Below are 71,709 nucleotides of genomic sequence, written 5' to 3'. Positions count from 1 at the left end.
TGGCAATGATCGAATAGACGCAGCTGCCCGATCTGCCCATGACAGCGTCAACTGCGTTGCCATTCCTCTTTCGAGAGCCGACGCAGCGAAAAAACTTTCCGCACTTGCGCGTGACCTGACATTAGCCCATTGGAATTCCTCCGATTTCACAAGTGCACGCCTCCATACCCTGGACCTTAATATACAGCTCCATATTCCACATATTCCATAGAATTGAACAGACTCTCAGGAACGGAGGAAGCCTAAAAACAGTGAAGAAGAAACTAGGAATAGGCAAAAATCAGATGTGTGCGTTAAGAGACAAAGCCGGCAATATCGTTACTAATATGGATGAGATAGTTCAAGTGGCTGAGGAGTTCTATAGAGATTTATACAGTACCAGTGACACCCACGACGATAATGGAAGAGAGAATAGCCTAGAGGAATTCGAAATCCCACAGGTAACGCCGGAAGAAATGAAGAAAGCCTTAGGGGCTATGCAAAGGGGGAAGGCAGCTGGGGAGGATCAGGAAACAGCAGATTTGTTGAAGGATGGTGGTCAGATTGTTCTAGAGAAACTGGCCACCCTGTATACGCAATGCCTCATAACCTCGAGCGTACCGGAATCTTGGAAGAACGCTAACATAATCCTAATCCATAAGAAAGGGGACGCCAAAGTCTTGAAAAATTATAGACCGATCAGCTTACTGTCCGTTGCCTACAAAGTATTTACTAAGGTAATCGCAAATAGAATCAGGAACACCTTAGACTTCTGTCAACCAAAGGACCAGGCAGGATTCCGTAAGGGCTACTCAACAATAGACCATATTCACACTATCAATCAAGTGATAGAGAAATGTGCAGAATATAACCAACCCTTATATATAGCTTTCATTGATTACGAGAAAGTGTTTGATTCAGTCGAAACCTCAGCAGTCATGGAGGCATTACGGAATCAGGGTGTAGATGAGCCATACGTAAAAATACTGGAAGATATCTATAGCGGCTCCACAGCCACCGTAGTCCTCCACAAAGAAAGCAACAAAATCCCTGTAAAGAAAGGCGTCAGACAAGGAGATACGATCTCTCCGATGCTATTCACAGCATGTTTACAAGAGGTATTCAGAGGCCTGGAGTGGGAAGAATTGGGGATAAAAGTTGATGGAGAATACCTTAGCAACTTGCGATTCGCTGATGATATTGCCTTGCTTAGTAACTCAGGAGAACAATTTCAATGCATGCTCACTGACCTGGAGAGGCAAAGCAGAAGGGTGGGTCTGAAAATTAATCTGCAGAAAACTAAAGTATTGTTTAACAGTCTCGGAAGAGAACAGCAGTTTACGATAGGTAGCGAAGCACTGGAAGTGGAAAGGGAATACATCTACTTAGGGCAGGTAGTGACCACGGATCCGGATCATGAGACTGAAATAACCAGAAGAATAAGAATGGGCTGGGGTGCGTTTGGCAGGCATTCTCAAATCATGAACAGCAGGTTGCCACTATCCCTCAAAAGGAAAGTGTATAACAGCTGTGTGTTACCAGTACTCACATATTGGGCAGAAACCTGGAGGCTTACGAAAAGGGTTCTGCTGAAGTTGAGGACGACGCAACGAGCTATGGAAAGAAGAATGATGGGTGTAACGTTAAGAGATAAGAAAAGAGCAGATTGGGTGAGGCAACAAACGCGGGTAAACGACATCTTAGTTGAAATCAAGAAAAAGAAATGGGCATGGGCCGGACATGTAATGAGGAGGATAGATAACCGATGGTCACTAAGGGTTACGGACTGGATTCCAAGGGAAGGGAAGCGTATAGCAGGGGGCGACATAAAGTTAGGTTGGCGGATGACATTAACACGTTTGCAGGGACAACATGGCCACAATTAGTACATGACCGGGGTAGTTGAAGAAGTATGGGAGAGGCCTTTGCCCTGCAGTGGGTGTAACTAGGCTGATGATTATGATGATTATGATGATGATGATGATGATTCCACCCGAGCTTCCACGACGTGACTGCACCCTTCTTGTTCGTGTATAGCTTGGAGCACCATTTTCAAATGCCTACTCTTTCCTTATCGAAATGGCCAACAGCCCACTGTGTGACTTCTGCGGGTGCAACGAAAAGATCGAGCATCTTCTTTGTCAGCGCTCTCGTTTTAACCCACAAAGAACTGTCCTCTCAGCCACCTTAGACAAACTGGACAAGCGCCCAATGACAGAAAACAAGATCCTTGGAACCTGGCTTACGCGAACATCAGCGCGATCCGCTATGAATGCGCTGCTGCGACACTTGAAAGACACGGGACTTTCTGACAAATTGTGACAGTACACTGTGTAGCGCAGGACTGTACGGTGACACTGCGTAAGACTAGGAATGCCTTTGCGAGCTGCGTGACAGTGCCCACAGAAATAGTTCTTGTGTACGTGCGTGTGTGTGCTTAGGTTTTTTTACCTTTCTTTTTTATCCTTCTTTCTTTCTCAGCTATTGCATCCCCTTTCCCCTCCCCCAGTGCAGGGTAGCCAACCGGAGATAATCTCTGGTTAACCTCCCTGTCTTTCCTTTGCCTTTCTCTCTCTCTCTCTCCCGTCAGCACAAATAATGACAAACAACCTTATCATCACTTTTTTGTGTGAAATTCACATTGTATAGGGTAAACTTTAAAAGCGAAAGTCCTTCTTCCTTACTGACAAATAGAACCACATTAAGCTATTTCTCCGGAAGCTGACAGCATTTAAACATTTAAACAGACAGCAATTTGGCAAGCTAGGGTCCAGCCTTACATTTCTAACTAAATTAAAAAGCTAGAAGTTCCACACCAATATATGCAAGTATAGCTCACTTTCATATATTCCAGAAAACACAGTATGAATTCTTTGTAATTAAGCTTATAACATTCTTCACACTTATTTTTGAGTCGTAAATGACGCTCATGAAGAAATTATGTCAGCCGGTCTGCCACTGTTTTGATAGAGTTTTGCAGCCTATTAGCTCACGTTGGGTCGTTCCTAGCCACCTTTGAAGTTCAGAAAACATTGATCTGCTGATGCAGGTAGCACAAACGACATCTTAAATTAGAATAGCAAGATGATATCATTTTTGCTATTAACAGTCTTACGCTGCTAGCGCTTATGTAAAAGAAACAGTTTAAGTGTGATAGCTTTCTATTCAACAAACAAAATGCACCCTGTTCTGGCCATGTTTCTTGTTTCAAATTTATTGTTGCTTTCTCTCTGCAGCAAAACTAACCCCACGGTAATTCACGGTCGCGTTAAGTGGCAGCTATGAATCACTTCATCCAAGGTTTTCCTTTTGCAGTGACAAAGGTAGAATGTCATATGAACAGCGTCAGCTTGCACAGAATTGCAACTGCGACCTCTAAGTGAAGACAGGTGCCCTCAAAAAATTAATTATTCGTGCGCTCAGAACAGCAAAAATTGAAAACGACGGAGCCTACATTGATTTCACACTACTCTGTGACAACACTGCAAGCGAACAGCTGTCTCGACAGTCACATGGGATAGTGCAGCGCAAAAACCATTCAGTAAAAGCAGACTAAAAGCCAACTGAAGGTTAATGTATGTAATGCTGCAGATAACCTATTCGGAGCCACGTGCGCCTCTCCGCGCATGCGTCTATGGTCCCTCTTTCTTTCTTTCTCTCTTTTCTCTTCTATATATATTTCCGAGCTGGAAATAAAGCGCCGTCTTTTTGCTCTGCGAATCGGCCTGGATTTCATCGCGTAGCTGCCGGCCTTTGGCCGGTAGAACGTAACAGTGGCGACGAGGATTCTGCTGCAGCAAGGAAGCCAAGCAGAAGGAACCCACCACCGACCATGGTACACAGGCTACCGGAATTTGAAGACGAAAAAGATAAGTGGCAGGCGTATTTAGTCAAGGTTGAAGCCTATTTCGAAGCGAATAATGTGAAGGACGATGCTAAGCAAAGAGCCCTGCTGGTAGCTGCGCTTGGAACAAGGACAATAGAAATTTTGAACGGAAAGGTAGCCCCGCGAAAGCCTAACGCCCTGACCTACAAAGAAGTTGTGCAGACGTGAAACAGCTACTACGACCCGGTACCGAATGAAATTTCTGAAAGTTTCAAGTTCTTCCATCGCTGCCAGCAAGAAGGGGAATCTGTACATGCATTCATAGTGGCAATACGGCAGATGGCACACAACTGCAATTTTGGAACTATGCTGGACAGAATGATAAGGGACCGTATTGTGTGCGGCGTCAGATCCAAGAATGTGCAGAAGCAGCTGCTAGCGAAGAAAGGTCTGAATCTTGAAGAAGCCGAGGCTCTTGCCCTTGCCGCAGAGAGCGTTGAACGCGATTCGCAAGGTATTGTTACAGACCAAGAACAAGCAAGATTGCTAAAGCTCTCTGGGCAATACGAATCGCGCGCGAAGTCGCAAGGCGTGCAACAATGCAAATGTTGCGGTAGACGTGGTCACAAGACCAATGCTTGTCGACTAATCAAGCGCAAATGTTACAAGTGTGCACGGCCAGGGCATTTAGCGAGAATGTGTGCCGCAAATGAACCAAGCAAAATGCTAGCAGTGACTGCTCAGGCGACGGAAAGCGAAGAAAGTGATAGCAGCGCGTCACAAATCTGGTCCTTGACTACCACGCGCTCTCTCATACCGCCCATCACGAAATCGTTCGCGTGGAATGGCATTGAAATAATGATGGACATCGATACTGGTTCCCCTGTTTGTGTCATTCCCAAGAGCATTTACAAATTGCACTCTCACCGATGGCCGCAGCTACAAAAGGCGGAAGTGCAGCTTTCATGCTATCTCGGAAAGTTGCCGCTTCTGGGAGCACTGACAATGCCAGTTTCCTACGACGGTACAACAGTGCAGTGCAGTCTGACAGTTTTAGACTGCAATGGCCCCAGTCTATGCGGTCGGGACCTGCTGAAAAAATTAACAGACGAACGCATTCAGGTGCTGAGCGTGTATTCGACGGCTCCTGTGCCAAAACAAGCCTTGGAGGACGTGCCGACGCTGCTCCAGCAACACTCCGACCTTTTTACAGAAGGCGCTGGTCTCATGAAAGGCCCGCCAGCCAGACTGCACATCAAGGCCGGAGCAAACCCCAAGTTCTTCAAGGCAAGGAAAATTCATTTTGCACTTCGAGATAAAGTGTCTAAGGAGCTTGACAGATTAGTGTCAGCTGGCATAATATCTCCAGTCCCTCATTCCGAATGGGCAACGCCCATCGTGCCAGTTTTGAAGAAGGGCGGAACAGTGCGCATTTGCGGGGACTTCAAGGTTACACTAAACCCTGTGTGCGATGTTGAGCAGTACCCCTTTCCTGTCATAGACGATATTTTTGCAAACCTGTGTGGAGGAAAAAAATTCAGTATTTTAGACCTTCGCGATGCTTACAATCAGGTCGAGCTCGATGAAGATTCGCGGAAATTAGCAGTGATAAACACACAAAAGGGGCTCTTTTGCTACAACAGGCTGAAGGGCTACATTCACTCGAGAAGCACGTGGATGCAATCAGGCTAGCCCCTTCACCGCGAAATGTTGATGAGTTGCGATCCTTTGTGGGAATGGTTACATTTTACAACAAGTTTTTGCCAAATCTTTCCACTATACTTTCACCCTTGTACAGCCTTCTTGAAAAAGGTGCAAAATGGGTTTGGCACGAAAAAGAAGACGCGGCATTCCAGAAGGCCAATAATGCTTTGTGTTCAGCCCCAGTGCTAACGTACTTTAATCCGCAGCTTGAGCTGATGTTGGAATGCGACTCGTCACCTTACGGTGTCGGTGCTGCCCTTTTCCATCGAGTAAATGGTGAAGACAGGCCAATTGGTTTCTGATCACGAACGCTCACCTCAGCAGAGAGAAAATACTCCCAAATTGAGCGCGAGGCCTTAGCCCTAGTATTTGGCGTGACACGGTTCCGCGATTACCTGTTGGGACGGGAGTTCACGCTTGTAACGGACCACCGCCCCTTGTTGGGCCTTCTCAGACAGGATCGTCAAACTTCTGTCATGGCTGCAGCCCGAATTCAGCGCTGGGCGCTTTTGCTCGGGGCATACCAGTACAAGCTGATCTGTAAACCTGGCAAACAGATGCTAATTTCTGATGCTCTAAGCCGTTTGCCTCAATCGCTGCAGGAGACGCTAGCGGAAACCGAAGATCTGTCGGAAATGGTGCTTAGCATAGACGAATGGGACCAGTCAGCGGTTTCCCACCAGAAGATTCAAGCACTCGCAGCAGCTGACGGTTTTTTGCAGGCGATATGCAGGTACGTGACTGAAGGGTGGCCCTCCGTCGTAGAAGATGACAGCAGAGAAATGGCGGAATTCTGGAAAAGACGACACGAATTGTCTGTAGAGAAGGGGCTGTTGTACTGGGGCCATCGTGTGGTGATACCAAGGGAGGCGCGTGGGAAACTGTTGAAGATGCTGCACGAGTCTCATCAGGGGGCGTCTACCATGAAGACAAGGGTGAGAGCTAGATTTTGGTGGCCAGGTTTAGATCGAGACATCTGTAGAATGGTCTCAGACTGTCGAAGCAGTGTGCAGGCTCTGCCCATGCCACCTGCGCGGAACCCCGTTAGCTGGCCGATTTCGCGAGAGAGGTGGTCACGGCTGCATGCCGACTACGCAGGGCCCATTGCAAACAAGATGTTGTTGGTAATCGTCGACGCACACAGCCATTGGCTAGAAGCCATTCCAGTATCTCGAGCAACCGCTAAGGCAACTGCCGATTGCATGCGAACCTTGTTTAGCAGGTTCGGTTTGCCCCGCACCATAGTTAGGGATAACGGTACGCCCTTTACCGGTTCAGAGTTTGCTGTATTTGTGCAGAAAAATGGAATCGAGCATATTCGCACCCCGCCTTATCACCCTCAAAGCAATGGTCTCGCCGAACAGGCAGTGGGAACTATCAAGGAGGGCTTGAAGAGAATGCCTTGTGTGGAGTTGGAAACTGCCTTGGCTAGAATTCTTTGTAACTACCGAAATTCGCAACAGGCTTCAGGGTTTTCACCGTCTGAACTTCTTCTTGGGTACCGTTTGCGTACAAGACTAGATATGTGTCTTCCTCCCAGGAGCCACGAAAAGCCCAAGGATCCAGCGGCTGATTCCGCCAGTTGGTACTTCGCCCCTGGAGATGCCGTCTATGTGCGCAACTACGGCATAGGAGAAAAGTGGACACCAGGCAAAGTAAAATCGACGAGTGGTGCCCGTTTAGTCACTGTGGCTACCGAGGACGGTGTCGTTCGACATGTCAACCAGATCCGGAAGCGTTCATCAGACACAGACGGAAGCAGAGAAATATCAAGTTCTGAGGAATCGCCTCCGACGACCTTAGGGGCACCGATAAACGAGGCTCAAGACCCTCTCGAAAGGCCTGTTCCTGACCTTCGTCGTTCCACAAGAACCAGAAAGCCAGTGGAGCGCTACGGCTACTAGGGGAAAGGAATGCTGCAGATAACCTATCCGGAGCCACGTGCGCCTCTCCACGCATGCGTCTATGATCGCTCTTTCTTTCTTTCTCTCTTTTCTCTTCTATAGATATTTCCGAGCTGGAAATAAAGCGCCGTCTTTTTGCTCTGCGAATCGGCCTGGATTTCATCGCGCAGCTGCCGGCCTTTGGCCGGTAGAACGTAACATGAAGGTTAATGTATCTTACGTAAAGGAATATTTAAAAGTAAATTATGCGCATTCAACCAACAAATACACGCAAAAGTAATTTAAACTTCAACATTATTTACAGATAGACTTTTGCATTTCGCATAAGAGGATTGAAACGAGTCACATAGTTCTAAATTTCCTAACCTTGACATTAGGAGTTTCATTTAGCTAGTGTGTAAATGTGCTATTTCCTTTTTTTTACGTTCATTATAGAGTACTGTGCCCGTCAGATTCTTGAACCACTTTAAAAGTTCAATTTTTATGAAATGTTGCATATATGAGCTTTTGAGCTGCTGGCGGATTTTGTTTTGCTTCCTTGTAGCTTCCCTTGAGACAGCATCATAAGCTTCTGCTCTTTACTGTCATCGTTGTAGAAAAGAGCCGTCAGCTGGAGGCGGCCGTTACCTTCGGCGACCGCCCTTGTTTGCTGCCTGCCGTTGGCATTATTTGCAGTGCCTTCAGAGGAACACTTCCAGGTGTGAAATGTGGGGTCATTAGCAGTTTCTTTTTTGCCGATTTGCAAAGTCAACGAACGGTGTTGAGGCGACTTTCATTAGATATTTTAATGGATTGGCTTAGTTTTCGTGTGTAGTCGCAGCCTACAGGTGTTACTTACGCGATGATGTTTTAATACAGTGCAGGCACGTACACAGGATCTTTTCTCGGGAGGGAACGGGGGCGATAGGCTCAATGCAAGGTAACATTTCTACGCAAATGTGCTGGGAGATGCTTTTACTAGCACAACCGTGAATGATGCCCAGTGATCGCCGTAAAGGCGAGTAAACCTACAAAAGAGAAATGAAATAAGGTGCATTTCACAGGTACGACTGTGAGATACCCCTCTCCTTTACTTGGCAAACCATCAACCACATGAAATGAACTCACCTAGAAAAAAAGCACATAAAAGACACTGGCAAGAGCAAGTGAACAAGCGAAAGGGTAAATGAAGCATTTCTAGTAGCGTTTTTTTTAATTAGCTCTTGGTGAATTATAGAGCAAGGTATATTTCCAGGACAATTACATCTTTTGGATGTCTCGTTTACTGCTCGACCAATTAGTGCCAAAGCCAACCCACGTTGTTATTTGGAAAGGTACGTAACGCTGCGAGGCGGAAAACTCTGTAGAATCACGTTGAGCGCCATACGCTGCAGTTCTAGACGTATTCCAACCACCGCAGATAAGTGCCTACGTCGGGCTGCTCATCTGACATCTGTAGAAGCGTCATAAAACACATGGAATGATTATCCACTTCCGACGGCGGTTCCTCTACTTCCTTTCTAAATAAAAATATTTTGATCCATAAATATTATTACGATATCATCGAGCGATGCTCAAGAGACGAGCCGCCGCGAAAACGACGAAGAAGCTCGTCGGTACCCTTGGCGCGAGGAGGGTCGGCCGACACTGTAAACAGGTTTGACCCTTTTAGGGAGTTTTGGCCTCGTTGCATAACTCAAGCCCTCAAAGGAGGACGATATCCTCAATTCGAACGGAGTTTTTTTTGACACCCTTGTGTTTGGTGGTTTTATGGGGAAATATGGGAGTGTTTTAATTCTCCTTTGAACACCAACCCCTGAGCGGTTGCAGGAGTCTTTATGGGGAACGTTGGGAGTTTTTATTCCTCTTTTGAACACCAGCACTATGGAAGTTTTTATGAGGAGCTTTGGGAGCTTTTACAAGTTGACATATGGGTATTTTATTTTGCTGCTTATGGGAATTTATATGAGAAGCGACGGAAGTCCTTACGTACATTTTCGGAAACGTTTGGCTTCTCAGGGGAGTGTTGAAGGTTACCTTTGGGAAATTATTTTGCCTCCTTGTAGGTGTGCTTAAGTGTGAACATGGGAGCAACTGTTCCCATATTTTGGGAGCATTGCTTAAGGGAGCAAATACGTTCAATTTTGAGAGTTTAATTTTTGCTTTTTATGGGAATATATAAGAGAATGTTTGGGAGTTAATTTTTACAGGTTTAGGGAGCTGTTTTATTAAGGGAGTTTTAAACAGATGTTTTGGGAGTGCATTTTAGCTCTTTATCAGAGCTTTTACAGGTAGGTCTGGGAGATTATCTTGCGCCTTTTGGGAATTTCACGAGGTTGAAGGGAGTTTTTTTGTGTGTGTTTAGTAGATTGTGTCTAACGAGGTGCAAAAATTATGACAAAGCAATAAAATGTATGGAAATTTATTACAGGTCCAGAATCAAATGTGCCAGCATGATATTACAATCAATGACTATTAGCATAATGAAAGTGAAATAATTCAATAAATTGGATACAAACAAGCAAACCAGTTTGGCAGGAAATTCAAGCATATTGCAAGCTTCAGTGCAGTTTAAAATCCACAAGTGCAGCCAAGACTGAAATTGAGCGGCTCAAAACATCATGAGCTATTGGGCAGTCCTTGCATGCATTAGAACAGGCCACATTTGTTTTTGCACGTAAATGAGCATGCTATAAAAAAATGATGCAAGGGAGGCCAGACAGCACCAATGACCTAGAACATAATGAAAGTACCTTTGAATACCTATGCTATTTCTAATAGACATCTACGTACAACTTATTCTCTCATGTAACACGCAGCTGCAAAGAAAAGCCAAGGTAGTACCACCCACTCTGAATCAATTTCCTTAGCACTGTGCAGTACCTGAAATTCAAGCTTGCCAGCTAGAGAACATCACAAGTTCCCAGCAAAATGGGGCATAATGTGATAACAGTAGTCAAACAGGTGATATCTCAGGCTGAAGTAAATTCAACAAGGGGACTAGTCGTCGTCAGGACAGAACATCCAAGCAAACAATTTCAGCTCACACTTACATGCATACACAGAGGCCACTACGTAGGTTCTTGTTGTGATGCCCCATGACCTAAATCAGCATCAAAGAGGTTCATTAAAGAGTGGCACACATGCAGTTACACACACCCAGTGTACATACACAAGTTTGTGTCAAAAAAGTTCATTGAAGAGCTGCATCTACCCAGTGGCCCCAAGTGCTTATAACCAATTGCCACAGTGACACACCCATGGTAGCCCCAGGGGGCACGTACTGAATTTCCACAACTATAAGGAGCTTTTTCAAAGTTTCTTGCCTCAGAAGACGCCTTGCATTATATAACCGACATTGACACAAACAACAAGATCACTCATAGAAATCGGTGTCAGCAACCTGCTAAACACCCCTACTTCTACACACCTTGCTATCCTAATTAAGTCCCCAAGTTGAGCATTTAAACTTGCCTCAGCCTCCCTATCCACTCAGTCATTTTGCTGGATATCCATGAAGTGGAGAAAAGTGAACTATATAAATACTGCCAAGGAACACAGTTGTTACCCTAACGAAGAAGTCCCCTTCTCAAAAAAATTTCTCCACCTGATATAACGCTTGTTCGACCTCTGCTGACCACCTTCAGCTGAATATTGCATATCACACAAAGCAGCAATTCAACTATAATTTTTAGTTTTATCATAAAACAAAAATTTCTAATACAGGAATCCTTACAGGAACCTGTAAGTAGTACCAATAATACAGAAACCCTTAACAGTATCCATAAGCATGAAATTTTTACACAGGCAAAGAGGCCAACATTTAGCCACTAGGGCACACACAAGGCATCATTCAAACATTTTCTCTGCAAAAAGCCCTAACACCCCCACGGCAGGTGGTGTCTTGCGTGGAGCCATGCACGCATTTTAAAAAATAGGCATTTTGTATTTTCTTCTTCCGCAAGATCAAGGCAGGCAGGCTCTGATGCTGTGCAAGCATTGGTGGCTTTCAAAATGGAAGGAATCCACACAAAAAGCCATGGTACTGTTGAGATGGCAGTGCATGATAGAGAGCATCCTGCAAAACCAAACGTAAATAGATTATGTACTATTGTATTGCAAACTGACACCACATGAATATTTAAACATAGCATTACGAATTATTCAAGAGTGCTGGGCCATTCAATGCAACACGCCAAGTGTATCTTGGCCACCTGACTTTAGGAAAAATTACAGCCCATTGTACCTTAGGACAGAAAGCTGAGCTAGTTGCTAAGGATTCATTATGCAAAAAAGGTGACGTGTGCAGACAGGACACAAGAGTAGAGAAGTGGACAACACGAACGCATTGTAAAGTTGCAGACTGGATGAAGTCGGGAGTATGACAAAAGCCCGTCTGGTCGGGATGATGCATACTAAAAGGAAGAGGTCCAGACACCGACCAATATGGCTTAAAATAGTTATTGACGCTTTGGCTCCCCCACGGGAGCCTTGTGAACAAGACTCCCAGGGGGAGCAAAAATGCAAATAACTATTTTAAACTATTTTGGCCAGTGTTAAGACCTCTTCCTTTTAAGTTGCAGAATGCACACACAGAATACTTCGTGAAAATTTCACATCGTGTGAGCATTGTTATCTTGTAGACTAAGGCTGGAACACCACGGCACTGACAAAGCTACAAACAAGGGTTTCTATGAATGACCACAAGGCTCTCCAGAATGTTTCATTAATTGAGATGGACCATAAATGTTTTGTATCTGCAAAAAGTATCTTCTTATTCTGACTTGATTAAATATAATAGACCTTCGAGCAGTTTCTGAAAAGTATTTTCATCCAGCTAGGGTGGTTTATAGGCACGAATAACCAATTTAGGAACCACTATTTTGTATTGAACAAAAAGCTTAGCATTAGAAGTACCTATAGCTGCACGATTAAATGTTTCTGAAATTTTCAATCAAGTCTATATCTGCAGAAGCTCTTTAATTAGGTATTAGGATGCCTAGCAGTACTGACAATGAAAGGAAATCATGACAACACATTAAAAAACTAATAAAATGGATGCGTTTTTGATAATACAATGCGTTGTCTTATTATACACAGATTATACAAAACACCAGCAGTAATGCGCATATCTTCAGAGTGCACACAAAGTTCATCAATGTAATAATAAATACAGGTCAACATCATAAAACATCAACAGGTACTGGGGTTTTTCTTTCACATTGGCCTGAAAAACCAATCACATGAGCATTCAGCCATATTATAAACAGCACCTGCTTGCATGAATTCAAGGAACTTTCAGATGTGCAAAATTGTTTAGGAGCTTTTAAGCAATGGGCATGACACTACTATTATGGTTAATTTGTTGCCTGTAAAACTGGTAAATCAGGTGAACTCGTAGTCGTCCTTCTGGTGAAGGATATTGCAGAAAATGTGAGGACAAAAACATTATAGGAGCAATTTGGAGCCTATGAATGTTAAGAAGACAATATGCAATGTTACCATGCTGACAGACAGTCAGATAAAAGATGATACAAAGAAAGTTAAATATAGAGAACACAGATGCAAGCATTCTGCTTCTTTATTGCTGCAAAACTCGGCAGTTACAGAAGTGCTTCATCCCCTGAAAAATATTTTAGCAATACGTTCACTATGGAGTTCTATTGAGGATGCATCAGATTTGCATGCTTCAAGTGGGTTGGGCTACTCAGAGACAGACATCTGCCTTCTAAACGCAAGAGCATGACGAAATACTGCAAGTGTTCCAGAAAAATGCTTACATTGTAAGGGAAACGACAAAAACAAGAACGTGGATGAAAAGACCAAACTGCCCCAAGTGAAATTTTAGCAATGTAAGGTTTTATGAAACATAATTACAGTTCTAAGACAAAACAAAATACCAACTTGATATGCAGAGAATGGGTGCTGAAAATGAAATTACCTCACTAAACAATGACTACATATATAAAAACGACATTCGCAGGAAATTTCACAATACACGACATATAAGCTATGTGATTCATGATGCACCCATGTCATACATCATATTGTTCAAGTAACCAACTTCTTTATTCAAGACCCCTGTAGAAGGTTTGTTTATGCAGTTATTGGTTTCTTGGATGGAAAAGGCCTAGTATGCAAATCTGCACTTCCCTGCCTTATATTTGCAAAGTGCATCTGTACAGTCAAATTTTGGCACAGTTTGGCATCTTTTGCAATGTTTTGTGAGATATCGACATGCTGTTACCACCTACATCTGTGCACGATGCTCCTGCAGCCTGCCATTAACACAAATACTGGTCTATCCTACGTAACACTTGCTGCTGCAGGCATTAAAGGCACTCAAGGGTGCCCCAAAGACAGGCTGAGCATTCTGCGCAGGTTAGCAAGGTCTGAGAAACTTGCAGGACATTGTAAAAGATGTCAATACATGGCAAAATACAACAGCACAAAATACTCAGAAGATATAAGGCTAAAAGTGCACACTGATATATAAGGGCCTTCCCAGACAAACCGATAAATGGAATAGCACACCTATTGAAATCTCGAATAGAAAAATTGATTACTTGAAAAAGATGTATGGTACACGCAAAATAGAATGAGTGATGTATCTTATATGTTGAGTATAGTCAAATTTTGCTGCAAATGTGAGCCTTTCATGCATGCATATAATCGCACTCATGTACTAAAACAAGTTCATGTGCAATGCTCATCTTGTGCGTTTCATGTGCTTCATCTTATAGTCTAGTAACTGTTTGCTAATGCCAACAACCAACTCTCCCAGGTTTCAGAAATAGTACGCAAGATTATTTATTCTTAGAAGTATGATAGCATGAAAACAAGGAGAAAGACCTATCAACCGGACGAGCACTAACTACAAGCTGATTTTGCTCCTGGATGGAAACGATTATTAGTAACCATAACCGTTATCAGTGTTTCAATGAGGGAGTGGGTGAACCCAAAACTTGCATGAAGAATAACTACAGTAGCCATCTCGCTGCACATATGAGCCATGGGTGTTTCCCTATCTTAAAGCCAGCACATGAGGTTAGTTGCAAAGAGCCCTGACAGAGCTGAGAAGGATGTGATTGAGGTTTTCCACATTAGCAAACAAAGATCGACATGTGTCAGAAAATAATCGCCATCTCTTGTCAGATTCGAGTAAATACGGTAGTCACCTAACGCAATGTGTGTAATGAATCGAGGGTAAATGTTCTACAAAAAATTACATGTTTCTGACGAGAGAGAGAGAGTCCTCCCACTGCTCTCGCCATTCAAATATTATTACTAAAGATATTTTACTCTCTCTCTCTCGTAAAAAACATGTAATTTCTTATAGAGCATTCACCCTCGATTCATTACACACATTGTGTTAGGTGACTACCGTATTTACTCGAATTTAGGCCGACCCCGATTCTAGCCGACCCCCTAAAGTTCGAAGCCAACAAAAAAAATATATTATCTCGAATGTAGGCTGAACAAAAAAAGCGAGGACAGCATTCACAAAATGCAAACAGCATTTATTGAATCTGAACGTGCAGAGCTCATTCAACGTCGTCGCCACTGCTAGACTTGTCGCTGTGTTCCTTGTTCCTGTCACCTTCAAACAGTGCACTATCTTCGGTACCGTCAAGTGCATTAGATATGCTGCACTTTTTAAAGGCGTGCACGATCAATGTGCCTGGGATGTCGTCCCAGGCTGAGCTACCCAGCCCGCTAGCTGCGATAGCGATGCACGTTTGATGCGGCCGTTGCCATTAGCATGTGGTCTTCGTCAGTCAACCAGTCCGTGTAATATTTCGGCAGACGATCCTTGAAACGTATGTTGACGCAGACATCAAGTGGCTGCAACTGGCCCATCATGCCGCCCGGTATGACAGCGAGGTCCGTGTTCGCTTGTGCGAGTGCAGCCTTCACACTGTCGGTCAAGTGCCCACGGTAAGAGTCGACAACAAGGAGCGAGTTCTTTGTCAAAAGGGCTCCTGGATGCCATCGCCACACAATCTTAACCCACTCTTCCACAATCGCACCCGTCATCCATTCTCATTTCCCTGCACAATGACATTTCTTGGGAAAGTTTCTTGAGCAGGCATGGTCTTCCTTTTAAATATCATATAAGGAGGGAGTTTGTCCATCAGCTGTGCAGCACAGCATCACAGTTGCGCACTGCTTGACGTAGCCCGCAGAGCGCACCTTCACCTCCTTGGCACCTTTTCATTCACTGTGTACGCCACTGGCATATCGAAATACACAGCCGCCTGGTGGGCGTTGCCGATTTGCTCAAGGTTGTAGCCTGCCACTTCTCTCTTTCGCAGCACGTAGCGCTGGAAAGCTATCAGCTTTTCTTCGAAATCGCTTGGCAGCTTCGGGGTGATTGAAGTGCGACGTCGGAGGTTGAAGCCAAAGCGCTTCATGAATTTCTGAAGCCAGCTCCGGCTGGCTTTGAAATCCTTTGGCATTAGGCCTCGCTCCCTCGAAAGCTCCCTAGCTTTCGCATGGAGCACTTCTGTTGTCACTGGAAGGGCAGCTACTGTCTCCGTCCGAACAAAGTTGGCCAAAACTGTCTCCACTTCGTGGTAATGGCCTTTCTTTGGTCATCTAAAAGCCATCCTCGTTGTGGCGCACACAAAGAGCTGCTGTCTTTGTCCCCTCCAATGACGGACGTTTTTCTCGTCGATGCCGAAGTCCCGCCCGGCTTGAAGGTTCGACGATGCCTCTGCAGCTATCACAACTTTTCGCTTGAAAGCGGCACTGTGGTGTCACCTGCTTGGTGCCATAGCAATAACACCACGCCGCACACTGAACTGCTGCTCTACCGCCCCAGGAGGTCCGGCAAACCGTCCAGAGACGTAGCGGAACTACGCAAAAGGGGAATCAGATTAACTACGAGGAAAGGCACGGAGATACCCATGGTCCAAAAGATTAGAGTCCTGGGTCTCTGGATCGAAGCCAGGGGAACAAACACGGAAACTATAACACGCCTGGAAAAGAAAGTCATGGCGGCCATTCGGCTAATACAGAGAGTCTCCAACAACAGGAGGGGCATTAAGGAAAGAAACGTCGTACGGCTCGTTCAGGCCTTCGCGATCAGCCACGTCGCGTACGTGGCGGCATTCGTCCACTGGAACAAGGCCGAGAAAGACAGGATCGACGCGCTCATTAGAAAAGCGTACAGAACAGCACTGGGTCTCCCCCAATACACAAGAAACGAAAGGTTACTACAACTCGGAGTGCATAACACGCTGGAGGAGATCGCAGAAGCACAGAGAATAGCGCAACTTGAAAGACTCTCCGGAACCAAGGCGGGCAGAGAAATCATGGAAAAGATCGGCATAAACTACCACGGAATGAACGGCCCCAAGATGCAGATTCACCCAGACGTCCGAGCTGCAATTAACACGGAAAATATCCCGAAGAACATGCACCCCGTGCACAATGTCGAGAGAAGAAAATGCCGCACGAAAACGATTCTCAAAAATCACGGCGCGCGGGAGGGGGTGCTCTTCGTAGACGCCGCGCGGTACCCCCGAAACAGGGACGACAATGGTGGTGTCGGCGCTGACAAAGGTCTTTCCTCTTCGCAATGGCGGTCGTATGCACGAAAGGAAAGACCGTGACTGCGGGCTCCGTAAGGACTAGATCGTCGGAGGCAGCGGAAGAAACGGCAATCGCATTGGCTATAATCAGCGGTCGGCAACAATACAGAACAATAATCAGCGACTCGAAGACGGCTATTAGGAATTTCACAAAGGGCTGGGTCTCCACCGAGGCGGCCAAAATCCTGAACCACAGAGCAGAAGACTTTAAGAACGGCACAATTACACCCAAATACCTCAAATGGATCCCGGCACATATGGGAGAAGTTACCATGAATGCCCCTCCCAACCTCAACGAGAAGGCCCACCGAGTCGCGCGAACACTAACCCACCGCGGCACGGACAGTGACGGCCCAACACCCCGCAACCCTTGGGGAAGTGGAAAGGACTGCGGCGGAGGCGATGGAGAAGACGGAGGAGGCGAAGACGACGAAGAAGCGATAAAAGACGACAGGGACAGACTGGTCACGTACCACGACATACTGACACACTACACGAAACAAAGAGAAGCATACCCACAACCCCACAAACAACTCGACAGGTCTCAAGAAACAGATTGGAGAAGATTGCAAACCAGAACGTTCCGAAACCCAGTACACTTAAACAGAATAAATTCAACACAATATCCAGACGCAAGCTGCAAGCTCTGCAAACACGAACACGCAGACATGGCACACATCTTGTGGAAGCGCACACAGATCGGTTCAGTATACGTAGAGGACAAGATAGAACCGGACCTTCTCGAGGAGCGATGGCTAAGCGCTCTGACTAGATCAGAACTACACGACCAATTATGGGCTATCCAGCGGGCCCGGGCAGCGGTGGAAAGGCTATGCCTCACCGCACACAATGCCCGGGTGGCCTGAGCCCGGGCTGGCAACCTCGCAGGTTCTTTTTCCATTAAAGTTTTTTCCGTCCGTCTGTGATACGGCCCACACAACACAGATCAAAATGGCAACTTCGCTTGTGTACGGCTGGCTACTGGCATGGCTCGTAGCGGCTGCGATACTGACTTTACTAGATGGCGCTAGCTATGTACCATCGCCGCCAGCATCGCGCCTTCTCAAAAATCCCTAAACGATGCTGTCCGTAGGCACCTAGGATCAGGTCACGTGAGGGATTTTTGTACGACAAATAGACGCACGCGCCGCCTTATGCTTTGCTCGCGTCGATGTCGCTGGCGCTATACTTTCTTAAACGACGACGCCCAGCCAACTATCTAAAGTGTCCTGTACGCGGAATATAGCTTAAGAAGCGAACAAACAAAGACACCAAGGACAACACAGGGGAAATTACTTGTACTTCCCACTTGAATTAAAGAAAATGATAAATTAATGGAAATGAAAGTGGAAGAAAAAACAACTTGCCGCAGGTGGGGAACGATCCTACGTCTTCGCATTGCGCGTCCGATGCGCGGCGCCGTTCTCCCATCCACTTTCTGGGGTATGCATTACTACTAGAACTAACCCTGGGAGTGTTAGCCAGCGCCACCACTCACAAACCTTACAACTTGTCGCAGGTGAAGAACATGTCTTCGAGTTACGCGTGCGATGCTCAATCGATACAAAATTAAGCGACTAATATAACCGACAAGCCACTCGACCGCACGCACTTGACGGGGGGGGGGGGGAGGAGGGAAAAGCCAGTGGGGCTGGGCCGGCGGCATCCTGGCACACAAGAAATTGCAAGGAGGGAATAGGCACGTGAACCCCGCCCTCTCCCTCTCTCTCAACCACACTATGAGGCGGATCCCTCATTTGTTTTCGAGACGGTATGCGCGCGGACATTTGGACACGATTTGGATGGACGAAGTATTTGCCCTGGGATATAGCTGAGAATGCAATCGCTAACACCCGCAAACAAGTATCCCTGAAAAAAAAAAAAAGAAAGGCGAGTGAACACAACCCTGGAGACTATAAGGGCTCATTAGAATGACCATTCACGCAAGTATGAATTTCTCTCCAATCCGACACTGCGTATATATGTACGAATCACACTGGTGCACCACAGCTTTCGACACACACATACACACACACACACACGCAAAATTAAACGGTTCATACATGCAGTTTTATTACACAATCTAAACAGCATGTCCTCGTTGCAATGATATTCACTCGTTTACCACGAACATAAAATCGTTGTGCGGACATTCAATGTAATCAGCTTTCCCTTTTCGATTGGCCCGCACTGAGTCGGTATTACCAAAAATGGAAAGGAAAAAAAAATAAAGAAAAAGCGGCGACATGAAATATATGCCACAGGAAACACGTCAACAGCCTTAGCAGAAGCTGACGTGAAAAACGCGTCATGCGAGGGCGAGTTTCCCACGCGACGTCGACGAGGAACGCGCGTGCACATGGTCGTCCCTTCATTCGCAAGGCGCATTGAAACTAAGCGCCTCGGGTGAAAGCGGCGCCGTCTCTAGCCGAGCGTTAGTTGCATATCGAGCAAGGAGGAGAGGCCGCTGTGCTGCCGGGTCTTGTTCCGGAAGCGGCGACCGCCCTGTCCGCTGCGTCGGCTCGACCTGCTGTAGCCTGCCTTCAGTATCCTGCGTAAGACAGTGATTGTGCATTGAAGTACTTGAATGAAATTAGCATTCCGGTGACCCGTCCGTCCGTCCGTCCGTCCGTCCATCCATCCATCCATCCATCCATCCATCCATCCATCCATCCATCCATCCATCCATCCATCCATCCATCCATCCATCCATCTATCTATCTATCTATCTATCTATCTATCTATCTATCTATCTATCTATCTATCTATCTATCTATCTATCTATCTATCTATCTATCTATCTAATTTCAAATTTCTTCATGGCTTCAAATTTCTTCACGGGTTCGGTCCCATCCGGATGGGACCGAACCCGTGTCATATACAACCAGATAATCTTGTCAGAATGTGTATATATTGATACACGCGTCACGCGCGGTCTTCGCGGCGGCGCCTCTAGATGGCGCAGTGTGTTATACTGCGCCATCTAGAGGATGTTATACGTTATATTTTCCCTTTTGTGCATTTCCCTGCCACCATTTCTCTCTTATTTGCATTAATTGTCGACAATGGGATGTTAGCGTATTTTTTGTACAGTTCATTTTATGCTGTCATTTGCTTTTGAATCTTTCTTGTAAATATGTTTGTCCTGTGTTGTCTGTTTTTGTGCGTACCGCTTGTACCGATGCGCACGTGGGGGGAAAAGAGCACCAGCAAGCTGATATTCAGCGGCTTTCCCCTCCTTCTCCTCAGCCATGTACCTATGTACGCATGCCTGTGGAATAAAGGCTTAAACTCAAACTAAAAAAAATGAATTTTTTAAAATCAGATTTTCAGTTTCTATATCTCTTTTTTTGATACGATTGGGAAATATATTCACTGAAGATCACGTATAGGTGCTCTAAAAATTTATTGTATCAGCCAAGGTGGCGAAAATGTACGCGGAAGTCAGGGAAAAAAGGACGTTTTTCAAGCCGCAATATCTACGGAACGGCGCAATCGACCGCCGCCATCATGGTCCTATTAAATACCTCTTTATTCTGTAATGTAGCGACGCTCTCAGGTCTATGCCGCCGCACCCTCACCCACGCCACTCCTCCTCGCCACGCCACCCTCCTCGCTGTCGCCACGCCTGCGCTTCCCTCGTCCTGATTGGCTGCGGCGCGCGAAGCCACCCTATCAGCTGACCTTTCCGTCAGGTAGACGTCATGAAACTTGTTTTACCTATTTTTTTACTTTTTTTCCGGTCGCCATTCGCGAGCCACGTGTTCATCGCGCTGCCACGGCCACGTGCGTTTTGCAAGTTACACGAGCTTCGTTGTGCGGAAGAATGCCTGGCTGTTAACCAGTGCAGTAAGCTTTCATGCCTGTGGTTAGTTCGCTAGGCACAGTACGTTGCGCAAATATTTAGCGCAAGTTAAATTTCGTGTTCATTACAATCTTACTGGCGTGCCCTGGGAGCTGCATTTATTTCGTAAAGTTATGTTCACAAAAAGAAAAAAAGTTTCAGGTTACAATAACTACTCCTAGGATAATGTTCCAGAGCATTTTTCTTCTTTTTGCGAAACGCCCACAAGTCGCGAACGCTTAATCACGCCTGCAAATCTTTGAACCATTTACTTCAATCATTAATTAGTACTCGCATCCCTAGAAGCTCAACAGTACGTATATATAAGTGTCGGAAATTCTGGGACACCAGCGGCTTTTGACGTTGCGAATGAGGAAAAAAGAACAGCTGCCAAAGGTTATGTCGGCACCCGCTTTGCAGTAAGCAGTGTTACGGTTGGCGTGTAACACCCCGGGCAAAAAGGATGCTCATCCACCATGCCTAATCGAAACGGAGGCTGGATTCCTAATTTGCTGTGGTTGTCTCGAGTGGTTACCGGTCTGGCAGGTGCACCGCAATACTTGAAGGCCCCTTCGTGTATGTGCATGCCTAAGCGAAACGAAGAATGGATTCCTAATTTGCTGTGGTTGTCTCGAGTGGATGCCAGCCTGGCGGACGCCCCGCAGTGTTCACAGGCCCCTTTGTGTGTCTGCGTGAAAACCCTTTCCGCGAACCAGACAGGACTCCCGGGCTGCCGCCAGCAGAGGCACGCTAGTGAAAACGTCAACTGAGAGAATGGATCAATCGACCATCCACAACCAGACGCCCTTTCCGCGAACCAACGACGCGCGAAAGAGAAGGGATCAGCTGCCTACGATCCCCAGGACCCGCGGGTTGCCACCAGCGGAGGCAAGCTCGGGAAAACATCGTCCTGGGAAAGTGGGTGTCACCAAAAGCACCGTGGGACTCGGTGCATCTCACGTGACGTTGACGTGAGCAAGATCTCGCCTACGATTTTAGTGAGCCTATTTAAAGGGCCCCGCAATGTACTTTTTCACTCCATTCTCTTCTTCTCATCTTTCGCCAACCATTGAATAAGCCGTGCAAGTTTCGCACTAGAAGTCGTCTCGTCCCTGCCTGATCGCCGTGGTCTACCGGACGCCTGCAGCCTGCCGACAACGCCACGCTACCCAATAGTAACGCCGGTCGAGGTTGAACAACCAGGCGTCGCAACAACTGGTCGGCAGCGGTGGGGTACGCTACCCTGGAGAACGCGACAGCAGCCAGCAACACGAAATAAAATCGCGTAACTGACGGGTTTTATTCGCGGCTTGTCACAGAACACGAGCTATGCGCATTGCATTCTGCCCCTTAATTCTGGCAAAATTAATGTACATGTTGTATGCTGTTGGTTCATTGTGAAGCGATGTAAGCGAAGTTCAATCGCGTGCATTGTTTCCTTTATTCATTATTCGCATAAGCCCACAATACGTCTAGCGTGAAGTGGCACTCGCTCAAGTGCTTCGGTGCCCTCGATAAAGGTGGATTTACTGTAAAAAAACAATCATGTATATTCTTGCTAATTTTTCTTCAGTTGTTTTAATGTCACGCACGTGAAATGAATACATGGATTGTCTGCACTGCTTAAATTTTCCGCATACCGTACTCCGCCGCGCCATTTATTGGTCAGAGCGGCAGGGCCATGGAGAGAGCAAGCCCTTGAACGATAGCCATATTTTAGAGCGCTTCCGCTAGTTTATCTCAGAGTTTATTTTCGAAAACATTCGTCAGCACGACCTACGAGAGGTTTACGATAGCTTTATCACTGTCCTCGAGCGAAGAATTCCACAGTAACGCTTCAAACGACTCGCACAACAAGCGTGCTGTTACGTTTCGCCTACGACGCGTGGTATAGCCGGCGCGGATGCAACGGACGCCAGGGCTTCGTTCAAAGCGGCGGACATTTTGGCCCGTTCAGCGCCGCCGCAACGCCTCCCCGCCAAGCGCGTCCAGACATGTTTCAATGCCACGTGTCTTCAAGTGTGCGTGTGTGTGTGTGTGTGCATGTTGGTGCCCACGCTTGTCAAAGCGCGGCAGCCGGGGAGAGGAGCTCCCCAAGTGTGAAGCGAGGAGGTCTGACCGGCGCCAGCCCGGCGGATGCGTCACCTTCTTGTCTCAACGTGTCTCTCAGCGTTTCCGTGCCCCGCCGTCACGTGGCCTCATCCCGAGACGTTCCTTCTTGCCCTCACCTCCGAGAGTATAAAAGCAGCTGCCCCCGGGCGCCAAGAGAGAGGCTCCGAATTCTTCCGTCGAGTAGCGTGCTCTCCCGTCTCTCCACTTCGGTCGACCTGACCGGCCGCTCTTTTGCAATGCTAGAATAAACAAGTTGTTCTGTTAGCAGTCGACTCATGCTTTGCCAGGACCTTCGGATGCTTCCAGTTGTGCGCCAGGCCAACGCTACCCTTGAGGCTTGCGACCCAGCTGCAACAACTCGTGCCAGCGGTGCGATTGCAACAGTGCGCATTCATCCTTCCGCAGCGCCCGACGGCCACTGACCGATGTTCTCATGCTGCCTCCTAATCGTCCTTCCCGCCGTATTTTCAGTTCTTGTATTTTATAACGACTTCACGGATCTACCAAATCCTTTAATCAATCTTTTCTACCATGCATTATTGAAGACTGGAAGAAACTTCACGAGTTTGTTGTCAATGAGAGACATCCCTCAAAGTTCAAAGGTAGCCTTACAACCATTTTTCTTACCTATACGTTTTTTTGTGCTTTTTGCCTCTTCCTCAGGAAGGAATGGACAACTTTATTGAATCACCAGTAAATGAACGTCAGGAGAGAAATCTCTCCCCCGTCGTCTCTTAACGATATCTTTTCTGTATGTGGTTCTTGTTACATATAGTTGGTCTTTTAATTCGGTCCTTCATTTTTCCTTGTTCACTGTTATCATTTATGTCATAACACGCCCTGTAATGTTTCCTGCTGTCACCCCTACCCCTTCTTATGTAATGCCCATGCAGGAAGGAAAATACTAGGAGGGAGCGTCACGTGAATATTTTGAAGCCCAGTCACAAAAATTTAGAGGAGTGGGAAATAGGCCCTCACGTGATAGGCAAGCGGTAGCTTTAGTCGGGTTGCTTTATTGTACTCGAGACTGCAATCAATGGGGAAGGCTGCAGGTACAACACTGGATCTATATTTATGCCCACACAGACTGCTATGCACCCATAAATTTGAAACCCCGCACCATGCGTGCTCTTTGTCGAGCAACAGTAAAGAATGGCATGTAAAATAACAAAGGGCGGAGCGAAGGCACACCAGGCCAGAGGCCACATGTCCAAAAAGCCCCGCGTCACAGAACACACCAAAGAGTACAAATTTCGTGCCTTTTAGCGAACTGAAGAGAAGGAGAAACTTTGAGATCCGTTTTATCAAAACTGTTTCTTTTCTTTTTCCTTTCTGCTAAGCTTTCGGAGCTGATTTCTTTGTTACCATTTGGCCTATTTTGACTGCTTTCTCTTGTCATGTTCCTTGGGCTACAGTGCAGGTTGTGACATTCTCGCTATATGCGTTAGCTTGACTTTATCTAAATTTATGTTGTGGCTATTCCTTCACCCCAAAAGTGTGCCTGATGTGAAGGTAACACAAAACATGACAGTCCAAAAAAATTGTGTTGCGAAAAAAGAAAAGCGAGAATGTCACGGCCCTCAGCACGCATTTAGATATGCTGTCAATACTCAACGAGCCTTTTAGCGAACTGAAGAGAAGGAGAAACTTTGAGATCCGTTTTATCAAAACTGTTTCTTTTCTTTTTCCTTTCTGCTAAGCTTTCGGAGCTGATTTCTTTGTTACCATTTGGCCTATTTTGACTGCTTTCTCTTGTCATGTTCCTTGGGCTACAGTGCAGGTTGTGACATTCTCGCTATATGCGTTAGCTTGACTTTATCTAAATTTATGTTGTGGCTATTCCTTCACCCCAAAAGTGTGCCTGATGTGAAGGTAACACAAAACATGACAGTCCAAAAAAATTGTGTTGCGAAAAAAGAAAAGCGAGAATGTCACGGCCCTCAGCACGCATTTAGATATGCTGTCAATACTCAACGAGCCTTCCACTGCATTTTTTGAGATGCCCAGGTTCTCTCGAAAATGCAGAGAAAAATTCTGCAAAATAAAATGTTCTCGACTTATCACTCTGATTCTTCGGAATCATCAGGAAGGGAGACATTCCAAATATGTACGCTAATTTTCATCGTCCATGAAGGAATTAGGAGGTTGATTGATCAAGTCGAGCGGACAAAATTGATGCAATAAACGAAGCTCCGAGATATACCACCAATTTGTGTGTAGGACGTATTTTTGTAAAACTGCGGCAAGCATTGTAACGATTTCACGTAAGCTGTAAATTCACTTGTCAAATTCGTCCGCTTTATGTGATCTAACAGAAGCAGTTTGCAGAACTGCAATACACATTTTTGGTGCAGAGTTATGGATTTGTAAACCTCGTGCTTCAATTTCAGGCCCTAAATAGAGATTCTGCTCCCTACAGTCACTATATAGTTCTCTCAAACGCAACAGATTTCAAATCGGTCCAGCGGTTCTTATATAAGAAATTGGAGGACGCTTAAGCTTGACCGTTAAGACTGGAACGCAATAGCATTCAAAGATTCTTGACTGCTTCTCACGCTTCCCGGCAACCGCAGCTTATGTAACCGTAATGTTTACCGGCAAACGCTCGCGGCGAACGCTATGCACGAAGGCGAGCTCTGTATTTTTTTTTTCGTTTCTTCTTTTTTTTTTCGTGTGATGTGCTAGGAGCCGAGGGAGCCGCGCCTATTTTACTAAGACAGACCTCAAACGGCAGCTGGAAAACGCTATCGCGTTAAAAGAGGTTTCTGTTTGACTTTCCGCGTACCCGAATGATGTTTTCTCGTATATTCAAATTACATTCCGACGCTATCGTGCCTGTAGGTTGTGAGTGAGTGAGTGAGACAACTTTATTTGGTCCGCTATAGACGTAAGCAAAGTCAACGTCACCTGGCTAGGCCCACTCGGGGACCATCAGGTGAAACCTGACGGCCCTCTCGCGAGCCCTCTGGACGGCCAGGATTTGAGAGGTCTGATCCTGGGCCCTAATTAGCTTCATCATTTCCTCTTGAGCGAAAGGGGGACGTCCAAGTCGTACTTTACGATTTTTTATGCGAAGCATATTACTAGAGCTCAACCCAGCTCCTCAGGCGCGGCGGTGTCGCCTTCAATACCACGTGACACCGTGACGTCACGACAGAGGAGAAACGGGGCTCCAACTCGCGGCGTCGCCTTCAAGGCTGACCACGTGACACCGTGACGTCACGACAGAGGAGAAACGGGGCTCCAACTCGCGCCGTCGCTCGCGGCGTCGCGGTGGTATATAAGCAGCTGCGCTTGCCTCTGCTAGACACTCACGAGGTGAGATGCCTCCTGGAGACAGAGCTGCTCGTTGGAATGAGAAGCTAAGGTTGCGGCGTGCTACAGAGACTGATTTTCTAGGTGGCTTTGGCTCAACTCTTGCAAGATGGGCTGGGTGGGAATCGAACCAGGGTCTCCGGAGTGTGAGACGGAGACGCTACCACTGAGCCTCGAGTACGATGCTTCAAAGCGGTACAAAAGCGCCTCTAGTGAATGCGGTGTTGCCTTAGAAACGAGCTGTTTCTAAGGCTCAGGCGTGCGTCGTTTGCTCAGGCGCACATTTCGTTGCCGCGCCGAACGCTGCGTTGCTCGACGCTCACCGCGTCCAATGCGAGGCGCGTAGTCGCTGCGCCGTAGCCCATTGTCTTACACCCCTTGGCGGGTCGACGGGAACGCTGTCGCGTTCCACTCTTGAAGGCGAAGCAGAGTAACGCATGAGTTGTTTCTTCGTCTAGCCGAACCAAATATAGCCAAGCAACAGCAGTTCACCAGGCTAAACAGTGGTTCAACAACTAAAATAAAGGCTAGTATGCTTCGCATCCTGGGCTTAACCTTAGCTAAGCCACAGCCATTTTTTTTTCTTTGAGACATTCAATTAGTTCCCTTAACTTCTTCGCGCTACGCGGAGGGTATGCGTAGTTGGGTTGCGTGGTTCGGAACGATTATTCCCGAAACGACGGTCGACGCGGGACGCCGAATTTTCTGCGTTAAAAAAACATTTCCAGCCCACATATATATATAGCGCCGGTTCTGTGTTATAATAGTGTCTTCTTCGCCTTGTCTCGCGCAATCGTTCCAGCGCGCGGAAGAAGTGCTCGTACCGGCAGGGCGGTCCGCCCTGCGCGACGGAGACGGAGCCGTCGCGGCAGTTGAAGGCCTCGGCGAAGGCGGCCGTGCCCCGCAGAGGCAGGTTGACCGCGTGCTCGGGCGTGAGCGCGTGCGAGCGCTGCGCGTGGTGCGCCTGGTCGCTCTCCTCGCAGTGGTCCAGCGCGAAGTAAAGGAAGAAGAGCTGCTCGGACGAACGATCGGGCAGGCCGCTGTAGCGGAAGTCCATGTTCCAGATGCGCCGCACGGGGAGCAGCTGTCGAAACGCCCTGTGGCGAACGAGAAGAGGCACACGTGGAGGCACGACTCGCGGCAACATATCATTGGATCTATCTATCTATCTATCTATCTATCTATCTATCTATCTATCTATCTATCTATCTATCTATCTATCTATCTATCTATCTATCTATCTATCTATCTATCTATCTATCTATCTATCTATCTATCTATCTGTCTGTCTGTCTGTCTGTCTGTCTGTCTGTCTGTCTGTCTATCTATCTATCTATCTATCTATCTATCTATCTATCTATCTATCTATCTATCTATCTATCTATCTATCTATCTATCTATCTATCTATCTATCTATCTATCCATCCATCCATCCATCCATCCATCCATCCATCCATCCATCCATCCATCCATCCATCCATCCATCCATCCATCTATCTATCTATCTATCTATCTATCTATCTATCTATCTATCTATCTATCTATCTATCTATCTATCTATCTATCTATCTACTGTCCCATGTAACTTTAGCAAAACATTAAAAATATGCAAATGCAACATAGCTGGACAAACCAAGGTAATGTTTGCAGTCGCTTGTATAGACACTCAGATTAGTTTACGGCGAAACTGTCAAAGGCTACTTTCTCGAGGATTGTGTCCGTGTGCTAACACAAAACTATCATCATCACGATTTGCCCCGGCGTCGTCGCCTTCTACAGCTGCAGCTTGTTGGCGCCCCTCGGCGCTACCGCGCGAACGCGCTCGTGCCAGTGGCTCCCGGTTCGTCGTCGTCATTAATTAATGAAGAATTCTTCATTAATTGGTTACGTCTTTGTGCTTAAGCACAAAGACGTGACCAATTTTACAGTGAAGCTGTTAGGGGCTAATTCCCGCAGGATCGTGTCCGTGTGTAGACACAAAGCTCCCCATACGTGGACCGATCTCGAAGATAGAGCAATGCCGGGCCGATCTGCGGCGGAAGTGAACAAGCGTTAAGCACTCCCCATACGTGAGCCGATTCCGAAGACAGTACAATGCCGGGCCGACCCGTGGCGGAGGTGCAGTTCGCCATTATGGGGCCCACATACACAACTTCGCTGGTTATCCAATTCGCCACAGAGTGGAAGGGTATTAAGTTTTTTTTTTTTTCAGGCGAAGCTTGTATTGCGTCACTCATGTCGGCGTTGCCGAACGAGAAAACTCCCGTGCGAAAACGAAAACAGCTTGTCGGGCTGCGAATTCGAACCACCGACATCCGGGTAGCGAGACCACCACGCTAATCGATGGTTCATCATACGCGCCCCTTAAAGCGGGGTTGGAGAAGTAGACGCAGCGCAAGGCGCGAGCCAATCACAGGTGTCTCCTTCCTCCGGAGGAGGAAAAGGTTTGTGATCGCGCGTTCGCTCGCCTCGGGGAGGGGGGGGGGGTGTACCATTGTTTACCGCCAGTTAAGGCCCGGCAGTCAGATGGGGAGGCCGCGTTTGGTTCGTTATGCCGCAGAGTGGGCTGCGTTGAAGGAACGGTAACGGCAGCAGGCCGCGCGTCGTACGTTCGGCCGAGGAACAGGCAGCGTTTGATGAATGCCACCGGGAACTCGCTCGAGAAAGGGCTCGTCGTGGCGTGGAGTCGACGACGTGGCGTGCGACAGGCAGCGGCTCAGATCGCTACAGTCCTCTAACGTATACACACGCGTCACAATTTCTGCTTCCCCATTTACCTGTGCGCCAGCACCAACGCCGTGGAGCGGTAGAGCAGGTCCTTCTCCACGTCGCTGGCGGCGAAAAGGTTCCCGTCGGAGCCGTAGGCCCGCGTCGCGTCTCGCGACAGGCAGCGGCTCAGATCGCTCGCGCGCAGGCGCATGTTGGCCACCTCGGTGATGGGCGCGACCAGCTCGTACGGGTCGTCGAAGAGCACTCGCACCAGCGCCTGGTAGAGGCGCGTCGCCAGCCGCGACAGGTGCAGCGCGAACGCCGTGCTGTTCGTCGGCACCGAGTGGTTGAAGAGCACGGACGGAACCCGCACGTACCGGTGCGACACGTCGAACGCCGCGTACGGATGCATCTCGGACAGCTGTGGGTACCTGCGCGGCGAGGCATCCCCGCGGCTCTCACAGACTCCTCCGGGTCCCCCACGTCAATCACGCAGGGCGCTTACAAGAACCCGACAGAAGCAGGGCGAGTCGGTTTATCGGCTTTCAGATTTGCCTGTGTGGTACATTTCTGTGTTTACAAGCAGAGCTCCCCAAACATATCCGGACGGGAGCTGTGCACCAACGAAAGTTGCATTAGCCTATAAATATATAAAACTATCCTGCTGGGAGCACTTCTGTGGTGCTAGAACTATTGGTAAGTGAGTTTTGCTGCTAAGTACAAAAAGAAAGCCACATGCTCGACATCGACGCGCGGGACACTGAACGCATCAAGAGCATCTGCCCATAGTATAAGGCAAACCACTACACTTCATATGTAAGCATTTCTTGGCGAGTACCCAGGCAAAATGCGTCCGTCCAGCGAAAATTCTAATGTTTTGCATGTGCACAAAATGCGTAATTTTCGATATTAAAATATTTAATCGTTTTATTAGTGTAAAAGTAGATGATTGGTAGTTTCGTGAATAGGAACAATTTAAAAAAAATTGTTCACTGACAATTACAATACTCTCTCATGCAAAATTTGAGCGCAGCTCTATAGTGTTTTCATTTCACTATATATTGGCTGGCGTATGCAACATGTCTTGTACGGCACGTTCCAAACGGAGGGAAGTGTGGCGCGACTGTCTCCCTAATCGGGAGATCGTGAAAGGCAGCGCGTGGGCGCGAATCACAGCAGCCGCCGCAGGCAGACCTCCACTCATACAGTGCTTTGTTTCCATATATGGTATCGGTGGCGTCATCGGTGAACAGACGACGCGCGCTACTCTGGCGCCATCTCGTAGCTATATAGTCGCCGCAGATCCCGTCTTGCGCGGCACTAAGCTTTCACCACACCCTCCTCTCCTCCGCTTTCCACCTCATGATTTCAATGACCCCCCACTTCCCTCCTCGCGCTCTCTTCGTTATCACCGTCTTTCATCTCCCGCTGTGCTCCGCGTTCGCTTGCATCCTTCGCTATGTTCATTGGCTCGGTTACGCCGACGATGCTGAGGGATGCCGACGCTCAAGCAGGAACTAAAAAAAATTGTCAGAGTATACCCATATGATCAGGTTTATGCATATACCCATAGGGATGCATAGGGCTCCACAGAAAAGGCATGGGGTCGAAACCTATAATGGGGGTGGGCCAACCTGAAATTTTAGGGTGGACCAACTTGAAATTGGCGTTTTGCCAAGTTGAAATTCCGCGATGGGTCAACTTGAAATTTAGGGGGGTAGGCCAGCTGAAATTTGAGGGTACGCTTACGCATACTTAGACAATTCTAGTGGAGTTTCTGCACAATATTTTGTAATTTTTATGTTTTGACCTACTCGATACAGCACACAATACCGACAGGAGAGTCACTTCCGTGATTGACTTCTGCAGGTCAGCGACTTCCCACCACTGCGTCGGGGTATACCCTCAATCACTGATGCGGAAACTCAGACCATTGCAGATACCACTTGCTTAGAAACACACACCACAGACACTATGACAATCCGTACGGAGAGTCAGGCCACGATGTAAGCACTCGCTTGCAATATTTTCTCTCTCTGACCACCTTTGAGAAACACTTAATGCCTTGGCGTCTTTTTGGAGCGTTTTTCTGGCCACCAGGTTATAAGGGGTATAATGAGCCTGCTCGTGATCTAACTCGATGAGCAGATATATCGAGCGGCCCTTGTAAGTGTTGGAGAACAATCCCACCGCTGGCAACCAGTTGTAAGGGTTGGAGTCCGGCATGAAATAATTGGTAGCTGGCCCATGCCGTCATGCAACTCACTCACGCTTGGGGCGTGGTTGTAGGGAGGAACTTGCTCTCATCGCGAACGAGGAATACGGGTTTTATGTACAGTATTTACATGAAGACCGGGGATACATTTAATCAGTCTAGCAAGAGTGGAAAGTGAAGCACCAAGCCCGAGGCACACAGCACACCGAGCAGCCGAAAACGGCCGCTTAAGAACCCTCTATCCTCCCTAGATTCCTAGGTGAGGGAAAACTCCCGTTCAACTTCTTTATTCTTTATTCAGACATATCCCCGCTTAGCCCGAAAGCGTTACAGCCGGGGGGTTACAAGCATGAAAAGAATACATCTTGATTCACACTGCACGCCTGTTCACATGACAGTTCATTCCACTGAGCGATAGCTTTTACAAAGAAAGAATTGGCATACAGGCCCGTCCTATCTGTAACCTCCGTCCAATCGGACCGTCCAAAGTCGTCGTTGGAAGCGTAGTCGACCCGCCTTTGAGGGGGAGGGTTTGTACGCTCACACCCGCACTTTGGATTCACAGAACACACCGAGCGGGGAGAGTCCTCGTAGATATGAGTTGTCACGCTTGACCCCAGCCGGCGCCTCTTGATTGCGGAGCGGACTCCTCAGGTAGCCGCCGCGACTGTCAGCAGACTGTGACAAATTCCGGGGTTCGTGAAAACGCACCGCAAAACGCCCTTTTCCAGGAGTCCTCTTGCTCCAAGTAGACCTTGAAGGCGACAGCGAATCAAGTAACCATACTCGGTCCGCCAAACTTGGTTAGTCTTGCTGGCGTCGCCGACCCTCCGAAGGAGGCGCATGGTTGATTGACTTTTCTGGCGTCGCCGGTTCTCCCAAGAGACTTGTCGAAGCGGGTTGGGAAGGGTTCGAAGATCGCTGCCCCCGCAGGACGATCGAAACAGCTGCAGCGGGCTGCGAAAGGTTCGCAGGTCAGTACCCCTCGTAATGTTTAGAGGACGATCTCACCGCTGGCATCCAATTGTGAGGGTTGCGGTCGGGGTTGCAGGGAGGACCTGGCTCTTCGTCGGGAACTAGGAGTACAGGGCTTATTTACAGATATTTACATTAAAACAGGAGATACATTTCAACAGCCTAGCATGATTGCAAAAGAAAGCACGAAGCTCCCACCACGAAGCGCACAGCACACGAGCACAAAGCTCCAAGCACACAGCTGCTTAAAAACCCTCTGTCTTCCCTAGATCCCTAGGTGATGGAAAACTGCTGTCCAACCTTCGTCCAATCGGACCGACCACAGTCGTTGGAGGCGTAGTCGACCCGCTTTTGAGTGGGAGGGCTACACATTCACATGCACTTTGGATTCCCAGAACCCACCGAGTTGAGTGGGTCCTCTAAGCCAGATTGTCACGCTTGACCCCAGCCGGCGCCTCTTAATTCCAGAGCTTACTTCTCCGGTAGCTAGCTGCCACGAGTGTCAGGAGACTGACGAATCCTGGGGCCCGAGGAAAACGCACCGCAAAACACCCTTTTCCAACGAGATCTCTTGCTGCAAATAGACCATGAAGGTGACGGCGAATCAACCAACAATACACGGTACGCCAAACGAGGCTTGACTTGCCGGCGCCGTCGACTCGACGAAGGAGGCGCATGGTTGATTAACATTGCTGTGGTCTCCAGTTCTCCGAAGGAAGTGCATGGTCGGTTAGCGTTGCCGGCGTCGCCGGTTCTCTGGAGGACGCCACCCCCGCGGGTCGATCGAAACAACTGCAGCGGGCTGAGATAGGTTTGCAGCGCAGTACCCCCGCAGGCCAATCGTAACACCCTGTGTGATGACTAGAGACCTATTGTCCGCGTACGATCCGAGCCATGCATCGGAAGCATTGACGTACTCGCCTTAAAGAGGCTTGAGACTGCCGGAACACTTTCGCATCTCCCTCTAATGGCGCATTCACACCGAAGGCGGGGCGGGCAAAGCGGGCAGGCGGAAAGCGGAAAGCGGCGAAAACCTCCTCGCCGAGCGGGCAAAACAGGCGGAAAACGCGGCGGGCAGCCCGATCGCTCTCGGACCGATTTTTTCCGCCCCGCCGGAGCTCCCCGCTTTCCCGCAGCCAACCAGGGCTCGAGGAGACAAGCCGACTCAAAAGGCATGCACCCAGACAGCTGGATTTTGCGCTGCACTTTTGATCGACACCATTAAATGTTGAGCGATGCTATGTGACAAGAGACACGACGTACTCAAGGGCACTGAATACAAGCATCAAAGCACTGGCATGACCGATTCGCTCTCGTTCTTGCAAGGCGGGGCGGACCCACCAGCGGTGTTGGCGGGCGGTGTTCGAGCTTTCTGCTGCTCGTCTTGAAAAGCTCCTGAAGTAGCGGCGAGTAGAATGCCAACTATTTCGTCTTCTTCGTCCGAGCTGCTTCACAAGTGGTTAGCAAGCGCGAGCGGCCGTCCAGACGACGGTAGCGCGGTGACGACGCTCGCGCGCGCGCGTTGAGGACGGGCGACTGGTGCCAAGAGATGGCGACACGTGTGCCACGAAAACGCCGGATGCTCCGCCTTCACTGCACGCGGGCCGCCAGGCAAGCTGTCCGGTCTGAACAGGCGCGCGCGCTCACCGCCTCGCCGCGTTGAAAATCCGCTTGGCCGCTTAGACGCTCCGCTTTCGGTGTGAATGTGCCCTTACTGTCATTCACGTGTAGAAGCACCACTCGTATGTCAGGCGCGAACATCTGCGAACGACGTGTCATTACATAGATTGAAGATCAGGTCACCCAATATTTCACGTACGTCGGCAATACATCCCAATGGTCTGCATATGCGTATCGGAGCTGCCGCCGAGCCCTTCCCTTCGGCCATTCCCCAAGATGATTACCCGTTCTATAGAAAAAAAAAACTTCCAATCCTCACTCCTGGGAGAGCGGGACCGCTCCGAAACTCCGTGGCACCGTTTCTTGTGGCAAACATCAACCACATAAAAGGTACCTGCAGCATGTCTCCGCCGCTCGCTGTGAACGTGAGCGCTACCGATGACTCGGTCTCCTAGGAGACCGAGTCATCCCCTAGCCGCTAGGAGACCGAGTCATCCTAGGAGACCGAGTCCCCCCTAGCGACACTCCTCTGGGAGCGTCGCTAGGGGGTAAAGCCAGTCTCGAAGGCCAGGCTTTCATGCACTGCAAGCGCCAGAAGTGACTGCAGGAGCGGCGGAAACGCGTGATGGTCGTCATGACGTAAAATTTGTTGATTACGAGTCGGCTTCGCCCAACGACGCACCTGTGCGGAACCGCGTTTCCTCCGCTGATCCCCTGGAGCAGGGCTCGCTGTTGTAGCTTGGCCACATCGTGGAAGTGGCCCAGCGGACTCGCACTGTCCACGCGCGGGGACCTGAACGGCACGCATTCGCCTCCGACGTACGCCGTGAGGCTCGCGACGGAGCGCCGCTTGAGCCGGTAGCGCACCAGCAGCGCGGACAGGTCGTCTATCCAGAACAGGTCGCGCACGTTGTGCGTGAAGGCGTCCACGAGCTGCGAGATCCAGTGGCGAGCCACCAGGTCGGCGCCTTCCGCGCGCAGGCGCTCGAGCGCCGCCTTAGCGAAGCAGCCGGGCAGCAGCCGCTCCGTGGAGAGCAAGCACATCAGGGACACGTCCCTGGTGCCGAACATGGAGCGGCCCGTCACGCTGTGGTAGAACAGCGCGTGGAGGCGGTCCGGCTGCTGCGACTGCGCGGGTATGTACGCCGCCATCCGGATCACCGCCAGGAAGCCCATGTAGTTAAGCAGGTGGACGGGAGCGACCGACTGCGCATGCGCCGCGTGCCATCGCGCAGACTACATACGTGTGTATAACACGTGGCGACGACATGAGGGAGCTCCGGGCTACGCATTGCAGTTTACGGAACGCCAAGACGTGGTCGGCATCAACAGCGCTAATAGCGGCATCCTGTGGCATTTTGCTCAGCCACCTCGGAGGAGCACCGGATCTTTTTTTGTTTTGTTTTCTTTCACGTTGTTGTCGCCGGAGGAAACATTTAATAAGTGGCTGTACGTTCGTGATGACGCTGTCAGGTTCGTTTACGATGCCGTCACCACTGCGTGTGCCGTCACCTTTACGAGCTGGTCTCATACGCCGCACTCTTCTTTATGACCAATTCCTGATCGTACCCAAGGCCAACGGTCCATGACTGAATCGTCCCAAGGAATCTATCTATCTATCTATCTATCTATCTATCTATCTATCTATCTATCTATCTATCTATCTATCTATCTATCTATCTATCTATCTATCTATCTATCTATCTATCTATCTATCTATCTATCTCAGAAGACAGGGGGACAGGGAGGCGGGTCTTTTCCGTGGAAGGAAACACGCACGCCGTACCTCGACGATAGCCTTGAGGCCTGTGGTGGCGTAATTGGGCGAGGGGAGCAGCACTCGCCACTTGCTCGTGTCGTCGTAGCTAAACAAGTCCCCGAGGAAGGTACGCAGGCCCGAGATGAGATCCGTCACGTTCACTGGTTGGTAGTTGCGCGCGTCGTCGAGCTTCACATCGCACACCAGCTGGAACACGGAGGCTACTCCGTTGCTCTGCACGGGAAAGTATACCGCCATATGGTTTGAACTGGTCGAGCCAACTACGGTGTAAGGCCAGCCTAACCGCCGGCCGTGTGGCGCCGCTATGATTATATAATTACCACTATAATTATGGTATATTACGTGAGGTTAAGAAAGCTGAAGGTGTTGGTGGGCGTGGTTGACGCAGGACAGGGGCGCAATTGGACACCTTCGGTGTGGTGGTTTGTCATGCAGTGAACCGATGATGGTGAGGGAGATTAACCAAGGGGAGATCAGTAAATAATTTTTTCTAGGCGCCGCTTACAAGGCTCGTGCCCAGTCGCCACCAGCGCTGCGCCAAAGAAGTGTGCAACGTCTCCATCCATCCATCCATCCATCCATCCATCCATCCATCCATCCATCCATCCATCCATCCATCCATCCATCCATCCATCCCCGTACGTCCGACCGTCCGTGCGTCCGTCTCCATGCACCCGCCCGCCACCCGTTAACCATGCCATAGAACCACAAATCGTGCGCCGTCTTAGTGGCAGGACACTGCAGTCTAGCATTTTTCCTATCTACGTATAAGTTATATTCTCTATCTTCCTTAAAACTTGTATCTCTCTTTTGTATATGCATGGTTACATCTGCCTGTAACGACCGCGGCTCCATCTATTTCCTGAATATTTTTTTTATTTCATCAATATCCTAAACATCTCTTGCTTACCTCGTCGGCAGCTGACCATGCATCATCATCATCAGCAGCAGCAGCATCATCATCATCATCATCATCAGCCTGGTTACGCCCACTGCAGGGCAAAGGCCTCTCCCATATTTCTCCAACAACCCCGGTCATGTACTAATTGTGGCCATGCCGTCCCTGCGAACTTCTTAATCTGATCCGCCCACCTAACTTTCTGCCGCCCCCTGCTTCGCTTCCCTTCCCTTGGAATCCAGTCCGTAACCCTTAATGACCATCGGTTATCTTCCCTCCTCATTACATGTCCTGCCCATGCCCATTTCTTTTTCTTGATTTCAACTAAGATGTCATTAACTCGCGTTTATTGCCTCACCCAATCTGCCCTTTTCTTATCCCTTAACGTTACACCTATCATTCTTCTTTCCATAGCTCGTTGCGTCGTCCTCAATTTGAGTAGAACCCTTTTCGTAAGCCTCCAGGTTTCTGCCCCGTAGGTGAGTACTGGTAAGACACAGCTATTATACACTTTTCTCTTGAGGGATAATGGCAACCTGCTGTTCATGATCTGAGAATGCCTGCCAAACGCACCCCAGCCCATTCTTATTCTTCTGATTATTTCCGTCTCATGATCCGGATCCGCAGTCACTACCTGCCCTAAGTAGATGTATTCCCTTACGACTTCCAGTGCCTCGCTGCCGATTGTAAATTGCTGTTCTCTTCCGAGACTGTTAAACATTACTTTAGTTTTCTGCAGATTAATTTTTAGACCCACTCTTCTGCTTTGCCTCTCGAGGTCAGTGAGCATGTATTGCAGTTAGTCCCCTGAGTTACTAAGCAAGGCAATATCATCAGCGAATCGCAGGTTACTAAGGTATTCTCCATTAACTTTTATCCCCATTTCTTCCCAATCCAGGTCTCTGAATACCTCCTGTAAACACGCTGTGAATAGCATTGGAGAGATCGTATCTCCCTGCCTGACGCCTTTCTTTATTGGGATTTTGTTGCTTTCTTTATGGAGGACTACGGTGGCTGTGGAGCCGCTATAGATATCTTTCAGTATTTTTACATACGGCTCGTCTACACTCTGATTCCGTAATGCCTCCATGACTGCTGAGGTTTCGACAGAATCAAATGCTTTCTCGTAATCAATGAAAGCTATATATAAGGGTTGGTTATATTCCGCACATTTCTCTGTAACCTGATTGATAGTATGAATATGGTCTATTGTTGAGTAGCTTTTACGGAATCCTGCCTGGTCCTTTGGTTGACAGAAGTCTAAGGTGTTCCTGATTCTATTTGCGATTACCTTAGTAAATACTTTGTAGGCAACAGACAGCAAGCTGATCGGTCTATAATTTTTCAAGTCTTTGGCGTCCCCTTTCTTATGGATTAGGATTGTGTTAGCGTTTTTCCAAGATTCCGGTACGCTCGACGTTATGAGGCATTGCGTATACAGGGTGGCCAGTTTCTCTAGAACAATATGCCCACCATCCTTCAACAAATCTGCTGTTACCTGATCCTCCCCAGCTGCCTTCCCAGCAGACCATGCAGTCATACCCTAAAGTCTAGGCGAAGTTTGAGGGGCTTTATATATTTATGCTCGGCATTGTAGCGTCAACAAAGGGGCCTCGAGAGAAAGAGGCGCTAATTTCTTCAGCCCTTCAGGGAGCGCCGGTTCGGTGTCTAAATCAACCAGATTCAGGCAAATGAGGCGGAAGGGGGTGGGGGATATGATAAAAATAAGTATGCTTACATTTCCTGGAAAGAGGCTCGATCTATTTCTTGCACACATCGCAGGAATTACTTGTGAAAACGTGTGCCAGATCCTCTGCTTTATTTCATTACCGCACACAGCAATAAATCATGTCATCTCTGACATTCGGCTATTTCTAATCAACTCAGAAGATCTAGTTTATGCTATGAATATTTGAAAACATTTTTTTCATTCTCTTACGGAGGCAAGAAAACTAAAAGTTATGCCGTCTGCCACTTGTACTTGTTTACCTTTCTTGCACCGCTTCTCCGGCTATAATTTCGCTATTCAAACGCAAAACACTCGCAAAATTTGTTTTCTTTCTATACTTGTGAAGTTATGCATTCACGAACAATACAGCCGTTTTGTGCCTCCCGAAGTTGTAGCACGAGCGTTGGAACATATCACGAAAGCAGACGACAGCTAACAGGTTATATAATTAGCGCCACTCCGCCCATACGCTCTGCCCCTAGCGGTATGGTGCACATGTACTGGAATAGGGTAGCGTGTCGTCCAGTGGCGAAAACGTGCCTCATTTTGCGATGACGGCCGGTGTTCTGGCCGGTGCACGCCGGTCTACTGCAGCGCCACCTGTTGCTGCAGCTTGTAGTTATTTGCTGGCAAGAGGAAAAATAATGGTGCAACACAGGGCCCCCGGGATTTGCAGTTATAGTGGTCGCGGAGGTCATGAATGTACGTACGGAGCTCGCTGATTGCTTGGTGTGGTTTTCCCTGCCGCGTTTGAACAATGTGAGCAGGAAGTGCTGCCTTTCTAAACATATCTGTGTGTGTATGTGCGTGCGCATTTTTTTTTTTTTAAGTGAAACCTGGCAATCGCCTTTCTGGCTGATGCAACATGAAAGGAATCCCATGCAACCCATCAGGCACAGTGCAGGTGCTCTTTCCAGGCTTGTTATTTCTGTGTGTTTCGAAATACTAAAAACATATGCGTGCTTACTGAACGCAACGAGTAGACGAGTGTTTGTCATCTGCAACCGAAACGCTGAGCAGACGATCAGGAACACTGCATTATCTGTGGTTGGAAACGTGCAAGCTTAGGCGCCGTTTTGATATATTCCAACAGTTTGTATAGTGTTTATTTTTTGTGAATTAGGTTAATTTCAATTGTTTTGAGAGCATTTTAGTTAAATGCAGAAAGTTTTGCACAACATGTTTAAATTTCGCGCGTTAGGCACGCCGGTCTATCGCAGCACCATGCTGGTGGGGTCAACGCAGAAGCGTCCCCGGTTCTACCATTGTTTTGCTGTACGGACGACACACTGCTCCATTCCAGTACACCATACTAGCGGCAAAAGGGTTGAACTAGACCAGGCACGATGGAGAAGGCACATGTGTGCAGATCTGGAGTTCAGTAGGTCATGGTCAGAACTATGCCGAAACCAGGACACCGGCTCCCCAAAGATTCCTCTAAGATATGGAGGTTTCATAGTGGCCAACGCGGCTCGTGCCCTTCCCGCTACTACGCCCACCAGCCTGCTGTGCCATGACGTCACGACCACACATGCATTGTTATCCTCCCAAAGGCTTTCCTTTTCCAGTTGCCCCATAAACATTTTTGTTTTCTCATTTGTTCAAATTATATATTTCAAAACGTTCATGTCTGCATTTTATATGTGTAAATCTACTCTACCTTATTGTTATTACAATTTACTTGTAAAGCTTTCATTAATTCAATAAGCCACTTGTGCCAGGCAGAAGGTCCAGAAGACTGAGTATCCTGCACTTCCTTGTGGAGATTGGGTGACCGATCCGTTCCTGCTGGAAGGAAGTCGTGGCGAAACAGCGTGAACGATCTACCGGGCATTACGCGCGAGATTCCGGCTTTCTCAGGAAGGTTATGCCACCAAAAGGCACTCAATGAATTCCGCATATTAAAAGGAATGTGTAGTTCGATCTCATTAATTCATTTTTAGCTCATTGCAGTCCCTGGCAAATGTCCAAACAAAGTATCAAAAATGCAGCAACGACATATCGACCGACGATTACGATATTCCCTAACAGGAATTTTGAGCTTTCTGAATTCACGAAATAGTGTGGAAAAGAAGTTAACGACAGAGTCATCTCAGCAACGGTACCGAGCCTCTGCTGGGGCAGCTCGTTTAGCAGCAGCGGCAGACGAAGAATTTCCACCGGCTGCATCGCTCATTGTTCAGAAACAAAGCGTGAACACGCAACGCGTGGCCCGCGCTTTGTTTCCATATATGGTATCGGTGGGCGCGCTCACCGCATACCTCGTCGCCGCCGTGGAGAACGTCCGTTTTCCTTCTCATCCTATCCCCATACTCTCCTCTTCCGCTTTCCTCCTCATGCTTCCGCTGCACCCTCCTCCTCCACTTTCCTTCTCGAGCTCTCTTCGCTCTCGCCGTCTGTCGTCTGGCGCTGTGCTCCGCTTTCGCTCTTTCATACTTCGCTGTGCTCGTTCGCTCGGTTACGCCGAGGGACGCCGACGCTCAACGCAGAAACGGGCGCCTAAAGCCCAGACCACACGTACGCTTGCGGACGCGCGCAAGATCGCTGTCTACGCGCATTGCAGCTGCCACCCCTCGTGAGGAATGGCGATTCGCATCCACAAGTGACGCGCGACAAGGCACGCTCACGGGTTTACCAATGCCTCCTTTACTAGATGCCAGCCGCGTTGCTCGCTTTCCCATTGCGGCGGCGGTTCCCTTCGTTGAAGTTAGTTCAGCATAAATTCCGTGAGGCGGCGCTCGTTGCCTTTTCAACTTCCGGCGGATGTGGCAGCAGCGGCTGAATGCAGTAGCGATGGCTGAATGCTCCGCGGGCGCTTTATATTGCGGGCGTCAATTAGCGAGCGTTATCACGAGCCTCCGAGATGGCAACAGACGCCATGGTAATCTCGGAGGCCGCAGCGCGTGATCTAGGTTGCAGACGTCCGCCACAAGCGGCGCTCGTTGCCTTTTCGCGGAGGAGAGAAACGGGAGAGGGCCAGGAACCGAGTTTACGGACAACGCGGCTGGCATCTAGTAAAGGAGGCATTGGGTTTACTCATAGACGCCTCGGCAGACGCCACTTCGTACTTTGTTATCGACAGTGTTTCAAAATGCTTTATTATCTATAAACGTAATTGTTATACTTTTAAAGCTGTTAGATCAGCACAAAAAGTAAAGAAGAAGCAATTTCCTGCATGATATAAATTTTCTTCACTGAGATTTGCTTGAACCGCGCCGCGGCTGCGTAGCCGGGCGCACCGACGCGAGGCATGGCGAGGCAGCCCGAGAGCGCGATAACGGAGAGAAGCTCTTCGTCGTGCTCGCGCCGCGTTTCGACGTGTACGAGCCGCGCCGCATCGTCTGCGCATGCGTGGGTGCGCGGACGCGAGCCAGCGCGCGTCCGCAAGCGTACGTGTGGTCCGGGGTGGCGCTCCAAAAGAAAGTCACCTCCGAGAGGTGGTTGCTGCTAACCATTGTCGCTGGCGGCTTTCCGGTTACCGTGGTGTCCAGCGCTCCGACGGCTTCCTCGAAGCCGTCGATAACCATCTGCTTGACGTCGGGTTCGGCCATTGCGCGGCTTGTGAACAGCGGTTCGGGGCGATCCAACTGGAGGATGGGACGCCAGTGCGCGTCCGCGCGGGCGTCTAGGTCAGGATGCCTGTCGGGATCCGCGCCCACGTCCACGGTCACGAGAGTGGCGAGACCCAGATCCACCATCAGTTCGGCGGCGAAGCGCCACACCATCGCTTCTGCACGCTGGTCCCGGGGGACACCGTTGGCTTCGAGAGGCCACCGGCCGATCTGCCACGACTTGAATAATTCACGCATGACTTCTACCGACGTTTGCGCCACCTGCAAGCAGCGCGCCAAAGCTATAGCCTTAATATTTAGGGGGAAAAAAAGCATTGCTGTTTCGCCCTAATGGCGAAGCTTCGACAGCGGCAGCAAAATAAAATATTACACAGTCAAAAAACTCCCTCGACCATTTCAATGGACGCGTCCGAAATAGCCATAGGATCCTTAACTCAAGCAGATTGGTGTGACCTCCAACGTTGGACGAGCGGGAGGACGGCGCGCTTCAAGCACGGGCTTCAAGGCACCTTCCAGCCATCTCGGCTCGCCTTGCGCCCCCGCACTCGCAGTCGCAGCAAATCACGTTACCTCCAACAGACGGAATGCCCAACCGAGACGGAATGTCCAACGAGACTGAATGTCCACCGAGTCTGTATGTCCACTACTGGACGTTCCGTCTCACTGGACATTCAGGGCGCAAGCGCCGCGTCATTACTATTTCCAATTAAAAAGAAAAAGAAAGAAAGAAACAGCGGGCCAGTAGTCGTAACATTTCCCTATAAGTAAAACGTACGTCCAAAGCTCGGTCGACGAAGCGGCGATCATCTGTCCATCACCCATCGATGCGTCATATAAGCGGCACAGGCCGTGGGCCTGGTCAACGAGTAGGTACCCGTGATTGTTTTTTAATATTGGCCCCGATTCATCGAAAACGGCATGCAAACAGCTGCAGAGGCGACGCGCGAGGAGCATTGGGAATCCCGTCTGCTTCAACGGGTATACGCGCTGTTAGGAATGGCCGGACGGGGTGGCAACGTGCCAGCTATTTCAGCCCGCTGCACGTGTCTCCAATCCAACCGGACGGGGCGCACTTCAGAGAACTGCGGATAACCGGCAGCCACGTGGCGCGGGGTCACCTCAGGGGAGTTCTCGAGAGGAGGTAATTGGCGGAACCTCCCCATGAGCTTTTCGAGACACCAGACAATGTGGTAACCGGGCGCGCCACCCGGGACGGAGCAGAGTTCTACGAAGCCCCTCTGACGTCGGCTCCGGACCTTTACACCAGTGTGTGTGTGCGGCACGTGTATGTGAGCCCTTCTCCACCTCCAAAAGGGCGGGTCATCTTCGGTGACGTCGAACGGTGACGTCGAACGATGACTGGACGAACGTTTCCGTCCGCTTGGAATCAAGGGGGGACCAAGTGCTTATAAGCAGCGATTGTCGGCTGCTAGTGTGTGCTCGTTGTGTGCTCGTTGTCGTGCTCGAGATGTACTAGTGAGCTGAATGCTCGTTGTCGTGTTCGAAATGTACTCGTGAGCTGTGTGCTCCTAAGCTGTTTTCTGTATGTTAGTCTTGCGGGCTCCATTTGGGAGTCACGCTAGACTGTCGATGTATGTCTTGTCTAAGATGTAAATAATGTAAATAAATCCTGTTCACCTAGTTCCTCCCAAGTTCATCCCTACAACTACGACCGCTCCAATCCCGACATATGAATGGCAGCGGTGAGATCGGCCTACAGCTCGTAGATCGTCCGACAACTCGAAAGGTGGCAGCGGCGAGATCGTCCGACGACTCTGACAACGCTTTACGACAGATCCAAGCAGCGCTCGTCCGTATACGTGAGCCGATGTACGTATGGTTGTTCAATGATGCATTAGCTTCTGCAGTGCTCATGGACAGTCTCAACGACAATCATTTATTAGAAAATACTGTTGCCTCAAACTCTAACAGAGTAATCCCATTATCTGGCTAACACTTTTCATTCCGTATTATCATCATAAGATAGGGCCTCCCGAAAGCGCTGCCGAACTACCTGACCGCGCAATAACACAAACATAGTATGCACGTGACGTCACATCCGCTGCTGTCGTCGGCTTCCGCCATCTTGGGGTACCTTATCAACAGGCGCGCGCATAGGCCTATAGGTTCCCCAAGATGGCGCTGCTGTAAACCGGAAGTCGCGGAGTATCATTGAATGACGTACGTGCATACTATGTATACCTTTCGTTGATTGTCACAGAAAGCTGCCCGCGGTGTTCCGGGCGGGCTGCCACGTATATCCAGTGCAGACGCACCTTGCTGCGCTGCGTGCAGGCTTCATAGATGCCGGTGGCGTGGATGATGTCCGGCTCTTTCGAGAGTTTGGCGGTCGCCAGCAACCCGCGCAGGAGCTCGTCCTGCAGCAGGCTGTCGGTCGAGACGAACGCGCCGGGGCCCCGCGGAACGCGCTGGACCTCCGCCCAACGACCGCACACGTGCTTGTAGAAGTTGACGCACGCAGGTGTCTTCGCGTGGTCCACCAACGAACTGCAGACGGGGCAGTGGAGCCGCTTTGAATAAAGTCCCTAGATAAAGGAGTTTGGAGCGAGGTTTTGTGTGCGAACCTTGCCGGACTTTTCAGATTGCGACGACTCGACTAGCAGAGTAGGTTGCACGCGGGACAGCACCATACCAGCACCATACCAGCACCAGGTGTCCAGCCCACTGGCCTTGTTTATTACGGAATTACTCGGCGATAAGACGGATGACACCTAAATATCTTCATTGCAACTAATGCGAGTCATCGAGAGCACAATTCCTTTAATAAAACAAACCTTTCTAGGCTTTATATGCCTATACACTTTCCTAGGGATAGGGATTTGGCAAACCTGCTTGGGCGGTCTTTCGCCGAGTAAAGTGCAGTTTACTGTTGCGTTATCTCTAAGATCAACCCGCCCTAACCTGCGCGCCGACCCTAGATACAGTGTCATGTAGCACAGGGTGCCAATACCGGAGACAGCATAATGCGCGGTCACTTAGTGGGGGTCTCCGCGTCTCTCCGTAGTCGTTACATCTGCCAGGCTAATCGCTAGGGTGCAAAACGCTCTGTAGAATATAATCGGTAGCATGGCATTTATTTAACGCTTCACGAAAGGTATACGCTTCTCACCTTCAAACAGGTGGGTTGCATCTGCATTTGTTTTTACTGTCGTTCGGCTGATAAGAGGATATATACTGATAAGAGTATCTGTACAAATATTGCCGCAAGGGACTTTGGCGCGTCTACGCGAGCTGCAAGCATCACGGTTGTCACCGCGGCAATGATGGACTCTCCTTCACTATATAACTATAACACTATAACACTATAACTAAGTTACTAATGTATAAAACTTTAATTCGCCCAATCCTAGATTATGCTTCTCCTGTCTGGAACCCTCATAAGCAGTGCGACATTAACTCCATTGAGAGCATACAACGAAAATCTATTAGGTTCATATATCGTCGCTATGATCACTATTTTTCACCCTCTCGTGCCTTATCTTCTTTGAACCTAACCCCTTTATCCATACGCCGTCATATTGAGTCATTTAAGTTTCTGCAAATTTATATATATTCCTTCAGACATTCCTCGGTCAAGTAGGAGTCACCATAACCTTAATATTAAGCCTTACTTTGCTCGGTCTAATAAATTTAAATACAGCTTTTTCCCACGTACCATTGAATTCTGGAACTTAATTCCCGGAACAATTAGGTCACTGCCATTAAATGACTTCCTGTTAAAAGTTAACCACACCTGATTTTATGTATTTTCTTGTTGTTACAGTGTATTTACTCATTCTCGTTTTTGTGTTGTGCTATCTTGAGTTTCATTTGTGTCATCTGCCTTATTTCTTGTGAATTTTTAATGTTATTGTTTACTTGGTTTTTGTATGATTTTCTTTGTCTAACCCACTCCTGCGATAGCCCCATATAGGGGCTGCAGTATGTACAAATAAGTAAATAAATAAATAAATATATACATAGATGCCTGCCGCGTGCGCCGAGAACTATATATGCTCCAAACCCTCTCTTTTCCTCCTCTCCACGATGTGTCAGGCTGCGAGCGCCCCCACATTTTGGTGAAATTTTGCAAATCACGCGGCTGTTTCTTTTACACCGTGGAAGCGACGAGCGCCAGATGCTTATGATACCTAGGCCGCTTGACTATATCGTTACCACGCCTTAAAGGGGTTGGGACACCAAATTTTGAGGCTATAAAAAGCTTGTTGTAGGCTGCTTCCGCATGCAAGGACACCCAGAACGAGGTATTGGACGCTGCAAACATTTCAATATAATTTTAATTCAGCTCCAAAAAGTCATTAAAAACTCCTTCTCGTAGTCGAGACCCATCGCTAGCGCGGCAGTTACTACGTCACAGAGGAGGAACGAAAATATTGACTTCATAGCACACTAGCACAAAAAACGTGACCTATGATGAGTAGCGATGAAATGCCGATTACGGAGCCTGCAGAGCCGAGCGACCGAGCATAGCCTCCACTATGACCGAGTTACAGGCATATAAAAATCCTTTCTTAATGCAAAGAAGGGGTAACGCGTGCAGATACGGACACAAGAGGAGAGAAGTGGAGAGACAAGAGACAATTAAGAGTATATATATATATATATATATTCGACCCAATTTGACAACTAATTTTACGGCTTGCATAGCTATTCTGCTGCACATCATCGACATTACTGGGGCGCTATAACGTAAAGCTATTCCAATTCTGCAATCAGCCCTCCATGAATGGCCAAAAACTATTTTGAACCCCGCCCCCCCCCCATACCCCGCCCCCTCACTTCGCCCGTCACTCGACGTCACGAAAACCGAGATAGCTTCCCATCTCATATGACGCGTACACACTGATTATGCATCATTGGACAAACAAACAAAAAAAGTTATTTCTGATTCGACGCCTTTTAGCCATTAACCCTCGGCTATTGGTGAAAAGTTTTCGGGCTGCGCCCACTTCAGCTGCCTGGCACGCGACGTCACAAAACCGCGAAAACTTACCGCGTCTAAGTGACGTGTACGCGTTGAAGATGCATTAATATGCCGAACAAAACTGATTTTTTTTTTTCTGAATAGCCGCAGGCTGCCCCGTTCCGATAGGAATAGAAGATGGCTGCCGCCGATCGCTCAGGCACTGGCTACTCCCACCTGCCGGAGAGCTTGGGTTTATTTGAGTACAATAAACTTTCTTGCGTGGCCGTTTTCAAGCACTTTCGGCACGTTTACGACCTCGCTCTGCCAACTCTTCTTTGCCGAGGATCCGTTTTAGCGGCATTCTTATCCTTCCGTTGCATGCCGCCGCGGTTTTCGATGAGCCACTTCAAGCAAATGAACAAATAGCGGACCAATCGCAGACCCTGGCATCACCCTCTTTCACCGGTTATCGATTTTCAGTGCACTGGCTCGGCCCCATCGGATCCCTCCCCACTTGAGCGTGATCCTCGCCTCTTGTCAGCCAATTAGATAAGACAAGCCGCTCAGTGTAGGCAAGTGATGTCATTTGTTTTTAAAGGAAACAAAAGTGACCTCTTATAAATGAGTAGAGCGTTTGATGGGTCTCTTCAGACAACCCTGCGGGTCACCGCCCGATGCTTGCATCGGCGGGTACGCAAATTTAACGTCAGCAGATTGGGATAGTTTTACGTTATAGGGCCCTCAATGAGAACAGCGATGTGGGCGAGTTGTCTTAAGCCCATGGTGCAAATTTCTGCAGCGTGAAACCAGAAACAAACAGCTAATCTCAATAATAATAAAACATTGCCAATACTTTGTGTTCAGAGTGAGATTAGATAGCGAAGGTAAATTTTACCGTTTCTTTCTTGCTGTCACAATGGAGTGCAACCCGCAATCGCGAATTCAGATCAAAGAGGGCGGCCTGTGCGCCGCCATGTTGTTACGCAAACACGGTAGCCGGCGGAAGCCGCGCCGCGCGCACTTCTTCCGCCGGGGACACGACGCGCAACGTCGACGGATCGCCCTGTGCAAGGGCCGAACTTTTCGTTCTAATGGATAACGACTTGTTTGGAATTCCAGTTTGCCCTACAGTCTACTGATATAGCGACATTTCTCTCGGGCCGCCATCGGGAAGGTGCGATTAAGAGAAAAATTGCAACAAAACCCGAGGTAGGCCGCTTCGTTGTTGCAGAACGACGTCGAACACTCGTACACGCCGGCGCCCATCGTTACCCCCGGTGGCGGCAGCGGTAGCGGTGGTTGTGGTGGCTGTGGTAGCGGTGGCTGTTTCGCAGGGGTCGTCTGTCTACCCGGCTCTGTGCTAGGCGTTCCCGCTCCTCCGGTGGGCGGTCGACTGCGCGCGTAAATTTTTACGCTGTCAGACGTTGAGCGAACCCCGTGCGAAGCGCGAAATGTACAGAAAATCCCCGAAGAAAAGTGCACTGAGAACTGCGACGAGCACGTGTTTGAGCCAGTATAATCGCGACAATGGACGTTGTTTCCTCTGGCGCACAAAATATACATCTTATTTACAGTGAAGCTAGCTGTACGGTTCCGTGGATTTTTCGTGTCCGTCAACAAATATGCGGGTGCAAAATGTCATTTCCCGAATTTGATGCAAAATCACGTCATTCTATGCAAGAGCTTGTATGTCTAATCACTTGGATAAGCATCTTCAGTCGATTGTATGTAGGTATAAATAGGCTCCATTTTCAAGATCAGTAGGCTCAGTAGATCAGTAGTAGTAGATCAGTAAGTGAGTGAGTGAGTGAGTGAGTGAGTGAGTGAGTGAGTGAGTGAGTGAGTGAGTGAGTGAGTGAGTGAGTGAGTGAGTGAGTGAGTGAGTGAGTGAGTGAGTGAGTGAGTGTCGCCGATCAAGACCACCAAATAAAAGTGAGTTTGCCCATGGATTGGGGCGAATCGGGGAGCACAATGACAGCTTCGCTAGCATATTCCACCTTCAGAGTGGATCGGCTCCCAATTTTCCTTAGGGCCACTTTACATGATTACATGATTTACATGAGATGATTTACCTTTATAGGTCCACCAAACAGATTACCTTTAAAGTTACGCCATTCAAACAAGACAGGTGCTCACAGAAAGATGGAAATTTAATAATGGTCAACAGTGATGGCACAAGGGATGTTTCGCCATTGTACAGGCATTTGAAGTTCTCATTACAGTCATCATCATGCTGGGGCAAACGTTTTGACAAGGGGACTCGAATTCGTAGACGAATAGTCCCCTTGTCAGTGGCAATGCGTGAGATCTACTTTTTTCAGTGGCGTAGCCACAATTTTTATTCAGGGAGGCGGGGGAGGGGATGGTAGGACACATATCCGGTGTGCCACACCTACTGGCTACGTCACTGACCTTGTTCGACGAGGGGACTTTCCCGTCGAAAACTCTGTTCGAACGATTTGTCTCGGCCTTGCCAGGGACGACGCGAACGTTGGCTCAGACGCTGCCTGTTCGACTACTGTTGATGGCAGAATTTCTGGATGGCAGACCAAGGGCGAACGCTTGACAGGGCCCCGCAATGACACTCTGCTTCGTGTTGCAGCCGCTTGTGTAGTCTTTCGTCTACACGCATCGCACTTGTCGCGTATATACGGAGGGAACAACTCAATTCGCTTTATGTGATCGACTTATGTGTCACTTCTGCTTTTTTTTTTCTCCCCCCCTTATTTTCCCCCCTAAATATGGACTGATAGCTTGTCGCCTCACTCTGATTGCTTTGATTGCATGCCGTATTGACAACGAGCGCCTCCAGATCTCAAATTCCATGCTTGTCGCGAGCTAGTACTAGCTGCCAACGCAGGCAACGTATATGAGATGATTCTCCGCGGCCGCGTTCCACATGGAACACACTATATATAGACCAATTCCCATCTACGCCTTGCAGTGGCGTAGCCAGAAATTTTGTTCGGGGGGGGCTACGCCACTGGCCCAATATATATATATATATATATATATATTTGTAGCTGCACGTTTTTTCCTGCAACCACTTCAGCAAATTTGAGGAGGTTTGTGGCATTTAAAAGAAAAAGTTTATTTCTATACTGGCTTCGAATTTTTCATTTAGGAGGTCAATTATTTATTAAAAATTCGCCGAAATTCAAAATTTTCGGCAAACGAAACTATCAAGTTTAAAACTCCGTGACTCAACAATGAAAAATGATATCACAATTCTGTGAATTGCATCTAATAGTACATCTACAGCGGACAAAATAAATATGTTACACATGAATCTCAAAAAAATTTAGTATTGTGGAAATACGGCTTTTGCAGAACCCTTGTACACAACGTAACCAATTAACGTAAGATACAAATTGGCACAGCAAACTTGTCCGCTTTGACTGTTATAATAAATGCTGTTTACAGAACCACAATATCTGTTCTTCATGCATAGCTATTAGTTTGTAAACGCCGTGCTTCTATTTTTTCAAACTTTCGAATTTTCCAAAATATTTTAAACAAAATTCAGGCCCTAAATCGAAGTTCTGTTTCCAACATACACTAGGATTTAACTTTCTCTCTCAAATGCAACCAATTTCAATGAAAGCGATTAGCAGGATTATCTCAGAAAAGCGTTTCTGCGTTTTACAAGTATTTGAATAGGCCGCGTCGGATTGGGCACGAGCTAAAGCTTCCTCTTAAACAATTTATCCAGGGATCAAATACATGAATAATAACTGCATTGTCATTGCCAAAGATGCTGCAAACGAATTCTTGAAAGCAACGCTCTGTAAATACGAGTAAAATATGTATTTTTTTCATAAAATATTATACTCGTATGTGCCAAAAATTGTGCCCAACATAACTGACGTCAATGCTTCCATGTTTTTTGTCTATTTATTAAGTAAAGAAAATATCACACGAACTTTAGAACTATATCAGTTCGAAACCAGGAGAGTAGTGTATGCCGCTGATATGAAAAATTAAAAGGCAATGAACTGAACAAGTTGAGGACAAATATCTTAATGAAACTTTGTCATTCAAGAACCGTGCTTACATTCTTGTATATATGCAATGGCCAGTGAAAAATCTCAATGACGATGTCGTTTGTTTCATTGTATTACGCAGGAGTAGCTGTCCCTTGTCGTGTATCGTGAGTAATTGCACCGAAGTTATAGTCGAGACAGAGAGCACGTATAAAAAGCAGGAGTTCTGCAAGATATATGAGGGCAAGTCAAATGAATGAGCCAACAACGGGGTACTTCATTTAAAAGTAGTCTTCATGAAAATTTAGACATTTGTCCTATTGACTAACGAGTTGCGTGATTCCCGTCTTATAAAACTCCTTGGGTTGCTGCTTCAAAAAGTCTTTATCTGGTTCCCTTGAGCTGTTTTTTCGGTTGCCCCAAAATGTAGAAGTCGCAAGGTGACAGGTCTGAGCTGTATGGCGGATGTTGCAGCGTTTCCCACTTGAACTTTGCCAGCTTTGTATTAACCACATCAGCGACGTGGGGACAGGCATTGTCGTGGAGCAAGATGACCCCATTCGTCAATTTTCCACGTTGTTCGTTCTTGATTGCGACACGTTGCCGTTCTGGCGTTTCACAATATCGGAAACAATTGATAGCCTCTCAAGATTTAGCAAATTCTATCAGTAATGGACACTGTCGATCGAAAAAAAAAGTCAACAACCCTTTCCAGCGGAAATGATGGCCTTTACGTTCTTTGGGCGTGGTAAATTCCAATGTTTCCGCTGTAAGCTTTGCCGTCGTGTTTCAGGCTCGTAGTAGTGGCACCAAGGTTCGTCCCCGATCACAGTTGCAAACAAGAAGTCGCCATGCTCATTGTGATACCCGATCAGATGAGTCAAGGCAGCGCGAAACTTCTTCGTCTTCTCGCGATGGATAAAAATCTTGGGGATCCATTGCGCACCAAAGAGCCGGTAGCCGAGAAGCTCATGAATTATGGCGTGAACCGAACCGTGACTGATGTTCAGATGGTCTGCCAGTTCATCGATGCTTATCCTCCGTTCTTGTTTCAGCAGCTCATGAACCTTTGAAATAGTGTGGGGGGTGATTGCACGATTGTTTTGGCCCGGTCTTGGAATGTCTTTGCAACGTCCTTTGAACCGTTTGCTCCAACGATTCACAGTGGTCAATGAAATGCAGTGTTCAACGTACACGGCAGTCATATGGTGATTAATTTCTGTTTTGGAAACACCTTCAGCTGTCAAAAACTTCGCGAAACGGAGTTGTTCAACTTTTGAAGTGTCCATTATGTGACGCAACCATATTCAACCCAGTGTATGAGAGCATTAAAGAACATTTATCTTCACACCTGCGTGTCACTTTTGTAAATGAGACATGCCGTTCTCCTACGCGCATGCCTCGCAGATAATGAACCGAACCATTATTGCGCGGTTAGGGTAGGCTCACTTTCATTTGACTCGCCCTCGTACATTAGAAATGCAAAGATACAATGGGATATGCAAATGCGAGAATACTGCTTGATAAAGGACAAAAAAGTGTCACTGGAAACAAAGTTCACTGCATGTATACACAAAACCTCGCAACAAGATATTTAAGTATACGTACAAGTCTCCAATGAGTCTATGCATGTAACTGTATAAGTTAACTGTATATAATGCGTCTAATAACTGTATAACTGTATAATGCGTACATAATACTGTAATAAAGAAGTAACTGTATATAATGCGTCAAACAAGGCAAATAAACATGTTGCACAATCATAGATTCACAGAATCCTAGATTCCGCCCCCATTCCATCCACTCCCCCCGATGTATTGCGCGCGACGGAAGGCGGCGCGCTTGCTCCCCGCTTTTCTCCTTTGCGCACGCAAGACTGAGCCACCATCGTCCGCTCACCCATTCCACCTCCCCTCCTACGCTTTCATGCGCACATACAGCATGCAGCGCGTGGTCACGATGTTATCACCCTTGGACTTTATACGAAACATGAGGGCGATGGCAGGAATGCGCCTGGAGTGTCCATATAATTGCTTTCGCAATAATATAATAAACGTATCCGGCCACTGAAGCGTCCCGTCGCCCATTACTTTCCGCAAAAGAAGTATCAAAATCGAACTTTCACCATGCGACAATTCGCTGCGCCGCAACAATGTATTTTTTTTCTGTGAGGCGGAGGCACCGAAAGGAAAAAGAAACGCATAGGAAAGTATCTTGGCCAGAATCTAATGCCTACTTCGGGCACCTAATGGGGCTACGGAAGGAATACCGAAGAAAACATGAGACGCTTGGTCCACTGAGAACCATACGCATACTGCTCAGTATCCTACAGCGGCGAAAGAAGACTTTCCGGAAAGGTTCCGCTCAAGGAATGCGGTGCAATCCTTCGAGTCCCCACAGTGATGGCGGCGAGCGACCATTGTTTTTTTTTTCTCGTCTGCTAGCCAGAAAACGTCCAAAACTCTGTCCGGTGAAAATCCACTCGGCCAGAGCAAACCGAACGCGCACCAAAGTGTACCGCACGGTGGTCGGGGCCATACGAGAAAAACGTATGCGCTCTGGTTGGCTCTGCCAGCCCGTGGTTAGGGTAGCGAGAACAAAAAAAAAATCGAAGAGGCTCAATGTGTCCTCGCGAATAAAATTCAAAGTAGAAAAAATAAATAAGAACGTATTTACTTTGGCTGGCTTGAGTGTCTTGACATGGATGTTCTGGCATAGGTTAAAAAAAAATGTTTATATTTTTTTTATGGGACGTCGGCACAAATGAACCACCCCAACGCTTCGTCTCATTGGACCTCGCTGCCTGTTTGTCAACTCGTCTGCTAGTGTGTTGATTTGGCTTGTCTTGTTGTATGTTACGATGTAAGACTTTAGAAAATTCAATAGACATTTGGTGTCAAATGTTTATAACAACATTAAACCCACAAAGTTCCGCAATTGAAAATCTAAAGCACAACTTTGGAAATGTCAATGCACCTTTCACATCAAGAGCTTATGAGATTTATACCCATAAAGTTTCGCAATTGATATCCATGCGCTCCACAGATTCCGTGGCCTCAGTGAGATGCCGCGGCGAGCCCGCTCACCATCAAAGCGCCCTCGAAACTTTGTGCTCGGATGGGACTGCTTGGCGTTATGTGACTTCCGGTGTATGGGCGTTGCCACGAAATCCAGCCCGAGTTTGCAATCTTCGCGGTTAAATGTCTTTTCGAGCGTCAAAAAGACATTCTAGACAAAATCCAGAGTGATTTCCGGCGCCGGAGGTCACTTTGATCGGCGGTACATGGACAGCTCGAAAAAATTTCGGGGGGGGGGGGGCTGAAGCCCCATAATTCCCCCCCCCCCCTGGCTACGCCCCTGCTTCCGGTGTATGGGCGTTGCCACGAAATCCAGCCCGAGTTTGCAATCTTCGCGGTTAAATGTCTTTTCGAGCGTCAAAAATACATTCTAGACAAAATCCAGAGTGATTTCCGGCGCCGGAGGTCACTTTGGTCGGCGGTGCATGGACAGCACGAAAAAATTTCGGGGGGGGCTGAAGCCCCATAAGCCCCCCCCCTGGCTACGCCCCTGACGCCTTGCTAAGTGAACCATACACCATGTTCTTTACCTGTCAAAGCACCGTTAAAAGCTCTGCATGCTGAGATTTCGTGAACCGCTTATGGAAGAGATAGGAGAAAACTAGTTCACACGTGTTACAGGTGTTACCGTGCATCCCCATACCAAGTAATTATGGTTACTGCCCCTTCAGTCATCTGTCGAACTTCACTGCAATGCAGTACTGTAGCTCGATGGGAGCATTTTCAAAAAAAATGATATTTCGAAAGATCGCCCGAATTTCAACAACTTTCATTAGCAAAAGACAAGTAAATGCTCCTTTCTAATAGTGTACGGATTTACGGCATTTAGTCGTAACTTCACCGCTGCATTATCGCAGCGTTTTGGTCAGATATAAAATAGCTATAACGCAGCAGGGAACTTACGACTAAGTGCCATAAATCCGTATATTATTAGGTAAATCTTGGCTTATCTGTCGAACTATAATTTATTAAAGGTGTTGCCCAGTGAGCGACATCAGTGCATTGCGGTGAAGTTCGACATGTGGCTAAAGGGGCAATGTCCCAAATTTCTGGACGTGTTCACCCAGCACACCTATACTCTTACAGATGGACGAGTTCCACTAGGAATTCTTTTTTAGGACTCTGCATAAGCTTACACAAACTTCAGCGAAACGTAACTTGACTCTTATTGGTGTACAAAGTAGGATTAACTACCGTCGTACCTGCTTAAAGTTGTCTCCCACGTTACGATAGGCGTCAGCAGCGTGGATAGCACCGTTGTATCCTCCGGCTGAGGCGGTTCCTTGGCGATGATGAAATAGAAAGCCAGGATGGCGATCATGATGAGGCACACGGCCAGCAGCAGCCAGCAGAAGGCGACGAGCGCCGTGTTGCCCTCCTTGTGCTCCACGACCACTCCACCTGCACCTTTACGGGCGCCCTTTTTTCCTTTCCTTTTTTTCTTCTCGCCCTTCTTGCCCTTCTTGCCCTTCTTTCTCTTCTTGCCTTTCTTCCCCTTTTCCTTAGACTTCTTGCTTTTCTTGCCCTTTTCCTTAGACTTCTTGCTTTTCTTGCCCTTTTCCTTAGACTTCTTGCTTTTCTTGCCCTTTTCCTTAGACTTCTTGCCTTTCTTGCCCTTTTTCTTAGACTTCTTGCCTTTTTTCGAATGAGTTTTGTCTTCTGGTTTCTCGGGTCCTTTGGCCACAGTCTCTTCCCCAACCGCGACTCCCTCCGCTGCCACTAACGGGGGCACGTCTGCTGCCAGCATCTGGGTCATTTTAGGATCGAGGCCGGTCGTCGCCGTGTCTGCTCCGGGGCCTTCCGGCTGTGATGGACGCCGCGGAGCCACCTCGGCCACCGGCTGCACGGTAACACTGGGCTCCGCGACTATTATCGGCACTGCCTGAACTCCCGTTGGTGAAACAGCGGCCGCTTTCCCCTTGCTGTGTCTCCTTTTCGCCTTCGAGCCGGCTTTCTCGCCTTTCGCGTGAGACTTCGAGCCTTTTTTGCCCTTTTCCTTGTGCTTTTTCTTGTGCTTTTTCTTGTGCTTCTTGTGCCCTTGTGCTGGTGGCGGAGCTTCGGCCTTTGCTGGAACGGGCTGCCCGACTGATGCGCTTACGGGGGTTCCTGTGGCGTCGTGCTGCAATGCAGCCGAGGATGCGGCGGGCAGCGGCTCCGCGTACGATGCCGTTTGGCTAGTGCCGAGGGACGTGACGGCGGGCGACCCGCTCGTCGGGCTCTGAACGAACGGCGTGGCAGGCGCGCTCGTCAGCGCGCCGGCCGGCGCGAGCACCGACTTTTTGCCCTTGTGTTTCTTCTTTTTCTTTTTCTTTTTCTTTTTCGCGTGGGACGGCTTGGGCGGCCTGCTCTCTTTGAGGGAGATGCTCTGCGGACAAATGCGCACAATGCTGGCCCGTCGACCGGGCGCAGGCGGCGACGGGACGAGCGACGGAGTGGGCCTGAAGATTGAGCCTCGACGACCTATGTAGCTGGTGGACCACTTCATCCCGCGGGACGGCTCGCATGTCGGAGGCGAGCTCATGCCCCAACGATGCGTGGAGAAGAACATCTCGCGTACGAAGCTCGCCGTGGTCGACGTGGACCACTTGAACGTGGTCTCATCAGCGGTGCCGGTCTCTGGTTCCTTGCGCTGCTTCACCCTGAGGGCCTTCTTAAGCTTCGCCACACGACGAGCGGTGGCGGTGTCCAAGTCCACCTCACCGGGCGCACGAGGCACGGCTCCCTCCTCCAGTGAAAGTGCACTCCTGGGCGCAGAAACAGACCGCCGCCTCGCAGGTGACTGCAGCATGAGCGGCATTGCAGCGGCTCCTTCGAAGACTTCCAGGTACTCTTCCAGCTCCTGCGCTCCGGCCGGTACACTCGGCGATTGCCTAGATTTTCTTCTGGCTGCCTTGCGCCCGAGCTCTTCACCCGCGGCAGCGCTGTCGAACGTGGGCGGCACAGCTGGAGGTCCGCTTGGCAGGACTTCCATCCGCGAACTCTCGAGCTGTTTGGACCTTCTTCTCGAATCGGAAGACCCCTTCATTATGCTGTGCTTCGGCACCGGAAGCTCCGAGGTCAGTTCGGCCGTCTTGTCTCCAGCTGCCGTGTGCTCGTCGAGCTTCTTTTCTTCTCGCGACCCTCGAAGACCTCGCTGGTGCTTGAGCGCAATCTGACCAATCGTACCCGTCTCCACTTCCATTTTTTTCGGGGAACCCTTCGGCTGCTGTCGCTTATCCTTGCGTTTCTTTTTTCCTTTCTTCTTGTGCCCCTTCTTCGGTGATCCACTCTGCGACGCGGTGTGCATCTCGGATACAGATGTAAGCGCGCTCTTTTCCGTGCCGCCTTTCTCCTTGGACTTCTTTTTCTTTCCGCCGGCTTTCTTTTTCTTGTGCCCTTTTTTCGACGCGCTTTCTTTGCCGGAACCAAGCGTACTCTTTCCCACCTCTGTAATCGTTTCCCCTTCCGGCACCTTTTCAGCCTGCCTTTCCGTCGCGTTGGCAGCAGCTTTGTCCACGCCGTAATATCCCTCTTCTGGAGTCTTCCAGGGCGCAATCCTGGACTCCACGGCCTTATCACGTTCCGCTACGTCCAGAGCACTGACAGCCGTCCTCTCCACTAGACGACTGTCGTCTCTATCTTTCGGCTTCTTTTTGTGACGCTTAGAAGGTTTCTCCGGCCAAGCCACAGTTCCAAGCTTTTCTTCGCGCGGCAAGTCAGCGTAAGTCGCCGTCTCCCCTTTCTCGGCCTGTTTCCTGTCCACAGCACCCTGCCGAGCCCCTTCAATTTCACGACCGATGGGAACGTCGCCGGGAGCCTCTTTGTGTGGGCTAGCCGGTTCCATTGCTTCGATCTCTTTCAGCAGCGCCTCCTCCATGTCGACCAAAATATCATGCGCGCCTTCAGCATGACGTTCTGGGTAGTAGTCGTCGTCGGGAGGCTTTTGGCCATCGACATCCAGTGGCGCTGTTTTTACCTCAACCGGAAGCGACTCTTCAACGGCGGCCAAAATTTTGAGCTCCTCCTTAACCATATCATCTAGCACTCCGGCTTCCGCTATCTTTGGAAGTGCGTCATCCTCCGGCTGTTGGCGTTTCTTCGACTTCTTCTTTTTCTTTTTTTTGGCGGCTCCAGGTGAAGAGACTTCAGCGTCACCCTGTTCCTCGCCTTCTTTCTTCAGCGTCTTCTCTGCCTGCTTCGACATCTTTCTCTGCTTCATCCCGGCAGCACCGGAAGAAGCCGCTCCCGTGGCACTGGATTTTCGGCGCATTGTCGAGAGCGTCGTTCCCTCCGTTTGCGTTTTCTCTTCATCCTGGGCAGATTTTTCCCCCTTGTTTCTTTTGTTCTCTGCGCCAGTACCAGTCGAAGACACCGCCTCTATAACGCCGGATTTTCGGCGTTTTGACTTCAGTGTGGTTTCGTCCACTTCCGTTTTCTCTTCTTCATGGGCATACTTCCTAGCTTTTCTTTTCTTCTTCGTCGTTTCTGTCGCGCCAGTAGAAGTAATCTCGGTGTCTGCTGCCGCGGCCTTGCCTTTTTTCCTGCGTTTAGGTCTCTCTCTCTTGTCCTCTGCAAAAATCTTTACATCATCGTCTACCTGAGCAGCGAGCGACTCTTCCATCCTGTCCAGAATACCCTGAACATCCTCGGTAGTTCCGCGCTTTAGCGACTCTCCACCAGAAGCCCTTCTGATAGCGGCAGCTATTTCCGCTGCCTTGACCTGGTCCACGAGAGTCTCTTCCATCCTGTCCAGAATTCCCTGAACATCCTCTGTAATTCCGCGCTTTAGAGACTCTCCACCAGAAGCCCTTCTGATAGCGGCAGCTACTTCCGCTGCCTTGACCTGGTCCACGAGTGACTCTTCCATCGTGTCCAGAATTCCCTGAACACCCTCCGCAGTTTCGTACTTCAGAGACTCTCTGCCAGAAGCCCTTCTTACAGCGGCGGCTGTTTCCGCTGCTTTGACCTGGTCTGCTAGCGAGTCTTCCATCCTGTCCAGAATGCTAGGCACTCCTTCCATCATTTCTCGTCTCAGCAATTCGTCGCTGGGTGGGGCAACTCCGCCACTCTCATCAACGGGCGCGCCGGCACGTGGCCTGGTGTCCTCGGAAATCGCCGTAAAGCGAGCGTGAGCATCCGCAGTCGGAATTTGACCGCCGACTTCGCCTCGGCCTGTGGACTGCCGTCGCTTGCTCGCCTTTGGAACTCGCCATGCCCTAGCATAAGGATCCCAGACCGGTTGACCTCTCGGGGGTCCTGGAGGGCCCCTGACGAGCTGGCTGCGGCTGTCGGAACGCGGCGGAGCAAGCAGCCGTCCGATGATCTTCTCCACGTTCATCGATATGGATCGCAAAAGCATCCCCTGGCTGCTTCCCGCCGCGGTTGGCTTACTGAACTCAATGTCAATGTTGACCGCACGCTTTCCCGGGGAGACAGGTGAAAGGGCCACAGCTGAAGATATTTCTATGGAAGATGCAGCGTCTGCTGCGGCAAGATCCCTCGGGGAGAGCGACCTGCCGTGCTTAGCGGTGCTCGGCGCCATTGAGCTGCGGCGTTCGGCAGGTCGGGGCGCACCGCGACATTTTACCTCGACGGTGACCGAACTCGAATTGGGCCAGCGATCCGAGTTCACGCCGTCCGCAGCACCGCCTACCCCTACATCACGCTCGGGCGGCGCCGTCGAAGGCTGCTGTCGGCGTCGGGCCATCGGCACAGGGCGCCGTTCGCTCTGCACGCTCGGAGGGACAGTGGGTGGACCATAGTGCTGCTCCTCAAAGTCGCCTGCCTTGGCCACATAGCACGTGGTGTCGCCCATCTCGTACCTCGCCCTGGAAGGGCTGACGTTGCGCTGTCCTCGCAGAAGTGACTGCTTCCTGTCTTTTCGGGCCACCGCACCTGGTGCCTGTGAAGCGGCGGCGCGATGGCGGCCGCGAGCTCCCGCGGTCGACTCCGCTGGAGAGCCGTCAGTCGATGACCTCGCCCTGGACGTCGCGGCTGCGTGACTCCGCCGAAAGTGCGGCTCGAGCTCTGGAGCGTCTCGCCGTCGCTTCGACTGGCGCTCGGGGCTCGCCGACGAGTGACGTGATCCGACGCGTTGAGACCGTCGCCGTGCGGGCCCGGCGCTGTGGCGTTGCCGCTGGCGCCCGTTGGCGAATCTGTCCTTGATGTCGCTCATCGTAGATGCGAGGCGTAGGCGTCCAAGAATTCTAGGCGGCCGCTTCTCGATTTCTCGTGGGAACGTGAGGCACGCGGGCTCGGGACTGGTTGATGACGATGACCGTGCGTAGCGGCCGTATACGGTTTCTGTTGTGTGGTTGATGTTGACCACAGAGACGGTGGCGCATACCGGCTGTGAAACCGAGCGACTTGGTGAAGCTATTCCAAAATTCGCAAGATCACTTCGGTTAATAAAACTCCTCCCAGGTGTCGTCAAAGAAAGTGATTTTTAGGAGAGCCTAATAAAAACGTCAAGATGACAAGTTAATGAAACGAGGAAGAAAAGGAAGTGGGACTGAGCAGTCAGAAGCAGATCAATGCAACTTCTTCTTTGTCGTTGTGTACTTCACCCACAGCACCTAATGGATCGCAGGTTTCTTGATTGTTTAAATCATTAGTACCTCAGCACTTAACTTAGTAGTGATCCCTATCAAGATATCCGAAGTACACTCTTTCTTAATGGGCTTGAAAATGCACCATTCCCCGTGACTCGTGGTGTTTGTCAAGGGTGCCCTCTACTGATGATGATGAAGCCTCAATTATTTCCAGTACTATTTATTCTCAGTCTCAAACCAGTTCTTAGCTCACTACTGAGAGAGCCTTAGGTGCGCGGCCTCCCACTGCCTGGTAGAGGTTTTGTGAAGGCAAAAGCCTTTTCCAACGACCTCGCATTGCATCTCGGGAAAAAAGACAGTTTATCCCGTACCGTTCGATTTTTCACTTACTACAGATATACTGTAAGTGTGGTAGAACTTTTTAAATTGTCATCATTTTCTTCACTAGTTCCCCACAGACACGCCTAAGGACCTTTTTCCATCTTCAAAAGAGCATTTCTATTCGTATTTTAGACCTTTTGATTACGATGGCGTACCAGTCACTGTGTGACTTTCAATTTCCTTCAACATGCGTAAGATGAAATATTCAGAATGTTGAAGGGTGTTGCCTACCCTCATTAGAAAGAAAGTACTTAGCGCAGTCTGTATCTTGCGGCTATGTGTGGTACGTTTATCACGTTGTAGAGCCACCGTCCATTACGGGTTACTATAGGTCTGTGCAGTCCATTTTTGGTTCCTTCTTCTGGTCGGTTAGTACAGAACTGTGTCTGTTCGCTGCCGGCTGCTTGTTCTGCGATGTCCGTCTCACCCGTTACAAGGTGATCAGTGTCCAGCACGTGAACTCGCCTGCTACTGCCACGGCAAAAAGATTCGTTACCTGTTACCGGGCTTACGCTTAAATTGTGGGCAGCAGGTATGATACGCCCTGCATTTTACTCTACGGCCGTAGCATTTTATCGCCACGTGCGACAGGTATGTGTCCTGATTTACACTTCCTCGAAAACTGTGTCGTGAATACAATGTCGGCCTTACTTCTACCTGTGGTTTCGCCGGCGCGCCGCGCACGTTACACAGATGTGTCGTGGGGTGCGATAACGGCATCCTTTCTGCCCGGTCACCTGTACGCGGTTCCACTTGGCATCTAGGGTGGCAAGTGCTCCCAACGCGTGACAGACTAGAGCGGTGGGGCATGCATCCCATCCTCGCTGTGTCCCAACTGGCCCCTTCAATAATCCAACAAGCATGTGATGCTACAATGCGTCGTTGGATAGTTTGGAGGGCTGTGCTTGCTGGTTCCCTTGGCATTGGACTTAATCACTTTACCATATCTAGTCACTGCGTGCGTGGCCGCTTAGTGTGACACTTAATTGCTGCGGGGGGCCTTGTGTCTGTGGCGTAACCGGCGCGAGGCGGTTGCCGGGGGCCATCTTTGCCGCACTCGATGTCCACGTCTGGAGCTGCTTCGCTCTGAGATGCTGTCGTTTCGTTCCGAGGAGTTGTCATTCCTTGGGGAAGGGGAGTTCCTTATAGACAGTGGTCATGCCGTTTCCTGTCGGTACTTGATGGACACGTGTAGCTTAATTTTCCACCAGCCTCGTTCTTGTATCCAGGCCATCAAAAGCATTCATGTACATGGTATGTAGGTGCCCATGATTTCTGTGCTTGCGTGCTCTCGTGTGCGTGTGAATTTTTGGATATACACATCTCATAGCGTCACCACATAATTATATGTAAAGTGCCCGTCACATCGTTGTACATAAACTTTATGTACTCGTACACATTCAACACCGCTTTGTATAATGCGACGATTAGTTTATGCACAACTGCGTTTCTATTGGTCTAAGTCGTTATACGTTAGCGAGGCCATGCGGACTCGGACACATCTTCGAAAGCGTGTCGTGCATGCAATGTTCAGTACTTTGTAAACGTTATAATCCTGGTGGTATTGTGCCGTTATTGGTGCCTCAAAATATCCTATCATCTTTTGCTGAAATAAACTATTTCTAAGCGCATAGACACCGTCCTGGTGGTATTGTGCCGTCATACATACAGTGCCCGCTGGACACCGTTTTACGGGGAAGCGTTGAAGTATACCGCCATTGTTTAGTGTTCAAGAAGCTCTGGCGTGATATTTTTAAATATTCCTTTCTTTTGCGCTTAATGAAAGTCTTAGTATTTGAATCTTTCCACTATAGGGTGTAGAGCTAGGTCCTGGACTTTAACGCAAGGAAAGTAATATAATGAGTCGAATATACCATGCCAGTACTATATTGTCACGATTCACAAGTAGCAGGAACTGATAAAAAAGGGCGGGAGACTTTAATTGCAGGCCAACTGAAAAAAACTGGCTGTGGCTTAGCTAAGGTTAAGCCCAGGATGCGAAGCATACTAGCCTTTATTTTAACGCGACAGCGTTAAGCAGCTCGTGTCGCAGAAAAGCCGGTGTCGTCGGCGTCGGCTCAGGCGTGCGGCGCTTGCTCAGGCTTGCTCAGGCGCACATTTCGTTGTCGCGCCGAACGCTGCGTTGCTCGACGCTCACCGCGTCCGATGCGGGGCGCTTAGTCGCTGCGCCGTAGCAAAGCCACCTAGAAACAGTCTCTGTAGCACGCCGCAAACTTCGCTTCTCATTCCAACGAGCAGCTCTGTCTCCAGGAGGCATCTCACCTCGTGAGTATCTAGCAGGGCCAAGCGCAGCTGCTTATATACCGCCGCGACGCCGCGAGCGACGGCGCGAGTTGGAGCCCCGTTTCTCCTCTGTCGTGACGTCACGGTGTCACGCGGCCAGCCTTGAAGGCGACGCCGCGAGCGCCAGCGCGAGTTGGAGCCCCGTTTCTCCTCTGTCGTGATGTCACGGGGTCACGTGGTATTGAAGGCGACACCACCGCGCCTGAGGAGCTGGGTTGAGCTCTAGTAATATGCTTCGCATAAAACGATCGCGCAGGGACCTCTTCCGCAATGCGCGAGGTCGTCTTCCTCTACGTGCCGCGTATATAGTGGATGTGGCATTTGCCTCCCTCCAGAGAGAGTATCGTCCCGATGCTCACCTAGTGGCAGGAAGATGTGTCAGGCGAGGTGTGGGCACTTCATTCCGAACAATGCCAGATGTCGTTTCATCATGGTAGGCTTGCAAGACCTTATGACGGAGGCACGTTGGGACGACAAGTAGGCAGCTGCTTCCGCTTGCAGAAAAGCCTTGTAAAGAACATTATTATGGAAGCAGAATGATGGCAAGCTCTTTGAAAATGTTTTTGGCGCACTTGTAATCCGGCCTTCTAAAAATTCAATAAGCGGAATGAGTTCGCTGTCTTGCCGCTGCTGACGAGCAATCGTGGGCGTGTCTAGAACACATATAAAAGCCATGTCTTCGTCATCTTCTGTGACTTCCTGCTCAATCGGTGACCTTGAAAGGCAGTCGGCGTCGGAGTGCTTTCGTCCGGACTTGTACACCACTGTCATATCGAATGATTAGGATCCAACGCGCTAGTCGACCGGACGGATCCTTGTTCGTCAGCCAGCAAAGTGAGTGATGATCACTGACAACACTGAAGGAACGGCCATAGAGATACGGGCGAAACTTCATAACTGCCCATACCACCGCAAGGCATTCCTTTTCTGTGGTTGAGTAATTAGACTTAGCACGTGAGAGCGTCCTGCTTGCGTATGCAATGACTCTCTCGGCTGAGTTTTGCCACTGCAGGAGCACAGTGTTTAGACCTATACGTTGCTAGCGTCTGTATGAAACATGGTAGGAGCGTCAAAGTAAGCCAGTACAGGAGGTATTTGCAGACGCTGTCGGAGATTAATTCTTAAACGCTGCTTGTTCTTCGACCCATACGAAGGCAACGTCTGCTCTTCTAAGGCGCGCTAACTTAAAGACATTTTGCATCCGCGATGTGGCAGCAGCGCGTTCGTGTTCCCAGAGGACTTCCGGTCAGCCATTCCTGACAGTCCAGTTAGCCAAGAAAAAGATAAGTGTTTTGTAGCATAGTATACGGTAGGTACATATTCTTGATGTTTTCAGATATAAAGATTGTGCAACATGCGTCGAACTTATGCATGGGCTTTCTTTGTTGCACTTAACAATACAATTAACTTGTCAAACACTCCAACTCCCCAACAAAACTGGTGCCAGCTGGAGGGTCCTATAAATTTATAAGCTGCATTGTTTGTAACTCTGTAACTATTTTAACTCCGTTTGTAAGCATGAAAATGTGAAAAATTGGCTAGAAATATTTGGTAATACGAGCAGAGACCTAGGGAACGCCTCACTGCCTTCTTATCCGTTGGCGTTGGAAACTTCGCGACGGCCGTGATCATGTCGGGGTCAGGGCGGACGCCATGATAACTTACAACATGACTTAAGAACTGGAGTTCCTCGAAACCAAAGTGACACTTTTATACTTTCAGGGTTAAGCCGGCTGACTGGATCGTTTGTAGAACCGCCAGCAGCCATCTCAGGTGTTCCTAGAACGTTTCCGAAAAAACTAGGACGTCGTCGAGGTATACTAGGCATGTCTGCCACTTCAGGCCTGACAGCTGGAACCATATCCATGAGTCGCTGAAAAGTTGCTGGAGCTGAGCATAAATCGAAAGGCAAGATCTCGAATTCGTAAAGCCCACCAGGCGTTACGAAAGCAGTCTCTTCTCTGTCTCTCTTGTCAACCTCGATTTACCAATAGTCACTTTTGAGGTCCATCGACGAGAACTAGCAGGCATGCCTCAGCCTGTCTAGAGAATCGTCGATACGCAGTAATGGGTATACGCGTTTCTTTGTTCCCCGGTTCAGCTTACGGTATAGTCGACACAAAAACGTAGACTGCCGTCTTTCTTTCTGACAATCACTACCGGCGATGCCCACGGGCTGCAAGAGAAGGAAAGTCGGAAGAAAAACCAAGGAAAGCTTCGCTTTAAAAGCGCTGCTGCCACTGCATAGAATAAAGAACCTACCAAGGTCTTCGTACAAGTACATGTAGTAAGTACAAGTAATTTCCCCTATGTTTTCCTTGGTGTCTTTGTTGGCTTCTCATGATATGATTAATTAAAATCAGGCCCCTCGGTTAACCCCCTTCCTTCTCGTTCTTACATAACGAGGGTCTCGAATCCGGTAACATTGATGCCTTCAGGTAGCATGTGCGGGTTTATTGACCAGTTGCCTGCGGCAGAAAAGGATGTTCCACATCCGCCGCCAAGGTTTGTGAGTGGTGGCGCTGGCTACTACTCCCACGGTTAGTTCTAGTAGTAACACATAAATACCCCGGAAAGTGGATGTGAAGACGGCGCCGCGGTAGCTCAATTGGTAGAGCATCGCAAGCCTAATGCGAAGACGTGGGATCGTTCCCCACCTGCGGCAAGTTGTTTTTTCATCCACTTTCGTTGCCATTAATTTATCATTTCTTTAATACAGTTAGCAAATACAAGTAATTTCCCCTGTGTTGTCCTTGGCGTCTTCGTTTGTTGGCTTCCCCGGTGGGGACACTCGTAATGTCACACGAATAGCGACGAGCGGCTCTAGCGAGGCAACTGTCTCATGTACATAAGCACTCACCACTTCTCTTATCATCATCATCCATCCCAATACTTTCACTCCCCTTCCCTCTTCCCCAGTGCAGAGTAGCAGACTAGAGCGCACTAGCTCAGGTCGACCTCTCTGTCTTTCCTATCAATAAATTCTATTCATTCATTCACACGAATAGGTTCGCTCGGCCGCTTGGTTCGGTTTCGTTGTTGCGCCTTTTGCTCACTTAAAGTTATCTTAGAATTTGCGAAAGAATTCTGCTAACAGACGCGTGACAGGGGGTCTCGGGAACCTAAATATTCCATTACCTTGACATGGGCAAGAAATCGCCCGAGTTGCAATTTAACGTACGCCTTTGCATACGTCAGCGGTTGCGTGCTGCCTGCGAACGCCGTCCACACTTCCCTTGGCGAGGATATTCTCCGAGACACTGCGACGACCTCCAAGCCACCAGGATACGCTGTCAATGCTTCTTTGGTGGTGTAACCGGCTGCCGTGACTACCACAGTATTTCGCTATCTTCGGGATCGGCCCACGTCTGAAAAATTGTTGCTGTACGCGCGGAAAACGTTTCGTTGCATCCTGGCCATATGGCTACGAACTCACGACCATTGGTGAGAGTCTTGCGTTGAGGAAGTACGTAAGTGGGACTGAGGACTGTGGGACTGAGAAAGCATGTGTGTGCGCCAACTAGATCACATAAACGCTCGAAATGAAAAGAAGTGAATGACGTTAGTTGCATATGCACAATCGTGTGTCATGAGTGCGTGCGAATGCGTGCTACGGCTTTTAAGGCAAGTACATAAAAAAGACGACACATAGGCGTCAGTTCATTTTGGTCGTGTAGTTGCTCAACGACTGAAAGAGCATAGGCATCGCGCTGTCGCCGCAATGCTTTGGCATTCATCCAATGTGGATAACCATGTGCCCCTTGAATTTATTTTGTTTCTAATTTCGCGCTGCAAAGTTGGCGGTGCGGCCCTTGCACCGATGCGGCCCATACACGCGTCTTTACTTTGTGACAAAACGCACAATTATATATTAATTCGCCGACCAGGCAGTTTGGTAGGCCACCTGAAGCTCACAGTACACCAAATAAACCCAAATTTCTATTGGGGTGTAATTAGAAACGTTTTTGTACCTGTAATAATATAAAACCACAGATGCAGCCAAACTGACATATACGAAGCTTGAGGGCACAACATATATAATGAAAGTGAGGAGTTAAATCCTCGCACAATCAACTTTAGCTTGCAATACCACAGAACAAAGCATGCGAACCTCGCAAATATTAGAATGTGACCAGTGGAAACGGCGCTTTTCTTTTTTTTTTAGGGGTTGGTTTGTCATTTGGTAATATGATCTATCATTACTAATCACTACGAACTCTATTGAATGCAGACGGTTAGTGAGTGGAATTTGCCTTCTATGGCTGTTTACAAATCTGGAACACCTTGTTCCATTTCAAAAGAGGTTTCTGGGCCCTTTATTTTTTTTACCGGGTGCCTTATAAAAGTGGCTTCAGGCTGTCTTAATTGAAGCTCAAAACCTTAACAATATGGGGACTGTTCCATCCACGTTAATGAGCTTTAGAGGGCGCAAGCACATGGAGAACTGAGGCCATAATCTTTCGGGCGTGCATCGAGGCACCCTAATAATCATTGTTTTGCAGCGCCGCAGACGCGATGTCTTCGTTTTTAGTAATTGTATTGCGCTTTTAAAGCCACTGTATGTAAATAACCAATAGGATTATCCTTACCACGGCATGATCCACCTGTCAGCGTCGCGTTCTCTCACAAAAGATTGAGTGCGTGGTGGCAAGGATTGATATACGCGGTATCCACTTCGCTGGATGCCGGAACCGGTGCCGAGTGGTTAAGCTGATCTGGCAGCGATGGCAAGGTGGTGGGTTGGTTCGAGATTTCGAAAGGCTGACGGTTTGCCCACCTGCGAGGCTGTGATCACCAGAAAAAGGCAACATTCACGGAAAGTCTAAGCCACCTGTAGCGCTTCTTCGATGCCAGGCAATTGAACTGCAGTTGTGGTCCATCAATATGGACGGGCCGTTGACGCGAAAGAAATGCTGCCGAGACCAACATCGAGAAATACGCCTCTGCGCGGGACCGTCGTTTTAGACACGGTAGGGAAGCATGTTCTCTAGGGCCACACAGTCCTTTTGGCGAATTGAACTGATGAACGCAGCATGGATGTTACTATACTTTCGTACAATGCAAGTTATTCGGTACCGTGGCACCTTTTATTAATTCGCTGCATAAGGAGCGTATTGCGCAGTCTCTGCCATATGCACCACAGTGCACGGTAACACAGACAATGAAACTTGATGTGATCCTGCGTTTTTAGCACGGCAGGCGGCTGAGTAAAAAAGAAACAAAAACCGCGATACTCCGAAGTGAGGTGGGGCGTGCTCAAGCCTGGGCGGTTCCGCATTATAATCGGTGCGGGTCCGAGGCCTCCGCTTACCGGTAAATTCTTTTTCATTGCGATAGCGATTATATGGACACTCCAGGCGCATTTCTACCGTCGCCGTCGTCGTGATGTTCCCTATAAAGTCCAAGGGCGATAACATTGTCGCCGCGAGCCAGATGTGCCAGTGAAAGCGTGCGAGGGTGAGCTCACGATGGCAGCCCAATCTCAGGCGCGCAAGTTAGGAAAGCGGGTAGGAAGCGCGCAGTCTTCCGTCGCGGGCAAGGCAGCGTGGTGAGGGGGCGTTCTACTCCAGCGGCTGCTGCGTATGGGGCAGCCGCGCGGGCCCTATTTTGACAGCGATCTACGATGGGGAGAGTGCAAGCCCTTAGTGCTGATAGCCTCGTGTGCCAACCTCTCCCATCTTCAAAAAGAACCACTTCTCTCTCTTGTGTGTGCTGTTTTCGCCGCCTACTTCGCGTTCAAGACAGAGGCAGCTCAAAGGTCAATTTGCTTGCTGCTGCTGCCATGTACGCTTCCTCGCTCCAGCATTCTGAAGGCGAGTTTCCGTGGTCATCTAGCGAGATGTGTTCTTTTGTTTGTGCGTGCATGCATGCTTTAGTTTGCGAGCGAATGTTTACAAGTTTATACAGTCAATAAAACTACCATCCTTACTTTGTATGGCTGTTTACTAATTTGCTATCGCAATCAATGCTTCACCTTCTGGGCGAAACTGCGACTTCTTTTGACATGCTTAGCACCAAATAACACAGTAAATTCCTTACTGCAGAATGAAGCGCGAAGGGAATACTTGGCGCCATGCTGAAAGCGGGGAGTGTGGTTCTTCAGTGGAACGGCTGTAAATATGCACTCCATGAAACTTCACCCAAAGAAATGCAAGCGGCCCGGCCCAATAGCACTCGAGTTCCTCGACGGTGGTTGCCTCCTTTCCACCTCGTCCACTTCCTCCTCTCTCACATGTAGCATCAGCAGAATTCAAAATACGGGACTTCGGCCACCACTCCAGATAATTTGGACATGCTCAGCTCCCATGCAAGACGCTTACGCATGGCTGCAACACCATTATGGTTCCAAAATTCCAGCTGATGACCAAGAACACCCAAGGACTGCCCTAAACCTCTTCCAGGCTGGCTGAATTGCTGTGTTCCAAAACGCATGTATGCAATCATACAGCGCTGGTTTATTGTGCTTGAGGTGGCGGCCTATATATGTGTCATGCAAACACATCAGCACTGCAAACAGGAGTAAAGCAACAAAATCTTTATTTGCAGTACCCGTCTGTACCACCCATCAACACTTTCAAAAGATAGGTGTAGAAAGAACTTCTTACACCATATTTCCAGCTTTAAAGTAAAGCAATTTAATAGCAGAGCAAGATTGCTTCTACAAAAGAATGACAGACTAAGTAAAGCTGTCATAGGTTATACATGCCAACAGCAAACAATAAAAATTTGGTGTCAATAGCATGGTTCACTGGTGTGCAACGAGTAATTTATGTGCGAGGGCAACACTAATATACAACATTGGTCACCTTGTTAATGCTAACATATTACTGGGATATTCAGCTATCAAATAGACATTTTATTTAATGAACACACTTGTACATTGTCCCAGCAACGTCACCTAAGTTTTTCATCATTTTCAAGGTTCTGGCACATACAAGTACTGCACCCAAAGTAGCATATGATGCATGAGTTTCTCGTTTATTGTACAGGCACGATTACTTAATGTAGCTCAATGGTTTAATTTAGTGCCGATCTTTACACACAATGTGGATCATGAAAGCAACTTTCTTCAATAGCTCTTTGGTTTCATATAGAGTGATCACAAGCTTTTGTTCAGCTCCGCAATGTCCTTGAGCAGCTTTTGCGTATATTCAACACAGTTGACCGGGGCAACGGACATCACAGACGTCTTCAAACGACTTTCATCCTGCAACCAAGGTTTGAAACAAAGTAAGGAATAAAAAAGCTAGCTGGCACAAACTGTTTGCTATGTACAACCAATCCAGAACATGCATAATGAATGCAAGCTTTGCAAGGTGTGCTCTTTCAAGCACACCTCACCTAGCGCAAGACTAAATATGGAGGGACTTTGTTAACTATAACTCCAAGGGGGCCAGAAAATAATTAGAGTGAAACAGTTTAAACAAGTTAAAGCCCCTCATAATATTACACGCAATAATACGCACAATTGAGTCGTCGGCTTGTAATTTGAAAAACATGAAAAAAAGGCAAGGTTCTGTGTTGCACAATTACGGTCGATTTCCTAGAGTCAGCTTCGCCGCAATACAAGCGATGAAGCGTAGGTACACTGCGAATGCAGTTTCGGTTTTGTATCTGACTGCACCATGTAGGAAATTTTTGGCCCAATTTTCGATAAAGGGCCCTCACCACACCCCATAGCGAATTTTGGTTATACGCTGGAATTCGTTATGTTCTCTCTAAGAGGCGTTCTACCACAATAAATTTTCAAATTGGTTCATTAATAGCCTAGACATACACATTTCAGTGCCGCTAACCTGCGATTTCAGGAGGCGACCATCACCACTACCACAGACACTATTTCCACTTGTCCTGTCTAGCCTCCGCAAGCGAAATTCCTTCCCTGCGTTTTCCCATACCGGAGCTCGAGGATCGCGTGACACATACATCTTAGGCCCCGCCTTCTCTTTTTCCCTCACCTTTTTTGGTGCGCAGCTGCTGCGTTTGTCCCATTTCGCACAGCGCACAATTTTGCACGCTGCACACAAGAATACCCGACTAGCTGTATAAGTCAGTGCTACACAAACACTGAGGCAGACACAAGCAGAGTACAGAACATGATTGCATACTGGAACACGGTAGAAAATGACCTAGTTTTGTTGTCTGCATGCACAACTGAACATAGCAGCAAGCAGACGAAATGGAAGTACATCTTGCTTGCTACGGTACGAAGTAAAACAAAACCTTGCAGACATTCAGTTTGTGTGTTTTATTATTTCTCTAAACCTTAATTTGTCTACTGAAGAAACATATTACATAAATAACAGATGTTGCCTTGAATAAATGTCGAAGTCACATGTCACTACGAGCGACGTCACAGCATAGAGATGTACGTAGGCACACTTGTGCTTAGGTACACTACCTCTCCGGCTGGGAGCGCAGTTCTCAAGAGGAGAAGGGCAAATGGCATTTGGTTTGAAAGTTCAGCGGAGTTTGATGGGTGTGCAACGCAACCACTAAAGGGGTAGCCATTGGGATCACCATAGGAGTCAGGTGCATGTGGGCTGACTGGTCAACTTATCCGGTGAAGGCCAATTTTAGGATCGAAATAATGAGGCTCCGGGCCCATAGAAATGTGTGGTGCCAGAAATGCATGGGACCTTTTGTCGGGATCGAATAAAAAAAAAAATCAAATTAACTAGAGTTGAAATAATGGAAGTCTACTGTACAGACCCGTAGATATCCCATGAAAATGGTGTAGTTTAAAGTAA

At 48.6% G+C, this 71,709-nt stretch overlaps 2 protein-coding genes and 1 non-coding gene across 5 annotated transcripts in view; 1 reads left to right on the top strand and 2 right to left on the bottom strand.

Annotated features, from left to right (window-relative positions):
- Positions 1-19,036: 19,036 nt before the first annotated feature.
- On the bottom strand, positions 19,037-59,952 carry LOC135904685 (treacle protein-like). 3 transcript variants are annotated; one of them, XM_065435600.2, is made up of 9 exons: positions 54,947-59,952; positions 47,889-48,077; positions 44,034-44,265; positions 41,638-42,018; positions 35,565-35,771; positions 34,461-34,984; positions 29,037-29,399; positions 27,084-27,356; positions 19,037-19,539 (listed from the first exon to the last, which is right to left on the bottom strand). In XM_065435600.2, exons 1-9 carry the CDS (start codon positions 59,896-59,898, stop codon positions 19,413-19,415), a joined length of 7,248 nt encoding a protein of 2,415 aa, XP_065291672.2. In that variant the 5' UTR covers positions 59,899-59,952; the 3' UTR covers positions 19,037-19,412. The 3 variants fall into 3 exon arrangements, with proteins under 3 accessions (XP_065291672.2, XP_070390163.1, XP_065291673.2); XM_070534062.1 differs by lacking the exon at positions 34,461-34,984; XM_065435601.2 differs by lacking the exon at positions 47,889-48,077.
- A 5,600-nt stretch (positions 59,953-65,552) lies between these two features.
- TRNAR-CCU (transfer RNA arginine (anticodon CCU)) lies at positions 65,553-65,624 on the top strand. The gene has a single exon. It is a non-coding gene; the product is annotated as a tRNA-Arg (tRNA).
- A 3,855-nt stretch (positions 65,625-69,479) lies between these two features.
- The window catches only part of RPA1 (replication protein A 70), a 25,700-nt gene continuing 23,470 nt past the window's right edge, over positions 69,480-71,709 (bottom strand). The window contains exon 16 of the mRNA XM_065435599.2: positions 69,480-70,166. Within this exon, the coding sequence (XP_065291671.2) occupies positions 70,059-70,166 (108 nt within the window). The 3' untranslated portion in view covers positions 69,480-70,058. The remainder of the gene's footprint in view (positions 70,167-71,709) is intronic.

This window comes from Dermacentor albipictus, chromosome 2, assembly GCF_038994185.2.
Source record: "Dermacentor albipictus isolate Rhodes 1998 colony chromosome 2, USDA_Dalb.pri_finalv2, whole genome shotgun sequence".
In the NCBI taxonomy this organism is placed as follows: Eukaryota; Metazoa; Arthropoda; class Arachnida; order Ixodida; family Ixodidae; genus Dermacentor; species Dermacentor albipictus.
This window is presented reverse-complemented; position numbering and strand designations above follow the sequence as displayed.

Coding starts and splice junctions, on each gene's coding strand:
- LOC135904685 (XM_065435600.2), bottom strand. CDS start 59,898: ATGAGCGACATCAAGGACAGATTCGCCAACGGGCGCCAGCGGCAACGC. Junction 44,266..47,888: donor AACGAAGCGGCCTACCTCGG/GTTTTGTTGCAA, acceptor CCCCGTCTGCAG/TTCGTTGGTGGACCACGCGA. Junction 27,357..29,036: donor GCGTTGGTGCTGGCGCACAG/GTAAATGGGGAA, acceptor CGTTCGCCACAG/GGCGTTTCGACAGCTGCTCC.